Source organism: Helianthus annuus, chromosome 14 (assembly GCF_002127325.2).
Source record: "Helianthus annuus cultivar XRQ/B chromosome 14, HanXRQr2.0-SUNRISE, whole genome shotgun sequence".
Taxonomy (NCBI): domain Eukaryota; kingdom Viridiplantae; phylum Streptophyta; class Magnoliopsida; order Asterales; family Asteraceae; genus Helianthus; species Helianthus annuus.
In genome coordinates this window covers 97,134,720-97,206,808 of record NC_035446.2, presented here as the reverse complement: position 1 = coordinate 97,206,808, position 72,089 = coordinate 97,134,720, and the positions used below count along the sequence as shown (strand labels likewise).

Below are 72,089 nucleotides of genomic sequence, written 5' to 3'. Positions count from 1 at the left end.
AAAGATTGACAGGAAGGATCGCAGCCTTGAACAAGTTCATCTCAAAGTCATCAGAGAAATGCAAGGAATTATATGACATTCTGAGAAAGAACAAGAAATTTGAATGGACTAAAAAACATGAGAATGCTCTCAAGGCCCTTAAGGATTACCTATCCTCAGCTCCAGCCTTAATGAAACCAGAAAAAGGGGATATATTATCCTTATATTTGGCAGTTTCTTCTAAGGCAGTAAGTGCAGTCCTTGTTAAGGATCATGAAGGTACCCAACATCCTGTGTATTATGTAAGTAAAAGTTTACTTGATGCTAAATCCAGGTATTCTCATTTAGAAAAAACTTATCCTTGCTTTAATCATGGCATCTACTAAATTACGCCATTATTTTGAAGCTCATGCTATTATTGTTAAGACTAACTTTCCAATTAAGAATGTCCTCAGAAAACCTGAAATGTCAGGAAGGATGGCAAAGTGGGCAGTCAAACTTAGTGCTTATGATATCAGATATGAACCAAGAACTACCATCAAATCCCAAGCCTTGGCTGACTTTGTGGCTGATTTCAGTAGTGATCTACAAAGGGAAGCGGAATTGGAAGTTCAACAGCTTGAAGAGACTAAGGATCCTTGGATACTCTTCACAGATGGGGCTTCAAATGTCAAAGGAACTGGACTAGGCATACTACTAAAATCTCCACAGGGGGACATAATACCCCACTCAATTGCTTGTGAGTTTCAAACAACTAATAATGAGGCTGAGTATGAAGCCTTAATAGCTGGTTTGCAAATTGTCAAGCACATGAGGATCAGGTATCTTGAGGTACATGTAGATTCATTGTAAATCACTAACCACTTTAATGGTTCTTATGCTGTTAAAGGTGAAAGACTAATCAAATATCTAGAGATAGTCAAGAAATTGGCGGACACTTTTGCTTCTTTTAGTTTGACACGGGTACCCAGGGAAGAAAATACAGAAGCTGATGCTTTAGCCAACCTTGGATCATCATTGAAGATTCCAGAGGATATTAAAATTCCCATCATCCACATCTTGGCTCCTGCTATTGAGGATCACACAGCTATGGAGATAGTAGAGGATTCTGCAATCATACCTAGTGATGATGCACAGTCAAATTCAAGATCCTGGATCCTTCCAATCATGAGATATGTATAACATGGAGAGATTCCTACAGGAGAAAACCCCAGAGCTTTCAAAGCCAAGGTATCTCAATTTACAATATTAAATAACATGTTATATAAACGATCTCTTACATGTCCATATCTAAGGTGCATCGAGGATCCTGAAATTCAAGAAGTTCTAAAGGATTTTCATGAAGGAGATTGTGGAAACGACACTAGGGGCAGAGCACTGTTCTCAAGGATCCTTAGAACAGGATACTATTGGCCTACTATGAAGAAGGATGCTATGGATTATGCGAAGAAATGTGATGCTGCAGAGACATAGCAATATCCTTCACCAACCAGCGGAACTCCTGCATCCTATATCCTCTTCTAGGCCATTTATGAGATGGGGAACGGATATAGTTGGCAAACTTCCCAAAGCACCAGGAGGGAAAGTGTTCATGCTTGCTATGACTAATTACTTTTCCAAATGGATAGAAGCTGAAGCCTTTGCTCAAGTCAGAGAAAAAGAAGTGATATCCTTTATTAAAAGAAACATTATTACTAGATTTGGCATTCCTTCTAAAATTGTTTGTGATAATGGATCCCAATTTATTGGGAATAGAACCACTAACTTTTGTGACAACTAGGGGATTAAGATGATAACATCAACACCAGTCCACCCACAAGCTAATGGTCAAGCAGAATCATCCAACAAGATCATCATCAACTACTTGAAGAAGAAGCTTGGATCCAAAAAGGGAAAATGGGCAGAAGAGCTACCTTATGTGTTATCAGCTGATAGAACAACTCCCAAGAATGCTACTGGCCAGACTCCATTTTCTTTAGTGTTTGGAGCTGAATCTGTGATCCCTACAGAGATGGTAGTTCCTACTGCAAAAACAAGCATACGTGATCCTGAAGGAAATGCTGAAAACTTGGTTCAAGATTTGGATACCATAGAAGAACTCAGGGATTTGGCAAGGATAAGATTGGCTAGTTATCAACAAAGGATGGCTGGAGCTTATAACAAGATTGTCAGGATTAGAAAGTTTCAGGTTGGTGACATGGTGTTGAGGAAAGCATTCCAAAATACCACAAATCATGTTGATGGCAAGTTAGCACCAAAGTGGGAAGGCCCCTATCTTATTGAAGCTGAGGTAGGAAATGGGGCATATCGTTTACTAACAATGGATGGTGAACTCTTACCAAGAGCTTGGAATGTTGTTCATCTAAAGAAGTACTTTATGTAAGAAGGATCAGGGATCCTCAGCGACACCAGTATTCTGATTAAGGATCCAGGATCCTCAAAGGATATATGATTCTATTTTTGGTAACACATTACTTTCATTTTCATTCATTTTATACTTATTACTTATTATAAGTCAAAGATGTTAAACATTTAACATCTATTTTCATAAAGTTTAAGCTTTTGCAGAGTTGTTATCATTTTACAGAAGATCAAAGTGGTTGGCCAACTCTCCAAAGTTTATTTGGGCTTGTCCCCAGTTATTTGGGCTTGTCCCCAGTTTGTTGGGCTTATCCCCAGTTTAAGGTATCTACTACCTTCTACGAATAAGGTTCTTACACCTTCGCCAGTTGCGCACGATTATCCTAATGCAGTTAAAGGCAATGGGACCAGTACTCGCTTTAGGGGCTGACAATTTCAGTGTACTGGTTGTATTTAGTATCCTAAGTATATTGGTAGACATACCATACATCCGTTCCTAAGGTTTCTAAAGTTTTCACGTTAGCTAAGTGTTAGGGCTGGATTTTTATCATACGTGATCCTTATACGTGATCCTAACCAGTGATCCTTGTTTCTTTGGCAGACAGTGATCCTCAGCAGGACTTCAGGATCAGGATCATGGACCATTGAAAGGATCCTCATGCTAATAGTTACCTTCGTGTAATACAACATTATTTTGCAGGAACATCTAGCAGGATACGCTCTTAGCATCATAATCAAGGGACGCGTCTTCACAATTATAGCATGAGCTTAATCAAAGATGGACGTTGCAAAGGATATGGAAACTTAGCTTGATTTAAGGGCGGCAATTTAGGCTAGATTGTCTATTATTTCTAAAGGGGTAATGAGCTGATTATTAGTCTTTTTACCTAAAATAGGTCACCTACACTTGTATAAATACCACTCTTCCTCATTCGGAAGAACACACGACGACATACAACGCAACTCTCACACACTTAGACACTCGAAACAATAGTGATCCTTGTACTCAGCTCATTATCATCCGAAGTTGTAACCATTTTGTTCTTATATTGAAGTTTGGTGATCGGTAGTTGCCATCACCCGAGGTTTTTTATGCCGGAGATCATATATTGATCAAGGGCTTTTTCCTCGTATAAATCATTGTGTCTTTGCATCTCTATCACGAAAGTGATCCTTTACTTTTATAATTAACCAAGCATCATACCCCGTTTACATAAAGTTTGGTTACATTATCCTTGTGTGATTTTTGACCAAAACAGTTTGGCGCCCACCGTGGGGCAATTGGTGCTTCATTCATAAGAAAACCTTTTGTTCGAAATCATTTCATAGAATTACATGGCTTCATCATTGAAAAACATGTCCACGGCAGTGTCTGCAGTCACCTCGTCCCAGAACATTCTGCCTCCACCACCGGCAGGATCCCAGAAGAATGCTGAGAAGAGACAAACTCCTACTAATTCTAAAACTCCATCTCCTTCTGCTATGAATTCTTATATTCCCAGTACTAGTGATGTATTTACTTTGATTTTGCAGATGAAGGATCGTATGCAGCGGCAGGATGAAACTAATGAAAGGATCCTCAGGGAAATTGGAGATCTCAAAAGACAAAGGAGAACGGCAGAGGATCATTCTCCACTGATGCCCAAATCCTTGAGCTTTGATACTCCAATGATTACTTCTCAGCCATCAGGAATTCCAGACGTGCAAATCATGGGAGAATCAAGAGGATTGCACCACGGATCGACAGCAATGACTCAGGCATTAGGCTCACACTTCCAGCCGGCAGGATCCTACCCCCAGCATTTGGGATCCTTCATGAATCCGGGAGCCTATCCGGGGGCACAGCAGTTTCAAGGATCCTACTTTGTTCCAGGATCATTCCAGGGCCAAGGATCCTCCTTTGTTCCAGGATCATCCCAGGTTCAAGGATCCTCCTTCGTTCCAGGATCATCCCAGACACCAGGATCCTTCCAGATGCCAGGGTCCCTAAAAAGTTTGCAAACAGGAAGTCTAGATGTCCATCAAGGGGACTTCATTCCAATGCAGACCATTGCTTCCACTGGTCCCTCCGTTGTTCCAGAATCCCAGCAATATGGATTCCCTAACTTGAACCCAATGGGAGGTAACACTTTAAATAATTATCCTACCACTAACCATGGATTCATGCAGGATACAGGTACCAATCATGCTATGGCCAGGGAGTTGCAGAAGCTAAAAGATATGATCTCAAGTGTTCCAGGGGTAGTCAAGCCTATCCCAGAGATTGCAGATGGAAGCCACAAGGTATCTCGCTTTGCACCACCAATTTGTGATGCAGAGGTACCCAAAAGGTTCCATATCCCTACTATGAAGCTGTATGATGGTACAACGGATCCAGAGGAGCACATAGCACAATACAGGGAAAGGATGGAGATCAATCCTATCCCAGAAAAGTTGAAGGAAGCATGCCTATGTAAAGGATTTGGATCCACTCTTACTGGATCAGCTCTTAAGTGGCTGCTAAGTCTTCCCCCCTACTCTATTACTTCATTTGCTAATTTAGTTAATTTATTCAATAACCAATTCTCTTGTAGTAGAAAATTTGAAAGATTAACTAGTGATTTGTACAGGATAACTCAAAATCATAATGAATCATTGAGGGATTATATAACTAAATTTAGTAAGGAATCCTTGGACATTCCCAACTTGGATATGACTACGGCTGTTGAAGCCTTCAAAATGGGACTGCTTAAGGATTCATTATTCTATGATGATCTTGTTATGACACCATGCAGGAATCTAGATGAAGTAAGAACTCGAGCACTCAGGTTCATCCGGCTAGAGGATGACAAGAGGATCCAGGAGAGACAAGTAGGATCCTCAAAACAGGAGAAGCATGGATCCTCCTTCAAGAGCAATAAGTTCAAATCCTACCATAGAAACGATAACCAGAATGTGCATGCTGTTGACCAAGAAGAGGATGATGAAGATTATCCTCCAATCTCAGAATACTGTTTTTCCATTGATAATCATGAACTGATCCTTGCAATGCAGAATCTAGGTGAAAAGACTAGATGGCCCAGGAAGAACGATAAACCATCCGGGACTAAAGACAAGTCAAAATGGTGTGCATACCATGAGGATTTCGGGCATCTAACTGAAGAATGCATAGCTTTAAGAAAAGAGATTGGATATATGTTAAGCAAGGGGCACCTAAAAGAATTGTTGGGAAGAAAAAAGCAAAGGACTCAGGATCCTGAAAGGATCCCTGAAAAGGCTCCAGCACCTCCGGCAAATGCACAAGTGATCAACTTTATTTCCGGAGGATCAGACATCTGTGGTACATCCTTCTCGGCGGCCAAAAGACATGCAAAGGAGTCAAAAATGGATAATGGAGAAAGGCCTATTAGAACATCAAGTGTCTCAGAAGGGAAGACGATAACGTTTGATGAGGATGATCGCATTAACATTCAGGATCCTCATCATGATAGTTTAGTTATCACTCTCTTTATCTCTAACCATTTTGTCCGCAGGATCCTTATCGATGGAGGAAGCTCCGTGAACATTATCCAGCTTGATGTTCTGAAGAAAATGGGTATCCCAGAATCAGACATCACACCAAGATCCTCCGTGCTTGTAGGATTCAGTGGAGAAACGAAGAAAACTCTGGGGGACATCAAACTCCCAATCTACGTGGAAGGATTACATAATTACCAGAAATTTTGCGTTATTGACTGTTTGTCTTGTTGCAATGTTATCCTTGGCAGGCCTTGGATACATGATATGAAAGCAGTCCCATCCACCTACCATCAATGTGTGAAGCTCCCTAGCCCATGGGGAATAATCAAGATCGACAGTGATCAGCAGGAGGCTAAGGATTGTTATACCTCATCCATGAAGCCAACCTCGAAGCCAAGGGAGCAATAGCAATTACAGTATCCTCCGAGGAATGTCTTGGAGGCAAGGGAACAAGATGTGGACGAAATCCTCTTGGATCCTAGTGATCCTGAATCAAAAATCTATATCGGATCAGGGATCCTTGGCAAGATGAAAGAAGACATGATATCCTTCCTCAAGAGAAGAAAGTCTACCTTTGCATGGAAGCACGAAGATATGACAGGTATATCTAAGAATATCATAACTCATAAACTCGGCATTGACAGGTCCATCAAACCAATCCATCAAAAAAGGAGGAAGTTTGCACCAGAAAGGAATGCCATTATCCAAGAAGAAGTAGAGAGACTACTTCGAGCAGGTATGATCAGAGAGGTAAAATATCCAAAATGGTTAGCCAATGTGGTCGTTGTCCAAAAGAAAAATGGAAAGTGGAGGGTATGTGTCGATTTCACTGATCTGAATAAGGCATGTCCCAAGGATCCTTTCCCATTACCCCACATTGACTCCATGGTGGATGCAACAGCGGGGCATGAACTGTTGACCTTTATGGATGCATCATCTGGATTCCAACAAATTCAGATGGAACCATCTGACCAAGAGGATACAGCCTTTATGACCCCAACAGGTTTGTATTGTTATATTGCCATGCCTTTTGGATTAAGAAATGCAGGTGCAACATATCAAAGGCTGGTGAATATGATGTTCAAAGATCAAATTGGACAAACTATGGAAGTATACATAGATGATATGGTAGTCAAATCAAAGAAAGCTGAGGATCACCTAAGGGATTTGGAAGAAGCATTTGATATCCTTGATAAATATAACATGAAGCTTAATCCTTCAAAGTGCCACTTTGGTGTTAAGGCAGGTAAATTCCTAGGATATATGGTAACTCAGAGAGGCATTGAAGCAAGTCCGGAGCAAATTAAAGCACTAGTAAACATCAAGTCCCCTGCCAATGCTAAGGATGTGCAAAGGCTAACAGGCAGGATAGCAGCTCTGAACAGGTTCATATCAAAATCCTCAGAAAAATGTAAAGAATTTTACGATATCCTAAGGAAGAACAAGAAGTTTGAATGGACTGAGAAACATGAGAATGCTTTACAAGCCCTTAAAGAATATATGTCCTCAGCACCAGCATTATCAAAGCCCGAAAAAGGAGATGTGTTATCCTTATATTTGGCGGTATCCTCAACCGCTGTAAGTGCTGTCCTTGTTAAGGATCACGAAGGTACACAATATCCTATCTACTATGTAAGTAAGAGTTTACTTGATGCCGAATCCAGGTACTCACACCTCGAAAAACTTATTCTTGCATTAATCATGGCATCAACTAAGTTAAGACATTATTTTGAAACCCATACTATTGTTGTTAGAACTAACTTTCCAATTAAGAATGTCCTCAGGAAACCAGAGATGTCAGGAAGAATGGCTAAGTGGGCAGTAAAGCTTAGCGCCCATGATATAAGATATGAGCCAAGAACAGCCATTAAATCCCAAGCACTAGCTGACTTTGTGGCTGATTTCAGTAGTGATCTACAAAAAGAAGCAGAATTGGAGGTCCAAAAGCTGGATGAGACCAAGGATCCTTGGATACTACACACTGATGGATCCTCAAATGTCAAGGGCACAGGGCTCGGGATACTACTAAAATCGCCACAGGGGGACATAATACCCCACTCCATAGCCTGTGAGTTCCAAGCAACTAACAATGAGGCTGAATACGAAGCCTTAATTGCTGGCTTACAAATTGCTAAGGATATGGGGGTGAAGTATCTTAAAGTATATGTAGACTCATTATTGATCACTAATCACATTAATGGATCCTATGCTGTTAAAGGTGAAAAACTAACCAAATATTTAGAGATAGTCAAGGAATTGGCACTCTCTTTTGTCTCTTTCAGCTAAACACAGGTACCAAGGGAGGATAACACGGAAGCTGATGCATTGGCCAACTTAGGATCATCCTTAAAAATTCCAGAAGACATAAGTATCCCTATCATCCATATCCTGGCTCCTGCTATTGAAAATCAAGTGGCCATGGAAATAGAAGAGGATACTGCAGTAATCCCTAGTGAAGAAGCTCAATCTTATGCAGGATCATGGGTCTCACCAATCATGAAATACTTGCAACATCGAGAGATCCCGGTGGGAGAAAATCCTAGAGCTTTCAGGATCAAGGTATCTCAATTTACAATCTTAAATAATGTGCTATATAAACGATCCCTTGCAGGACCATATTTAAGATGTATTGAGGATCCTGAAATTGAAGAAGTGTTGAGAGACTTCCATGAAGGAGATTGTGGAAACCACACTGGGGGCAGGGCATTATTCTCAAGGATCCTTAGAACAGGATACTACTGGCCAACCATGAAAAGGGATGCTGTAGAATATGCTAGGAAATGTGATCCTTGTCAAAGACACAGCAATATCCTTCATCAACCAGCTGAATTGCTACACCCCATACCATCCTCTTGGCCTTTCATGAGATGGGGGATGGATATAGTTGGCAAGCTCCCTAAAGCACCTGGTGGAAAAGTATTTATGCTTGCCATGACTGACTACTTCTCTAAGTGGATAGAAGCTGAAGCCTTTGCTCAAGTCAGAGAAAAGGAAGTCATATCCTTCATTAAAAGAAACATTATAACTAGATTTGGCATTCCCTCCGAAATTGTATGTGATAATGGTTCCCAGTTCATTGGAAGCAGAACCACTAACTTTTGTGACAGTTGGGGAATCAAGATGATAACATCAACACCAGTTCATCCACAAGCCAATGGCCAAGCAGAATCATCCAACAAGATCATCATCAACAATCTGAAGAAGAAGCTGGGATCCAAGAAAGGAAAATGGGCAGAGGAATTACCTTATGTGCTATGGGCTGATAGAACAACTCCCAAGAATGCCACTGGTCAAACACCTTTCTCTCTAGTATTTGGGGCAGAAGCAGTGATCCCAACAGAAATGGTGATCCCAACTGCTAGAACAAGTGCTCGTGATCCTGAAGAAAATGCTGCAATCCTAGCCCAGGATTTGGATACTATTGAGGAAATCAGGGATCTGGCTAGGATAAGGATGGCAAGCTACCAACAAAGAATGGCTGGTGCTTACAACAAAAATGTAAGAATAAGGAAGTTCCAAGTCGGAGATATGGTGTTGAGAAAAGCATTTCAAAATACTATCAATCCTGCTGACGGGAAGTTAGCACCAAAATGGGAAGGCCCCTACTTGATTGAAGCTGAAGCAGGAAAGGGGGCATACAGGTTGTTAACCATGGAAGGAAACTTGTTACCAAGAGCCTGGAATGTTGTTCACTTAAAAAATATTTCATGTGACCATGATCCTTCAGGCATGTGACCCATATATTGAAGTATCCTTAAAGGATCCCGGTGATATCAGTGATCCTTACTCTGGTAACGTGCTTATCCTACAACTATTACATTTTCTTACTTTTTACCCAAGGATAAGGATCATGTATCCTTCGTCCTCTACTCACAAACCATTTGAGTTATGATAGTTCAGGTATCTTCAGCATATCGTCAAAGATCTTCAAAAGCACCGCAGATCCTTGGGTCCAACCCCAGTTATCCTTGGGATTATCCCCAGTTTCCGCCAGCAGCGCACGATGATCCTGATATAGTTCACGTCTTTGGGACCAGTACCCACTTCCGGGGCTGACAACCTCATCGTACTGGCTATATCTAGGATCCTACGTATAATGGTAGACGTACCATACATCCGTTCCTAAGGTTTCTAACGTCTTCACGTTAGCTAAGGTTTTGACATTTTCATGTCACTAAGTTTGGATAGTCGCCAGTAAGGGCCATACTCCAGTTTACATACGATCCTTTGGGCTTGTCCCCAGTCATCCTTTGGGCTTGTCCCCAGTTATCCTTTGGGCTTGTCCCCAGTGATCCTCCGGGATCATTCTCGTATATTCCTTTGGGCATGTCCCCAGTTACTAATTTATTTTTTACATTGGCTTAGTCCCAAGTTATGTTTCATTTTTCAGGATTGTCAAAGTTAAAACACATAAGGATCCTTAATCCTTATTGTCCATCAAAATCTTATCCACGATTGTCTCGATTGAAGGTTAGGATCCTAACTTGGATCCTCAGGTATGATCCTTGACTATTTTTGATTATACTCGTTATCCTAACCAACCCTTACACTTTGACAACTGAACCTATGATCCTTGAACTAAAGTACTTTGAGAATCTTCAATATGAGGATATTTGATCTAGGATCATATCCTAAATTTATTAAGCATATTTTTAACTCTTGTCACTTTAACAAATATACTACAAAAACAATTGAGAAACAAGAAGATAATTAAAGGATAACAACACGAGATAAGCCAGAAAAATTAAGGTTATATTATTAACAAAAGGATCTTTTCAAAAAAGTTGTCAAAATTGCCAACCCACATTTCTACCAGCAAAACGTGGGCCGTCCACATGGGTTGGCAAAGGGTGTCCATTGTCTATGCGGTCTTAGCATTGTGCAGGAAATTAAAAACGGCAGGATCACAAAGGCTTCATCCCCCAAACAGAGGATCCCTCCACCTTTTGCAATCCTACCTATTGTTCGAAGGATCCAGGATCCTTTACCCTAAAAACTATTGTTCAAAGATTACAGACCATAAATTGTTCACAAACCATCAACAACCACAAAAAAACCACTACCAATCCTAAAAAATTGGGCTCCGGCCTAGTCTCGAAATATCCATCATCGCCCAATCCAGCAGCTCACACCTTTGCTGCTCCATCACCACCAGCTTCTCCATCCTGATCCTTCTCAGCATCACCACCTTCCAGCATGGGGATCTCCTCAGCCTCATCCTCATCCTCCAGCTCCGCCAATCTTGCCTTCCAACCCTCCACGTCCCATGAGCTCTTGTCAAAGGCAGGATCCTGAGCCTCCGCAGCCATTTGTAGTTGTATCTTGTACATAGCAGTTGCGGCAGAGACCTTGGCATCCTGGATGATCTCCTGCTTCTCGCCATCCATGTCAATTAGCCTTTGAGCAGCCTCATCCTTTGTAGCCCGGAGCTCCTTCTCAAGATCGGCTATCTTAAGATCTTTTAACACGCCCATTTGTTGGAGGTCGGCGATTTGGCTCTCCTGATCCTCGACGTGGCCAAGGTAGGTCTCAATCTCAGCAAATTTCTGCAAAAGAGAAAAAAGGTAAGTTCAGGATCAGGTGATCCTCAAAAAAAAGCAGGATATACAAGCAGGATATTTGAGAAGGATAACCAACAGGGGCAATGATCCTTACCTCATTGACATAGTCAAGGAACTGTTGGCGGATCAGGGAAAATCCTTGAAGATCCTCAGGAGCCTTCCTCTTCTTCCCCTTACCTCTAACAGGTGCTTTAGGAGCTGAAGCAGAGGGACTGGCAACAGAAGCCTTCTTTCGTGAAGACTTGACGTTGGCAAGTTCATCAATCCCGAACTTGGAGGCAGACTTGGCAGATTTGGCAGACTTCCCAACACCTACACAATCAAAACAAGATAAGTTCCCTTACTAATTAAACAATCTAGCATATAACTTACTTTTTACAAGGATACTTACTTGACATAGTGGCAGATTCGGGGGATACTTCCTGTGAATCTTGGACGGAGACTTGGAAACTTCTGACCTCAGGATTGAGCTTTTTAAAAGCTAAGACTCTTTCTCTTGCAGCAGGGGTTAACTTAAGATAAGCAATGGATATAGCTGCACAAAAAATAAAAAAGACGTTAGTGATCCTCATCGTATGAGACAAGTCTGATAGTGATCCTTCCAGGATCCTCTACCCTACCATGAGTGGCCCATTCCTTGGGCAGATCCTTCCCATCTGGGATGGTATCCCTTCTAACAAAGAAAAAGCGACGCTTCCAGTTTGTGTCATTCTTAGTAACCTTGAAGACAGGGTGATCCTCCCCAGCTTTCCGTTTTAGCAGATATCGGCAAGAACCGAACGTGGTAAGATCATAAAATGCGGCCAACTCTGCCATCCCCAAATCAATTCCCTTCCGCTCGATGATCCTCTCGAAGGTATATAGGACCCTCCAGATCATCGGCATAGCTTGGATATAAGATATGCCGGTTAAAGAAAAGAAGGATTGGGTGAAGGCTGGAAAAGGATACGAATACCCTATGGTGAACGGAGTAGCAGGAAAGGCCACCCAAACGTCTGAAACAAAGTCGCTCAAAGCAGTAGGTGTGAAGGATTTGAAAACAGCATTCGCCGGAAAGCAATGACGAATCCTGTCTACATGAGCATCAGTAAAACAACATCTCTCCGTAGGAGAGTCCTTGATGATCCCTTGGCTTTTTAGGGGACTGCTCTTCTTGGAATCCTTATGTGGAGAATTTCGAAGCAACATACTCGTGGTGGAACAGAAACAGAGTAAAAGCAGAAAAAACAGAGCAAGAGAAGGAAGAAAAGAAAGAAAGAAGAAGAGAGTACCTGGTCAATCTTCGGTAGCGATTATAAAGGGAAGATATCTCGAATTTAAATGCAGAGTGATCCTAACCCTATCTCCTATTTATAATCATGATTTGCAGGGATTGTCACATCTATGACGTAAGGGTTGCAACGGCTAGTTCGATATTAACGGCTAGTTATCCGAGTCATTCGTTGCAGATAAGATCAAAGCAAAATATAACTCATTTATTTACAATAAACTCCTTATATTTTGGGGGCAATTGTTAGGGCTGGATTTTTATCATACGTGATCCTTATACGTGATCCTAACCAGTGATCCTTGTTTCTTTGGCAGACAGTGATCCTCAGCAGGACTTCAGGATCAGGATCATGGACCATTGAAAGGATCCTCATGCTAATAGTTACCTTCGTGTAATACAACATTATTTTGCAGGAACATCTAGCAGGATACGCTCTTAGCATCATAATCAAGGGACGCGTCTTCACAATTATAGCATGAGCTTAATCAAAAATGGACGTTGCAAATGATATGGAAACTTAGCTTGATTTAAAGGCGGCAATTTAGGCTAGATTGTCTATTATTTCTAAAGGGGTAATGAGCTGATTATTAGTCTTTTTACCTAAAATAGGTCACCTACACTTGTATAAATACCACTCTTCCTCATTCGGAAGAACACACGACGACATACAACGCAACTCTCACACACTTAGACACTCGAAACAATAGTGATCCTTGTACTCAGCTCATTATCATCCGAAGTTGTAACCATTTTGTTCTTATATTGAAGTTTGGTGATCGGTAGTTGCCATCACCCGAGGTTTTTTATGCCGGAGATCATATATTGATCAAGGGCTTTTTCCTGGTATAAATCATTGTGTCTTTGCATCTCTATCACGAAAGTGATCCTTTACTTTTATAATTAACCAAGCATCATACCCCGTTTACATAAAGTTTGGTTACATTATCCTTGTGTGATTTTTGACCAAAACACTAAGGTTTAGACATCTTCATGTCACTAAGTTTAGATAGTCGCCAGTATGGGCCATACTCCAGTATACACAAGATCCTTTGGGCTTGTCCCTAGTTTTTAGGCTTGTCCCCATTTTTTGGGCTTGTCCCCAGATTGTTGGAGTTGTCCCCAGATACTAACATCTTCTTTACAATTGGCTCAGTCCCAAGTTATATCCTATTTCAGGTTTCCAGAGCTGAACAGTTAAGGATCCAGGATCCTAGCTTTCTACAAGGTTTTATATTTTGTTTATCACAGTTGTAAGGATTAAGGATATAGGATCCTAACTTGGATTCTCTGGTATGGTCCTTATTTACTTTAACATTATTCTTTGTTTGTTGTTCATACCCTTATTTTTGATAACAGGATATATGATCCTAAAATTGTCTCACTTTCCAAACTTTTTGATTAAAGGATATTTGATCCTTGATCATATCCTAGATTTTTTTTACATAAACTGATTTTTATACTTTCACCAATAACTTGTAAATTCAAAAAATTGTACAATAACAGTTAAAAGTTAAATGTATGCAAAATAAACGGCACAAAGATACTCAAAAGGTTAAGGTTTTATTTATTTATCATAGTCAAAAGGCTTCATCCTCCACAAACAGAAGGACCTATCCACCTTTGCTACCCCCTATTGTCCCAAGGATCCATGATCCTTAACCCTAAAAACTATTGTTTAGTTACAGACCATAATTGTTTGAAATAAAAACACTATCATTAAAAACCTAAAAAATGGGCTCCGGCCACGTCTAGAAATTTCCATCATCGCCCATTTGTGAAGCCTAGACCTTCGCTGCATCCTCCACCTCTACTTCACCACCTTTGCCACTCCCACCAGCTGCCTCTTCCTCAGGATCCTTTGCTCCGCTGCCACCACCTTCGAGAGCTAGCACTTCCTCAGGTTCATCCTCATCCCCAAGCTCCACAAGCCTTTGCTTCCAGGCCTCCACTTCCCAGCCGGACCGGTCAAAGGCAGGATCCTCAACCTCTTTAGCCACCTGCAGCTTGATTTTCAGCATGGCGATTGCAGCGGACAGTTTGGCTCCATCCATGATCTCAACCTTCTCTTTCTGGGTCGTTATCTGAGTCAGAACCATCTCCTTTTGTAGCAGATTGACGTCCCTTTCCAGAGAAGAGATCTTTTTGTCCTTGGCAAGGAAAATCTGCTAGAAGTCCAGATTTTTCTGCTCGGCCTCTGCCAGATGTTGATCAAGGAGGATCTGAACCTCAGCAAATTTCTGCACAGAGAAAGTTAACAATCAGGATCCTTTGACCTCAGAAAGAAAAGCTCGGACTTCAGGATACAGGATCCTTACCTCAGAGACGTACTCATGAAGTTGATGTTCAATGATAGGGAGGCCTTCAGTGGGTTCCGCAGTTTTCCTCTTCTTGGCACATTTTCCCCTGGTGCTCATGCCTTTAGGCTCAGATTTGCTTGAGCTTGTGGCAAGCTCTTTCTTTTGAGACTTTGGGGATGCAATATCTTGAAGATCGGCAACGCTGAACCTAGAGACAGACTTTAAAGACTTGGCAGCACCTACAAGTACAAAACCCAGATAAGTATTCATATCCTTATTTTATTAAATATTTTTATACGTGAAAATGGATACTTACTTGACATAGTGTGGGAGGCGGATGAAATTTCCTTTGGATCCTGTGCTTTTGGGGGGAATGTCCTGATTGCATGGTCAAGCTTCCAGAAAGCTTTTATCCTTTCTTCTATGGTAGGTGACACTTGAATGTGAGATAGGGTGATAGCTGCATAAACAAACCAGAAAAGAAGGATCAGTTAACCTCAATGAAAGAAGAATTCTTACCGTATCCTGACCTAAGGATCCTATATCCTACCATCGGTGTTCCACTTTTTGGGAAGTTGGTTCCCATTTGGAATAGAATCCCTCCTCACGAAGAAGAATTGATTCCTCAACTTAGTATCGTCTTTGGTGGCTTTCAACATCGGGTGAGGCTGTTTAGGTTTGGATTTGAAGAGATATCGGTAGGAACCATGACTAACAAGGTTGTACAACTGGCTTAACTCAGACATCCCTATGTCAATACCCTCCTACTCAACTATGTGCTCAAGTGTATATAGGATCCTCCACACCATTGGCATGGCTTGTATGTAACATAAGCAAGTAAGTGTGAAGAATCCATGTGTGAGAACAGGGAAAGGGTAAGTGAATCCGATCAGAAAAGGGGTAGCAGGGAAGGTGATCCATGTATCTGATACACAGTCACTTTTGGTTGAAGAGTCGAAGGGTCTGAATATAGTGCCATCAGGGAAACAGGGGCGTAACCGATCGATATCAGGATCTGTGAATCGGCGTAGCTCCATTGAAGGGTTTTTGGTTAAACCCTGACTCTTCAATGGTCTATTATGTTCAGGATTTTTGGCAGGGGAGGAACGAAGGCTCATCTTCGCCATTGATTTTGAAGAACAGATGACCAGGGATAAGAAATTAGAGAGAAGGGAGAAAGAGAATACTTGCTGAGATCTTCGAATATGGATTTAAAGAGGAGGGTCTCGAGTATAAATGCAAATTTTCGTTCTTATCTCTAACCCTATATATAATGATTGTTGTTATAGGAAGGTGACTGTTGCTGACATCAGCCTGTAACGGCTATATCTTTTAGCAACGGCTAGTCCGGAATTCGTTCAAACATGACTATCCAATTAGATATTACCGAATCATGTTTGGGGGCAATTGTTAGGGATAGAATTTCATAGCTGATGGATCACGGATCCTCAAATGCAGCTTGGATCACGGATCCTCAGTTCAGTTTGAATTAAGGATCCTCAGAAGATGTTGCAGGACTAAGGATCCAGGATCCTCATTATTATCCTAACACTAACAATTGTTTCCATCATTTTTGAACTTGTTTTGTAGGTATATTCGAATAGGACTTGGTCCAACCGAGATTCTAGGGGAATATGCTGTGTGATTCTGCACGTGCATGAGCTCTTCGACCGTTATGGTGATCGTGGGGGACTTGCATCATTTTCGGATAGTTAGTTAGGCTAATTAGTTTCTATTTTTAAATGGGGATACAAGCTTGATTAGATTATCATTAGCAACACAACTGCACTACACTCGAACTCTCAAGAACTCTCTGCGATTACACACTTTTGCACACTAGTGATCCTTGTACCAAGCTTGTTATCATCCCGATTTGTAAATGTTATTTGTTTAATATAGTTGGTGATCGGTAGTTTCCATCACCCGAGGTTTTTGTGCCGGAGATCATTCATTGGTCAAGGGCTTTTTCCTCATACAAATCCTTGTGTTCATCATTCATTTCATTCGTTCATTGTTTATACATTTGTCCACTTAACCAAGCATCATACCTCACAAAATCAGATTTGGCTGCATTATCCTTTTGTGATTTTTGACCAAAACAATAGTGTTTATGACTAATTAATTAATCAAAGATAATAATAAATGAGTTGAGAGAAAAACTATTTTACATTTGTACCCTTTGTTTTTTTTCTTCTTAATTTAATTTTCTTCTCAAATGAACTTTCGCCTATATATATATATATATATATATATATATATATATATATATATGGGAAGGTTCATTTGAGAAGAAATTTGATGTGAGAAGAAAAGAAGAAAGGGCATATTAGTAAAATTCTATTTCATTTATAACTCATATCATTAATTTTTCTCTCTTTAATTAATTAGTCAACTAATTATTAATTATCCTACATATAATCTATAAAACCTACACATATCAAAATTTTTCTATATATACCCTACATATTATAGAATTTTATCCTACACAGTCGAAAGTTATCCTACACACCTCGAAATATATCCTACACAACTCGTGATTTATCCTACACAACTAGTAATTTATTCTACACTTTAAATTAAGTTGTTTTTTTAATTTGAAAAAAGTATATATTTTGAAAAGGAGTTACAAATTTAATTTAGCTAATTATTAAATAGGAAGAATACACATTAATGATTTAGTAAGTTTACCAATATACTCTTATATTAAAATTAAATACAAATATTAAATGAACTAAAATGAAGCATTCTTATTGGTTGAAACTTCTTCTTTTTTCTTCTTACGAAAAATTCTTCTCATTTGAACCCTCCACTATATATATATATATATATAGGGCAATGATAAATTGAAAACCCACTTGAGTTGAATAAACCCTGAAAACCCAATAACAACCATTGATTAATCAGATTGATGGATGAGATCATTTTGGTCTTGCCCCCTTTTTACTTTTTAATATAGTATTAATGAGAGGTACAAGAAGGGTATATTTGGAAATGTTATAATTTCTCTCTCCTGACAGAAAGTGTAACTTCTGTCAACTTTCCTCTCTCTCCTGACAGAAAGTATAAATCTGTCTACTTTCCTCTCTCCTCTCTCTCTGTAATTTTGATCTTTTTTGTTTACTTTTGTATACGTACACAACAAATAAAAGTGTTACAAATATCATCTATTTATGTTTTTTATAATTTTTAAATATGTAACTGACAAAACATATTAGAATTGTTACATTACTAAAACCCAGCTATGTTGTTACATAAAGATGTTATACAAAAAAAATGTAACATAACCAAAGAACAATTTGTTTTTTGTTACATTATTATCACCCAGTTGTTACACTCACAAGAATCACTAAAACCCAGCTATGTTGTTACATAGAGATGTTACACAAAAAAAGTGTAACATAACCAAAGAACAAATTATTTTTTGTTACATTATTATCACCCAGTTGATACACTCACACGAATCCCCCTGACTTTTGTCAACTAGCACATTTGTTTCATCTAACAATCAAAAACATAGTAGAACTGTTACATTACTAAAACCCAGTTATGTTGGGTTACATAAAGATGTTACGCAAAAAAAAGTGTAACATAACCAAAGAACAATTTATTTTCTACTACATTATTATGACCCAGATCTGAAACAAATTTTACACAAAAAATTGATAAAATCAATAATAAAAAGCAAAAAAGGTGTTACATACGTCATCTATTTATGTTTTTTTTAGAATTTTTTAATATGTAACTAACGAAACATATTAGAATTTTTACATTACTAAAACCCAACTATGTTGGGTTACATAAAGATGTTACACAAAAAAAATGTAACATAACCAAAGAACAATTTATTTTCTGTTACATTATTATGACCCACACTAACACGAATCCCCTGACTTTTGTCAACTAGCACATTTGTTTCATCTAACAAACAAAACATATTAGAATTGTTACATTACTAAAACCCAGCTATGTTGGGTTACATAAAGATGTTACACAAAAAAAGTGTAACATAACCAAAGAACAATTTATTTTATATTACAAAATTATTTTCTATTACACTCATATGAATCCCCCTGACTTTTGTAAACTAGCATATTTGTTTCATGTAACAAAATTCACTTTATTTTTATTATACAAAACACACCTTTTTCATGATTATATCAAGAAAAAACTACAAAATAATAACATTAAACAAGAAAAGTAACTTCGATTTTAATAAAATAAACAAAAAAAAATGCAGATCTACAAAACACAACAAAAATGCCTGGTTCGAACAAAAATGTGTAACTTCACCGGATCTTGCCTGGTTCGAACAAAAAACTTCAACCTTCTCTTCGATATTTGATTCATCATCTTCTTCATGTACGATTTTCTTCAAAATCAAACCAAAGATGATCCGTCTTCATGGGGTTTGAAAAGAAACATGATGGATCCAGATCTAGATGACGGGTCCAGATCTAGATCTTGACGGGTTTAAAAAGAAACATGATGGATCCAGATCTAGATGACGGTCCAAATCTAGATCTAGATGGCGTCTACATGGATCTGATGCTCATCAGTTTCTCCAATTTCATTTGTGATCTTGTTTTATCTATATTGGAACAAGAGAGAGATAGGGAAAAGTGTGGTAGAGAAGAGAGATGAATGAGGATCTGGTGATTTTTATAAATTGTAGAGAGAGGATCTGATGATATTCTAGATCTAGATATGTATTAGAAGGAATAGAGATATAAAGAGAGAGAGAGAGATATGAGGTTTCTGATGTAAATAAAGAGAGAGAGTCAGGTTTGTAATGATACAAAAGAGAGAGAGAGAGAGAGAGAGATCAGACTTACACTTTTCTACACATGTAAAATGACGTAAATACCCCTCTCTTTATCTTTATGCACATGTGAGGTGGCTGAATCCTAGCCACACATGTGGGTTTCTTGGGTTTTCTCAACTGGAGTGGGTTTTCTCATTATAATTAGCCTATATATATATATATAGGGATTGGGTAAAATGAGAACCACCTTGAGTTGTGAGAACCGTAGGATCCAATATTAACCATTGATCAAGTGTTTTGATGGTTGAGATTAATAAACAATGACTCAATATAATCATTCTACTTTAATAAATGAGATTTTTGTTTTTAGTTAGCTGAGGGTTATTTGGTCTTTTACTATGAGAGAATTTTGACATCGTCATTATAATTTCCTACGTGTATCAGACATCAAATCTCACTTCCCCCCTCACACTCATTTCCCTCCACCAAGAATTTCACTTATCTTCTTCACCAAACTCCCTTTGCCTCATACCCCCAGACAATTATCGGAGAGAACAGAGCAACATTATTGGAGACAATTTCACTCCCCCCCCCCCGGTCACACTCCTTTTCACCAACCTCCCTTTTGCCTCCAACCATCAGACAACAAGCTGATATAACGGAGCACCCTTGTCGAAGACGCCTTTACGCCACCGTCGACGACGAGCCTGGGAGTCAACTACTAAGGACAATCGAAAAGGTTAGTATTTTTATGGGTCTTGTTTTCCGCGGTGTGTGTGTGTGTGTGTGTGTGTGTGTTTCCTTCTTACTGATAATGTTGCAAACAGAGGGAGTGGGGTTCCATGTAAAAGTCTAGGGTTTCCCTGATGAGGGGGAATGGGTTACCATTTGATGTTGTAGGATTTTTTAGCATTTGATGATTTTTGGAGTGGTTGCACGTTGGAACCTACCTTCAAAATTATTTACATGGTGTTTGTTGGTGTCTTTTCTTGGCAGGAACATGGTTGCAACCACTCGCGGGTCTAGCCGCAGTAAACAAAAGATTGATTAGACTCCATGTGTGATATATCTCAGTTCAGGTAAAACGTGGATCCCTTAACTTGTGCTTTAATTATTTCGTTGGTTGGTGGACCTAATGATTTTCACGCCTTGTAGAAAATGAAGGGCCACAGACGAGGAAAAGGCGTAAGGAAACGGATAGCCGTTGTTTATTAGTATCCGTTGATGATAGCAACACTCCTAAACGAGTTATTGCCACACGCTCTTCGACAAAGAAGCGTAATGAGATTTTGAACGTTTCTGGTGGAACAACTGATAACGAAAAGAAACGAAAGGCTGTGCAACAAATGGAAATATTAAGCCTAAAGACGCGTTCTTCGCCCAGGCTGTGCAACAAACGGAAATACTGTCACACCCTGGCTTTGCGGAAGCGTGGTTAATTTGGTGTGACTTCTTAATACCATAGCTTAATCATAACAAAGCTATATGAATTAAAAACATGCAAGATCATCCATTAAGTTTTGAAAACCAAATACAATACCATTGTCTTAACGAGAAAACACCCTAACAACCTTAACATTGTTCAACAAACATAAACATCAACAAACACAGTTTAAGGACTGTGACTTGTCCAGGAAAGAGTCACATTCCCTAAACCCGGATGACCTCGTACTAGTGCAGCGGGAAAACGTGCCATACCGTGCCAGATCCTTTAATTCCCTGAAATACATGTAAGTTGAAAAATCAACAATAATGTTGAGCGAGTTCATGTGTAAGTGAGTAAATAAACCTTCGTTTGTATAGAAAATCCTGGTATGTAGCAAATAAGAAAAAAGAGATCACCAATGGTTTGCAAGGCCATTGATATGTGTGAAATGCAAGTAGGAAGGCTCAAACCTAGCAGATTTATGCGTCGGGTACAAAGTCATCCCGAGGTCCGTTATGCTGGGCCTGGGACTGGGCTCGCTACACCCAAATAGATCTATCGCTCCTGCCCCTCGGTCCTACCCTGAGGATTAATGACCTCAAGTTTCCGCCTACCCATTCACATGATCTAAGTAACAAACCTCCTTACGCTAACCATACCATGTATAAAGTAATCATAATCAAAGTAACATGTATTTCACCCCCGCAGTTTAGAAAAATGAAAACAGTTAAGAGAAAAGGGGGACATGAACTCACAGTCGGTGCGTCTCTACCAAGTAGACTCCAAATCAAGCAGCTGAGCAACGACCTACATGAACTAACTCTATTAGACGGACGGCCTTGCCTTAGCTTTATGGTTTAGGTTCTTGGGAAATAGTTAGACAACTATTTCGTGTTTACTTTTCGTATATACTTGGTAGTTAATTTCCTTCCCAAGGATGGGGGATTTAATACATGTGTGCTCGAAATATATTATTAAGTATTACTTAATATATATTTATTTTACAATTCCAAAATATAAATATTTTTCTCAAAAATATTATATTTTCATTTCACATAATTTCCCCAAAAATAATACGTCGGCAAAATTACGCGTTCATAAATATTTCCGTATAATGCGTAAGTTACGTTTTAACGATCGAGTGGTAATAATAATTACCGATGTAACTTATATATTTTATTGTGAAAGCGTTCGTATTATTTTGGATTCGTTAAGGTTCGTAAATATTATTTTTACCCTAAAAATAATATTATATTTTCCACAAAATAACCATAAATAATGTGGTGAAAAATATATTTACCAAATATATATTTATCACGTTTAACTTGTGAAAATCCCACCTCCGGTATTTTGTAAATAAAGTCGTGGCGAAACTTATATTTCGAAAACATGTCAAAAAGTATTTCTAACACTTATAGTGAAAATAATTCTAAGTGTTAGGTTTTTAGAAAAATTTCGCCAGAGTTTCCCCTGTAACTGGAGGTGGCCACGCTTTCAAGCGTATCATTTTCTTTTACAAAACAATTCAACAACTTCTTTATTTGATCAAAACAACTTTAATCACAACAAACTAGTTAACAAGTATGTAAATCGCATAAATCACATGAACTTGTAGTTTTTCAAAAATTATAGTGTAAATCTCATCATTTTTAGCGGATCTTTATATGAAGTAATTTGATCTTGTAAAAACCTTGTTTTTAGAGAAAATCCGTCTTTACAACTTATCGTCATTTTTACAAAAATTGTTATTTGTCGAAACTTTTGTGTTACACAAGTGCTTACACACTTGTGTGTTCTAAAAATCATACTTGTAAGTGTAAGATCCGTTTTTGGAAAACATGATTTTTGTGATACGTGGTTCTTTGAAAATACCACCTGCAGATACGTAGATCTGCTAGTTTTAAATACTATTTCACAAGTAAAACACTTTTACACAAGTTCATGATTCGCGTGTGGTAGAGTTTCACCTTTTAACCCTTGTTTTATTCAAAACAACCTTATGTCATGATTCATGATCATGTCCAACCCGGGTTAAACGGTGATCCGAGCTACCACAACATAGATCGGGTCCAAATAACCACAAATTTCAATTACTACAACATTTACACATTACATGATCTTTTATCCATCTTTTTCATGCTTTTTAGTAGACTTTAAAGCTTCAAATTGCAAGATTCCGAGTTTTAACCATTACATAACATATTAACCACTCTAGATTAGTTCAAGAGAGTGTTTTAAGTGACATACCACTAGCTCGAGGCTAGGGAAGAATCTATGCGCAAATGAGGTGGATAAAAGCTAGAGAAAGAGGTCCTTCGCCTTCCGTTTGCACCAAGCTTCCTAATACGAGATCCTTAACACTTGTGTATGCTTGGAAATGGGATGATCAAACTCGAAAATGGATGTAGGGGAGGGGGAGTGTTCGGCCGAGAATGGTAGAGAGGGAAAAAGAGAGCTTGAGTGGTGTTATGTGTTGTGATTATCTCATGTGTCATCACTTACTACTTATAGACAAATGGGGTGATTATTGTCCAAGAGATCTTATGTCTTTGTGATATTAAACATTTAGATTATAATAATCAAAAGTATTCAAAGCTTGTCTCCCCTAGTTGGGGCCGATTTCAATAGGGGGGGGGGGTTCTAGTTCGTTTGCAACTGAATTGGTTAGATACTAGTTAAGATAAGTAGGTTAGTTAAGTAGTTAACTGGGTTAGTTGTGTGTAGTGTTTTATGGCGGGTGTTAGGGTATTCAGGGACCCTAACTGGCTTAGAAAAAGACAAATAATGTTTATGACAATATTTTCATGTCCCGGGTAGAGTCCGGTTGTTCGGTTGGATAGTAATCCGTTAAAGCGCTTAACAAAGCTTTTAAGTGTCGTTAATGCCCTTTTTAGTGACACAGCTTATTCCCGACACTTTGGAAAGTGTCTAGTAATATTTTTCTCATGTTTTGGCACTTTATTAGCTAGCTAGAAGCTGATTTGTTCATTAAAGTGCTGTGTTTTGTGCTCAGTGTATGTTTTAGGCACATCCAGTCATCGTAACTTATTCCTAGAGACGCAGTTCTACAACCCTTGTATCCCTACACTCACTATGGGTGTAGTAAAATCTTTCTGGCTCATACAGGCCTTAGAGGCAATATTTACCTGATGATGGCTTTATCAGCATGTTCAATAGGTTATCCGTTCATAGTGCTACTGTGCTTTTGTGTATCATGTTTGTCACTAGAGTTCAGTATGTAAATAACGTAGTGACGGTATGTAAAGTATGATGCAGGTATGTACAAGTATCAGAAATCAAGTAGCAGTTCATCAGTAATTTCAGTTAAGCACAGTAATCAAGCAGTAATTAATTATTAATTAAATCGTACGGATACCTGGTTTAGTGAGGGTTGTCACATTCTCCCCCCGTTAGAAAAATTCCGTCCCGAAATTTTAAGTTCTGCTTCTAGTCGCAGGGTTCTTGGGAAATAAGTGGGGGTATTTCTCCTTCATTTGGTCCTCACATTCCCAGGTGTATTCAGGACCATGTCTGGCATTCCAACGAACCTTGACGAGCTTGACACTGCTCCGGCGGGTCTTGTTCACTTTCCAATCCGTAACCTCAACAGGTTCTTCAACGAAGTGGAGCGTGTCGTCAACATGAATTTCGTCGGTAGGAATGACAACGGTATCTTGAGTTGGACTTTTCCTCAAATTTGATACGTGAAACGTATCGTTAACACCATTCAATTCGGCAGGTAGATCCAACTTGTATGCTACGGTCCCAATTCTTTCCAGAATTCTGAACAGGCCAATATACCGCGGATTCAACTTCCCACGCTTCCCGAAGCGTGCCACACCCTTCCAGGGTGATACCTTCAACAAAACCATATCTCCTACCTCAAACTCCAGAGGTTTCCTTTTTCGATCCGCGTAGGCTTTCTGACGGTCACGAGCCGCACTGATGCGATCTCGGATCTGTGCAATCTTGTCTGTGGTTTCCTGGACCACATCAGGACCAACCAACTGTCTATCACCTGCGTCAGACCAACAAAGCGGTGATCTGCACTTGCGGCCATATATAGCTTGGAATGGCACGGCACCAATACTGGCATGGTAGCTGTTGTTGTATGAAAATTCAACCAAAGGCAAATGTTTATCCCAGCTACAGCCCAAATCCATAACACACGCTCTCAGCATGTCTTCCAAAGTCTGTATCGTCCGTTCGCTTTGCCCGTCGGTCTGCGGGTGAAACGCGGTGCTCATATTCAACTTCGAGCCAAAAGCTTCTTGGAAGGATTGCCAAATCCTTGAGACGAACCTTCCGTCTCTATCAGAGATGATCGAGAGAGGTACTCCATGGCGTGTAACAATTTCTCTCATGTAAATTTCGGCCAATTTGCTCGTATTATCTTTCTCTCTGATAGGTAAGAAGTGCGCTGATTTCGTTAAGCGGTCCACTATTACCCAAATAGTGTCGTGGCCTCTCGGCGTCCTTGGCAACTTCGTAATAAAATCCATGGAGATTTGTTCCCACTTCCACTTGGGAATTTCCGGTTGTTGCAGAAGTCCCGAAGGCTTCTGGTATTCCGCTTTGACCTTAGCGCAAGTTAAGCATTTGCTCACATAAACAGCCACATCGCCTTTCATCCTAGGCCACCAATAATAATCCTTAAGATCTTGGTACATCTTATCCGCTCCAGGGTGGATAGAGTACCGCGACTTGTGAGCTTCATCGAAAATAACCTTTCTTAATCCTCCAAACAAAGGAACCCAAATTCTTTTCTCAAAACATAACGTTCCTTCCCTGTTTGGTACCAATAGCTTCTCCATCCCACGGAGATATTCCTCTTCGAGGTTTCTTTCCTTGAGAGCTTCTTTTTGTGCGGCACGAATGCGCAGAGGAAAATTGGTTCGAATAACCATCTCCAAAGCCCTAACCCTTATGGGCTTGATCCTCTCTTTTCGACTTAGGGCATCGGCAACCACATTCGCCTTCCCTGGATGATACTTTATCTCGTAGTCGTAGTCATTCAATAGCTCAACCCATCGTCTTTGCCTCATATTCAACTCCTTCTGGTTGAATATGTGCTGGAGGCTCTTGTGATCTGTGAAGATTGTACACTTCGTACCATAAAGGTAGTGTCTCCAGATCTTTAAAGCAAAAATCACTGCGTCGAGTTCCAAATCGTGAGTGGTATAGTTCTGTTCATGTACTTTCAACTGACGCGATGCGTAAGCAATAACTTTTTGGCGTTGCATCAACACGCAACCCAATCCTTGACGCGAAGCGTCGCAGTATACCACGAAATCTTCCGTACCTTCTGGTAGTGCTAAGATTGGCGCATTGCAGAGCTTATCCTTGAATATCTGGAACGCCTCTTCCTGTTTGATTCCCCAATCAAACTTCTTATTTTTCTGCGTGAGGAGCGTTAGTGGTTGAGCGATCTTTGAAAAGTTCTCGATGAACCTTCGATAATAGCCAGCCAAACCCAAGAATTGTCGAATCTCGGTTGGCGACTTTGGCGTTTCCCAATCCTTGATCGCTTCGATCTTGGTGGGATCAACATGTATTCCATCTCCATTCACCACGTGTCCGAGAAATTGCACTTCTCGTAGCCAAAACTCACACTTCGAGAATTTGGCATATAGCTGTTCCTTCTTCAATAGCTCCAAAATGGCTCTTAGATGCTGTTCGTGCTCGGCCTTCGTCTTTGAATAAATCAAGATATCATCGATGAACACTATCACGAACTTATCCAAATACGGCTTGCAAACTCGATTCATCAAATCCATAAAGACTGCAGGTGCGTTTGTCAACCCAAACGGCATAACCAAGAACTCGTAGTGCCCATAACAAGTTCTGAAGGCTGTCTTTGGGATACTTTCTTCCTATATCCTTAACTGATGGTAACCAGATCGCAAATCGATCTTCGAGTAAAAGCTTGAACCTTGCAGCTGGTCAAACAAATCATCAATTCTTGGCAGAGGATATCTATTCTTGATCGTCAGCTTATTCAACTCCCGGTAGTCGATACACATCCGAAAACTACCGTCCTTCTTCTTGACAAACAAAACTGGAGCTCCCCAAGGCGAGAAGCTTGGTCGGATAAATCCCTTGTCTAACAACTCTTGAAGTTGCGTCGACAATTCTTGCATCTCAGAAGGAGCAAGTCTATAGGGTGCCTTAGCCACAGGCGCGGCGCCTGGAACTAAGTCGATGTGAAATTCTACTTGCCTTTGAGGCGGCAATCCAGGCAAGTCCTCTGGGAAGACTTCTGGATATTCCCTCACGACAAGGATGTCTTCGATCTTTGGTTCTTCAGCTTTCTTATCTACAATGTGTGCCAGAAAGGCAGCACATCCCTTCTGTAAACATTTTCGCGCTTTCAAGCAGCTGATAATCCTCAACGGCGTCTCGCGCTTCTCTCCATGAACAACAATGGTCTCACCATCATCGGTTGGGATACGAACAACCTTTTCATGATAAACTATTTCTGCCTTGTTGCCTGATAACCAATCCATTCCTACTACCACGTCGAAGCTTCCCAACTGGACTGGTAGTAGATCCAGAGCAAACTCATGCTCTCCCAATTCGATCACACAACCTCTGATAACCTCGTTGGCTTCTACCAACTTTCCATTTGCCAATTCGAACGAGTACGGAATCTCTAACTTACTAGCGGCTAAACCAAGCATATTCTTAAACTCTAACGACACGAAGCTATAATCGGCGCCAGTATCAAATAAAACGGATGCATAGCGTTGGTTTACTGGGAGCGTACCAGTGACAACATTGGGATCCTGGCGCGCTTCCCTTGCTTCAAGGTTAAATACTCTACCACGAGCTTGATTTAATTCCGGGCAGTTCCTCTTGTAACGCCCAAGATCACCACGGTTGAAGCATCCGGATCTTTGCCCATTTCCACCAGCATTTCCAGCTTGATTATTCCTCTGGTTACGATTCACAGCGCCCGCTTGATTAGCATTATTGACTCGATTTCCATCGCCTCCCGTGTTTCCTTGTGGGCGATTTCCATTTCCGCCCCGATTGGTGTTTCTTTTTCCAAAACCTCCCTGACCTCTCTGGCCCAAAGTGGCCCAACAAGAATCCTTCAAATGGCCAGTCTTTCCACAAGCTTCACAAACTTTTAATCCACATCGGCCAAAATGGTGGCGCTGGCATGTATTACACTTGGGCTGAGTGCCCATGTACCCCTTTCCTTTCTTCCCACTACCAGCTGTAACCTGAGCTGGCGTGCTTGATTCCCCTTTCTTAACCACATTGCTAGTGCCTTGCTTGAAGTTTGAAAACTTCCGCTTGTTACCTCCTGATGACTCCACATGAGTCTCATTCTTCTTTGGTTCAGCTTCATCAAACTTGTTCAGGCGAATAGCTTCCTCTGTAAGAGCCACGCTCAAATCAATCGCTTCCGTAATAGTCGCAGGCTTGGAAGAGGTCACCATGCTTATGATTTGAGGAGCTAATCCCCAAATAAAACGTTCAATTCTCTTGAACTCCGGAGTGACCATGTAGGGTACCACATGCGACAAGTCGTGGAACCTCTGAACGTACTCTGCTATCTTTGGACCTTCCATCTTTAAATGCCAGAATTCAGTTTCCAATCTCTGGATTTCAGCGCGGGAACAGTACTTTTTGCGCATAAGTTCCTTCAGTTCGGTCCAGGTCAGCGCGTAGGCAGCAGCTTCACCAAGCGTCTGTACTTGCAAATTCCACCAAGATAGGGCTCCATCCAAGAATAGCCCAGAGATATAGTTGACTTGCTGATCCAGTGCGCATTTGCTCATGCGAAGAACAGATTCAGTTTTCTCAGCCCAACGAACAAAGGCGACAGCACCTCCGGTGCCATCAAAGTTGACGGGCTTGCAGTCTAAAAACTGCTTGTAGGTGCATCCATGAGGTGGGTTGTTGTTGTTGCCAGTGTTGCCAGAGTTGCTTCCACTCATTCCTCCTTGAGAGGCAGCATATTGTGCAATGGCAGCAGCAATGATCTGCTGGAGTTCTTCCTGAGTGGTAGGCATCTGCGGTTGTTGACGTCTCGGCGGCATCTTCTAAAGATGTGTTTACGTCGGTCAGGCCATAATAAAACGCACGTATATAATAATAGTAATAGCACATAACATCTCAGGTTATCAATACATCACAAATATCAATCACACAACATCCCATGTCACAAATATATAAATAATCAACCAAGCATCAAATATGATGAGAATACTGCGATTGCCATATATCGAGACCACATAGTAAGTGTATCAGTACATCACAGTGTCATACAATCATCAATCAACTAGGGGCTACATCACCCCTGTCCAAAAACTATATCAAATCAGTGTCACTACATCCCATGTACAAAATCAACAAAAGTCATAATCAGAAAGTAGTCTCCAAAAATGTTGTGCAGTCAAAAGCAATCGCGGTCCTCTCACCAACGTCTACCCAAACGGTACTGATGAGCTCTATACAGATGGCGGTGGAGGAGGGGGAAAGTGAGTGTAAAACAAACGACGTAACTGGAGCCAGTCCTCCTCCATGGCTCTCTGAGTACGAATGAAAGAAGCAACCTGCTGCTCTAGTGCAAAGAGGCGTGCAGCATAATCTGGAGGTACAGGTCGAGAAGGCTGCAAAGGAGAATGTGTCTGACCGTGACACGGACATGGTGGCAGCTGAGCTCTCTCCAGCTCCTGGATGCGCTGCGTGTGTGACTCATGCTGAAAAACGAAAGACATCAACACGTCCTCAATAGTGTGCCCCACATGGAAGGGATGGTAGGGGTCAGTCGGTGGCATAACCGGTGGTGACGACCAAAGGAATGGCGCACTGGTGGGATCAAAAGGTGCCACATGAAAAGGAGAAACAGGGGGTACAACAGGTGGAAACTGTGGCATAACGAAAACAGACATCGGCACATGCCCAAAGGGATGGGCCGAAGAACCCTCTCCAGGTCGCGCTGGAGGTGTAAACGGAGGAACTGAAAAAGAGAAATCAACATGTCGTGCATCAGTGATGTGAGGGGGGAATAGGTGGAACATCCTCATCAGCAGGAATCCACCCGTGCTGTGCGTGCTCATCTGGTGGATCCATGTGTGCCGCGAACAGTGCATGCTCGGGCTCTAGTGGAACGGGATCAGGTGGGGGAGCAACAAAAGGGTGAACGAGTGCAATGTGATCAACAGGATGGTCAACAGGTATATCAACAACAGGTGGGGGATCAACAGGATCAGCAGCAACGACATGATCGCCCTCCAACAACGGAACATCCACCGGGTGATCATCAACAGGTGGGTCAGCAAACACAGGCTCAATAAGGGGTGCGTCAGCATGAACTGGGTCATGCTCAAACGCAGGGTCTAAAGCAACTGCCTGCTCAGGAGCCATGGCAGGCTCGGGATCATCAAAAGCCATCTCAAAGTCAAACTCGGGGTCAATGGGATCGACTGGGTCAGCTGGATCCTCCATGGGTTGATCCATAGGTATAAACTCTATATCATGGTCCGGGTCGAATCCCGGGGGAAAGATAGGATCAGAATCCTCCACATCATCATGGTCAAATGCAAAACTAGGAATAGGAGCAACAGAGGATGCCTGGTCAGGATCTGAACCATGCGAAAAGTGCTGTGCGCTCAGAGTGTGGGAAGGTGCGGATGCCACAGACTCAAAGGAGTCTGGGACCGGAGAGTGTGCGGGTGAATCCTCGGCGGGAGCATCAGCGATCATCAGAAGATCGCCAGCAGGAAGAAGGGCCGCGTCCTGGATCTCATCCTCGATGGGCTCATCGTCATACAGATCAATGTCGCCGTCAGCCTCGGCGTCAAGAAGTAAATCATACGCAGGATAAACAGCTAGGGGTATGGGAGCCGGAATCTCTACTAACGGTAGGTACTCAACGAGAGGGCCATCTGCAGGCTCACCAGTACCATCAGGTAGTGCGAAGGGCTGGAAGTCGTCCTCATCAGTGCTAGAAACGTCCGACGTGTACACCTCGTGCTCTGAAGAGGCTAGGTCATCTGATACTACAGGTATAGGTCCAGTGGTGTCTGAGTCGCCTGTACCGGGCGAGTCCATGAGTCTGTAACACAAACACAAATATGCACAAATAATCAGCCACATAATCAGGTAATCACATAAGTCACCAAGTAAGAAATCACATAATTCTCCTAGTCCCACTAGCCTCCCAGTCTCTAAGACTGCTCTATCATCTACCTCGACCTCCTAGATCGAGCCTCGGCCTCCAAGACCGAGCCTCAGCCTCCATGACTGAGCCTATTCTCCCTAGTCCAACTACCTATCTACCTCGATCTCTTAGATCGAGCCTCGATCTCCAAGACCGAGCCACAGCCTCCAAGACTGAGCCTACTCTTCCTAGTCTCACTAGCCCTCTACCTCGATCTCTAAGATCGAGCCTCGGCCTCCAAGACCGAGCCTCAGCCTCCAAGACTGAGCCTAAAAATAATAAATAAACATCTACCTCGATCTCTAAGATCGAGCCTCGGCCTCCAAGACCGAGCCTCAGTCTCCAAGACAGAGCCTAATAATAAATAAATAAAATGTGCTCAACATGTGTTTGTAAAAACGTTTTGGATCTGGACTTAAGTGGTATGCAGTAAAAATGTTTTCGTGGGAGCGCTTGTGATCATAGTCTAGACTCGAGAAGGAATCCTAGTTCGCTATGATCAGAGCTCTGATACCAAGCTGTCACACCCTGGCTTTGCGGAAGCGTGGTTAATTTGGTGTGACTTCTTAATACCATAGCTTAATCATAACAAAGCTATATGAATTAAAAACATGCAAGATCATCCATTAAGTTTTGAAAACCAAATACAATACCATTGTCTTAACGAGAAAACACCCTAACAACCTTAACATTGTTCAACAAACATAAACATCAACAAACACAGTTTAAGGACTGTGACTTGTCCAGGAAAGAGTCACATTCCCTAAACCCGGATGACCTCGTACTAGTGCAGCGGGAAAACGTGCCATACCGTGCCAGATCCTTTAATTCCTTGAAATACATGTAAGTTGAAAAATCAACAATAATGTTGAGCGAGTTCATGTGTAAGTGAGTAAATAAACCTTCGTTTGTATAGAAAATCCTGGTATGTAGCAAATAAGGAAAAAGAGATCACCAATGGTTTGCAAGGCCATTGATATGTGTGAAATGCAAGTAGGAAGGCTCAGACCTAGCAGATTTATGCGTCGGGTACAAAGTCATCCCGAGGTCCGTTATGCTGGGCCTGGGACTGGGCTCGCTACACCCAAATAGATCTATCGCTCCTGCCCCTCGGTCCTACCCTGAGGATTAATGACCTCAAGTTTCTGCCTACCCATTCACATGATCTAAGTAACAAACCTCCTTACGCTAACCATACCATGTATAAAGTAATCATAATCAAAGTAACATGTATTTCACCCCCGCAGTTTAGAAAACTGAAAACAGTTAAGAGAAAAGGGGGACATGAACTCACAGTCGGTGCGTCTCTACCAAGTACACTCCAAATCAAGCAGCTGAGCAACGACCTACATGAACTAACTCTATTAGACGGACGGCCGTGCCTTAGCTTTATGGTTTAGGTTCTTGGGAAATAGTTAGACAACTATTTCGTGTTTACTTTTCGTATATACTTGGTAGTTAATTTCCTTCCCAAGGATGGGGGATTTAATACATGTGTGCTCGAAATATATTATTAAGTATTACTTAATATATATTTATTTTCCAATTCCAAAATATAAATATTTTTCTCAAAAATATTATATTTTCATTTCACATAATTTCCCCAAAAATAATACATCGGCAAAATTACGCGTTCATAAATATTTACGTATAATGCGTAAGTTACGTTTTAACGATCGAGTGGTAATAATAATTACCGATGTAACTTATATATTTTATTGTGAAAGCGTTCGTATTATTTTGGATTCGTTAACGTTCGTAAATATTATTTTTACCCTAAAAATAATATTATATTTTCCACAAAATAACCATAAATAATGTGGTGAAAAATACATTTACCAAATATATATTTATCACGTTTAACTTGTGAAAATCCCACCTCCGGTATTTTGTAAATAAAGTCGTGGCGAAACTTATATTTCGAAAACATGTCAAAAAGTATTTCTAACACTTATAGTGAAAATAATTCTAAGTGTTAGGTTTTTAGAAAAATTTCGCCAGAGTTTCCCCTGTAACTGGAGGTGGCCACGCTTTCAAGCGTATCATTTTCTTTTACAAAACAATTCAACAACTTCTTTATTTGATCAAAACAACTTTCATCACAACAAACTAGTTAACAAGTATGTAAATCGCATAAATCACATGAACTTGTAGTTTTTCAAAAATTATAGTGTAAATCTCATCATTTTTAGCGGATCTTTATATGAAGTAATTTGATCTTGTAAAAACCTTGTTTTTAGAGAAAATCCGTCTTTACAACTTATCGTCATTTTTACAAAAATTGTTATTTGTCGAAACTTTTGTGTTACACAAGTGCTTACACACTTGTGTGTTCTAAAAATCATACTTGTAAGTGTAAGATCCGTTTTTGGAAAACATGATTTTTGTGATACGTGGTTCTTTGAAAATACCACCTGCAGATACGTAGATCTGCTAGTTTTAAATACTATTTCACAAGTAAAACACTTTTACACAAGTTCATGATTCGCGTGTGGTAGAGTTTCACCTTTTAACCCTTGTTTTATTCAAAACAACCTTATGTCATGATTCATGATCATGTCCAACCCGGGTTAAACGGTGATCCGAGCTACCACAACATAGATCGGGTCCAAATAACCACAAATTTCAATTACTACAACATTTACACATTACATGATCTTTTATCCATCTTTTTCATGCTTTTTAGTAGATTTTAAAGCTTCAAATTGCAAGATTCCGAGTTTTAACCATTACATAACATATTAACCACTCTAGATTAGTTCAAGAGAGTGTTTTAAGTGACATACCACTAGCTCGAGGCTAGGGAAGAATCTATGCGCAAATGAGGTGGATAAAAGCTAGAGAAAGAGGTCCTTCGCCTTCCGTTTGCACCAAGCTTCCTAATACGAGATCCTTAACACTTGTGTATGCTTGGAAATGGGATGATAACTCGAAAATGGATGTAGGGGAGGGGGGTATTCGGCCGAGAATGGTAGAGAGGGAAAAAGAGAGCTTGAGTGGTGTTATGTGTTGTGATTATCTCATGTGTCATCACTTACTACTTATAGACAAATGGGGTGATTATTGTCCAAGAGATCTTATGTCTTTGTGATATTAAACATTTAGATTATAATAATCAAAAGTATTCAAAGCTTGTCTCCCCTAGTTGGGGCCGATTTCAATGGGGGGGGGGGGGGGGTTCTAGTTCGTTTGCAACTGAATTGGTTAGATACTAGTTAAGATAAGTAGGTTAGTTAAGTAGTTAACTGGGTTAGTTGTGTGTAGTGTTTTATGGCGGGTGTTAGGGTATTCAGGGACCCTAACTGGCTCAGAAAAAGACAAATAATGTTCATGACAATATTTTCATGTCCCGGGTAGAGTCCGGTTGTTCGGTTGGATAGTAATCCGTTAAAGCGCTTAACAAAGCTTTTAAGTGTCGTTAATGCCCTATTTAGTGACACAACTTATTCCCGACACTTTGGAAAGTGTCTAGTAATATTTTTCTCATGTTTTGGCACTTTATTAGCTAGCTAGAAGCTGATTTGTTCATTAAAGTGCTGTGTTTTGTGCTCAGTGTATGTTTTAGGCACATCCAGTCATCGTAACTTATTCCTAGAGACACAGTTCTACAACCCTTGTATCCCTACACTCACTATGGGTGTAGTAAAATCTTTCTGGCTCATACAGGCCTTAGAGGCAATATTTGCCTGATGCTGGCTTTATCAGCATGTTCAATAGGTTATCCGTTCATAGTGCTACTGTGCTTTTGTGCATCATGTTTGTCACTAGAGTTCAGTATGTAAATAATGTAGTGACGGTATGTAAAGTATGATGCAGGTATGTACAAGTATCAGAAATCAAGTAGCAGTTCATCAGTAATTTCAGTTAAGCACAGTAATCAAGCAGTAATTAATTATTAATTAAATCGTACGGATACCTAGTTTAGTGAGGGTTGTCACAAATACAACGCAATATCAGTCATGTCACGCAGGCAAGATGAAGTTGTTAAGCAAATGGGTTTGGGAGGATTGCTGGGATTTGTCGTTGACGACATTCTTGAAAAACTGGTCGTTCATGTTGTTAATCAATTTGACCCTAATACTTTGACATTGAACCATTGCGATACTTCAGATTTGTTTGGATAACTTAGATGAGTTAATTGTCATTTGAGTCCCTAAGGTTTGTCCAAATTTGTCATTTTAGTCCAAATAGTTTTTTTTTAGTACAAATAGTTTGTTGCCATTCTGAGCACATACCCTAAGTCCATCCAAAAACCCCATTTTTAGCCAGGGATATTTTAGGGATTTTCATTTTAAATCTTTTCAATTGCCATTTTGATCCAATTCTAAAAATTCTAAAAAAATCAAAAAAATTATAAAAAATCCAAAAAATTCTAAAAAATCAAAAAAAATATAAAAATCCTAAAAATTATAAAAAATCAAAAAAAATCTAAAAAATAAAAAAATCATAAAAGTAAAAATTCTAAAAATAAAAAAAAAATCTAAAAAATCTGAAAAATCAAACAAATTCTAAAAAAATCAAAAGAATTCTAAAAAATCAAAAAAAGTTCTAAAAAATCAAAAAAAAATCTAAAAAATCAAACAAACATATTTTAAAGTTTCAAATTCAAGAAATGACGATATATTCCTCGTCCAGACGAATATATTTTCATGTTTTATCTATTTTGTTGAGTGAATGAGTAGTCATGATGAGGTAGAACCAATAACTAACGAACATGCATGTTATGTTTTAGTTTAGAGTTAATTGTCATTTTAGTCCTTGAGGTTTGTCCAAATTTGCCAGTCCAAATAGTTTTTTTTCCGCCTCTGGGCCCATGACTTTTCCCTTTTGTTCCCATTTTGATCACATACCCTAACTCCATCCAAAAACCTCATTTTTAACTAGGGGTATTTTTTGGGATTTTCATTTTAAATCTTTTCAATTGCCATTTTGATCCAATTCAAAAAATCAAAAAAATCTATAAAATCAAAAAAAATTCAAAAAAATAAAAAAAAATCATAAAAATGAAAAAAATCCTATAAATAAAAAAATCTAAAAAATCAAAAAATTCTTAAAAATCTAAAAAATCATAAAAATTCAAAAAAAAATCTAAAAAATCAAAAAATTTCTAAAAAAATCTAAAAAAAACTAAAATATAAAAAAATCTATAAGATTAAAAAAATCTAAAAAATCAAACAAACATATTTTAATAGTTTCAAATTCAAAAAATGACGATATATTTCTCGTCCAGACGAATATATTTTCAAGTTTTACCTATTTTGTTGATTAACGGCAGAAATCCATTTATCCATTAAAAAAACAAAGAATCTAACATGGTAAAAAAAATAAAAACTCTCAAAAATAATATTTTCATCTGTAGTTTTGTATCAATTAATATAATTTACTAAATATAAATATCATGAAATATAAATTTTATAAACTAAAACATAACATGCATGTTCGTTAGTTATTGGTTCTATCTCATCATGACCACTCATTCACTCAACAAAATAGATAAAACTTGAAAATATATTCGTCTGGACGAGGAATATATCGTCATTTTTTGAATTTGAGACTTTAAAATATGTTTGTTTGATTTTTTAGATTTTTTTATTTTTTATATTTTTTTTTATTTTTTAGAATTTTTTTTTATCTTCTATAATTCTTTTTGATTTTTTAGAATTTGTTTATTTTTTAGATTTTTTAGAATTTTTTTCATTTTCTAGAATTTTTTTGATTTTTTAGAATTTTTTTTATTTTTAGAATTTTTTTTCATTTTTATGATTTTTTATTTTTATGATTTTTTATTTTTAGAATTTTTTGGATTTTTTAGAATTTTTGGATTTTTTTAGAATTGAATCAAAATGGCAATTGAAAAGATTTAAAATGAAAATCCCCAAAATACCCTGGCTAAAAATAGGGTTTTTGATGGAGTTAGGTTATGTGATCAAGATGACAATAAAAGGGAAAAGTCAGGGACCCAGAGGTGAAAAAAACTATTTGGACTATAATGACAAATTTAGACAAACCTCAGGGACTAAAATGGCAATTAACTTTTTATTTTATGTAAACATATTAGTTTCTTATTTCCATATTTCTTCTTATTTTTGAATTTGTCAATACGAGTGTAGTTGTGATTTTTCGATAAGTTTCAATTTTGTTTCTATTATTTAACTTCTTGTTTGATTTGTCTCTTGGTAAGTTTTTTTATAATTTGGTTATTGACAAATCTTTAAAAGGACAGTACTTGGTGAATTGTAAATGACGCCGAAACATATGACAAAGATGTGATACAGCAGCATCGATCAGCACTGAAAATGAGTGCCTGCTGAATCTAGAAATGCAATGATTCCAAATAGTAAATTTTGTTCATATTTCAAGACTTTCAGAAATAATTATTTCTTCTGAATTCTGAATCCTGAATCAATCCAATGAGCCCCACAATTAGCATCAATCTTTGGGCCAATCAAACGAAATAGTCTAAACCCGTCGTTGGTTTTTTTTTTCTTTTTGTTTTTTATATTCAGTTGGTTAATTCTTATAGAAATTTTCAAACCATGGTTTTTTTTTTTAAATAGCAAATGAAACCTTTTTATTAATCCACCAAACATATGAACAACCAGCCAGAAGCTAGTAATTCAAAACATCCAAAGAAAAACAAAACAAAAACAAAACATATCGGATGTATATCTACATTCGTTACCAATTTACATTAAAATCTCACCATTCTTGTTGTGTGATGCTTTTATATTTTGACCTCATCCTCATTCTTTGGAAGGTTGTCTCCTTAATGGTTGCCATAACCGTTTGTACCATGTTTTGTCTTTCTCTGAAGATCTTTTCGTTCCTGACTTTCCAAAAGGACCACATATATTGAATAGCTATTGCATGTATCGTTTTTTTCATCCTTCGGCATCGGTTCAACTCGTTGAGCTCCGATAATAACTCTTTTAGGTTACCATCGGTGTTAACCATAGGTATCCTAATCCACATTGTTATTTTCTCCCACACCCGTTTCGCGAAGTTACATTGCAGTAGGATATGAGCTGCCGATTCGTCCGCTGCACCACATGTTTTGCAAGTTGTATCGGCCAGATTCATACCTCTTCGTGAGAGAGCCATTGCTGTTGGGATTCTTGCAACAATACGGATACTGACTATCGAAAGATTAACAGGACCATTGTGACACCCTAGGCAATCCCACATCGGTCGTGGCCAGGAGAGATCATCGGTTCATAAGGAATGCCCTGCCTCTTAAATCACCAACATGTTTTGGGCTTAGTTGGCTGTGGAGCACATGAAAACTCCATAGTTAAGCGTGCTAAGGTGGAAGTAGTACCAGGATGGGTGACCTCCTGGGAAGTCTCCACATGAGCAACCAAAAACAAATCCGTGAGTTCCTGGAGGGGCAACCCATCGGGGGAGAGCGGACAATATTGGTGATGAGAGGGGCCGGATGTTACAGAATGGTATCAGAGCCACTCCTGTGCCGTTCGGGATGATGGGGCAAACCTCATCGAGGACGATGAGTCCCTAAGGGGGGTGATTGCAACAATACGGATACTGACTATCGAAAGATTAATAGGACCATTGTGACACCCTAGGCAATCCCACATCGGCCGTGGCCAGGAGAGATCCTCAGTTCATAAGGAATGCCCTGCCTCTTAAATCACCAACGCATTTTGGGCTTAGTTGGCTGTGGAGCACATGAAAACTCCACAGTTAAGCATGCTCAGGTGGAAGTAGTACCAGGATGGGTGACCTCCTGGGAATTCTCTACAGGAGCAACCAAAAACAAATCTGTGAGTTCCTGGAGGGGCAACCCATCGGGGTCAGAGCAGACAATATTGGTGATGAGAGGGGTCAGATGTTATAATTCTCTCCTCGATAGCTCTCCAAAAAAACATCAGGCTTTTTTTCGTTGCCTAATTATTCCACACAAAGCTGGAGGCTGATTCATTAAGGTCCGTTTGTTGGCTAAGAGAGTGTCTCACGTCCTTAAACTGGAACCCGTCTTGATCAGACCCACACCAGAACCACACATCACCATTCACTGACGTTTGGTTACATTGTAGCATGCTCACCAGATCCTTCATCTCGTTCTTTTCTTCCTCGCTGTTTGGTGTTCTCGTCCACGCCCAATCCCACAATTTGCACCCGTTATTTAGCCGATAAGAATGGTTTGGTTTATGGTTTATGCTCTAAACTAATCGGTAAAATACCGAAACGAACCATAGGACTTTCAACTATTTAGTTTTTTATGTTTTGCATGAGTTTTTAGTTATTTTTTATGTGCATATTTCAGATTTGTTTAAGAATACATGGAGTCGGTCTATTAAGTTTTGAATGTTGAAACATAGCTGTTTTTTTATAAACGTAAACCGTGAAACCAAACCATTGGTAACGGTTTGGTTTTAATTTACAATGGTTAAAAACCTTCAAATCAAAATGTGAACACTCCTTGTTGGTTTTGCTCCCGCTATGACCAATAACCATCAAAATCGCACCGTGAACCCCTAGTAGCCATCAAATATATAGATACCTTTGACTTTTAACGCCAAACATGTATAGTTTTTCTTAAGGGTGTTAGTGGTCCAGTTTTGACCCTTCTTAGGTCAAATCGTAAGCCAAACCGTTAATAACGCCTTTCTATTATCGAAAACCAATGCCGAACCGTTGAACTTTTAAACCGAACCATTACTAACGATTTGGTTCCAGTTGGTTTCACGATTTGAGCTTTATTGGCCCTTATACAAAATGCATAAAATAAAAAGATATAAACAAAACTTGTTACGCAGGTCCAATGGCTTCTCTTGCTTATTTTCAAAAGGACCAGTATAAAGAGTAAGGTTGTTGTACAATTAGCCTTAACATACAAAAATACTCTTAACATAAAAAGTGAATGAGAGATTTTTATTTTATTTTATTTTATTTTATTTTTAATTTTCTTTTTCAAGTACTCTACCTAATTACTCTACTACTGTAAATCACGATTTTTTTTTTTACATTTTGCAATTAAACGTTATTCTTAAGTAGTAAGGAAAAATTAAAAAAAATAAAAATCTCTCCTTCACTTTTCACTTAGGGTATTTTGTATGTTAAAATTCATTTATGTTTGATCTTTACACCTGTATGAACACGAAAATTATATATATATCTATGGAACCCATTAAGTCTAACCACCATCCAAGTCAATATCCACAGTCGGATCATGCTGAGATGAAATCTCAGCCGTTTAAACTCCTAAAAATAACCGCTATGATGGCGGTTCGAGACGGTTATTGGCAGTTTTCTTGCAGGTAGTTTTGCTCCAAAATTTTTTGCCCATGATCTACATAACTCAACCACCTAAAATGTCATCTTTAACCGTTTTGATTATTATCTTAACTGACTTTTAGGATTATCTCATCCATTCAAAGTCTTCAACATTAAATCCTAACCATTCAAAATACTAAAAATCTTCTAGAAGGAGAGGTTGAGGGTGGTTTCATGTGCTCTCTCTCCTCCTTTTTTTCTAGTGCCTGTTGATATCACACCCTCTACACATAAAACCCAATTGAACCCAATCGAGTTCTTCTCTTGTATAACCTACTATCCCAACATCAGACCTCGTGACGCAACAATGATGATGATGGTATGAGTCCATTAACTATCTACTGAAGCTTCATATTTCCAATTCCGCTGGAATGGTTTTGGGAAATTTGAATAGAAATTGAATTTGCTTGTACTGTTTGCTATAGAAATGGCTTCTCGAATATTTATTCTTGGTCTGTTGTTACTCAGAATTGGAAGTCACAATCTATAGAATATGGTACGACTTTCTCACTTTTTTGTGATTTCTTATGTTTCACGGATTTCGATTTTGATGAATCTCAAAGCACAAACCACTGTAGGAATTAGAGATGCCAATGGACGATCTTATAACCAATATTTCAATTCGATGAACACAATGTCTCTACTGTCGACAGCAAATCTTCCCAGCTCTCATACTTTTCCTGTTCTTCATCATTCATTAGCATAAGTTAGTCTTTATTGTGCAATTAATATTCTTTTATGTTATTGTTGGATCGTCGTTGACCCTGAATGAGTCGATCAGAAGAGCCGTTTCTCTAATTCAAAGGCGGAATCAGTGAATTAGATGCTCAAACTAAATATAATGCTTCACTTTATTGATTCTGACAACGTTTACAACCTGGAAACAATTCGGCAGCACTTCGTTACAAGTTCCAAGCCGTTACAAATGAATCAACCATGCACCTATTTATAGTATTCATGAACCGCTTATACGACCGACCAAATAAGCGATCCAGACAAGATAATGTGGTTCGCTTATATGAACAATGTTCATATAAGCGGTCCAGCATGATAGTGTGGGTCACTTTTATGGACATTGTACACATAAGCGATCCAACATGCTAATTTACCACTTCTCGTTTCTCGAACCTCGTGCACTGGTTATTCTAACCTATCCTATCCTATAATATGATACAAGACGAAGTCAATAGACGTAATGCACCAACAGACTCCCCCTCGGATATTGACGAAGTCTTCAGTGAACATTCTCTGTTATGCCACCTCTTCAGTCTTGATCATCTTTGTCAACTTGTTCAGATTGTAACAATATAAATATCCATCAATCTTTCTCATTGATCATCTTCATCATCAGTAGGCTCCCCCTCTCATCAAGCTTCCGTGCTTTTAGAGATCATCACCTTGCTTTTCAGCTACAAGCTCTTCCTCACTTACAACTTATCTTCAGACTCCCCCTTAGACTCGGCTCTTCGGGATCGTAATCTGGTTCTTTCCTGTAATCACTCATACAAATGATAAGTAACAACATTTTAAACTCATCAACCAATAACCGTAAACTGGCACTATACAACTTTCTAAAACACTCCCCCTATCAACAATATTTCTGAATTTGACACTGTTAAAGAATCCAACTCCCCCACAGATTATCATTCAAGTTCAAATTAATGTCCTTGAAAATATTCACAAACTGTTTTTGAAGTTTTCTAGAAATTTCAAGTTTCAAATTAATGAACTCGTTTAGTTTTCAGAAACACAATCAGCATACTTAGATTTTGAAACTCAGCAACTCAGACATCGGTTTATTGAAAATAAAGTAGAAATCAAAATCTTTTTGTATTTTCTGAAAATATAAAGCTGTAAAAAAAATATATACAAACATATTTACAGACAATATTTTTTATTGAGTATGCGTCAGAGGATCATATCAGTTTTTGACAAGTCACAAGTACCGTTGAGCTTAATATTCACATTAAGAATTAAACAATTCACTTAGATTGTCGATATACTGATCCATTTAAATTTTCATACAAATTTCAACTGATTCAGGATACGATTTAGATGTTTTAAGACTTAAACTCATTCATGTGTCCCACCTCTTGAATATACTCCCGTATCCAGAATCCCAATATTCAGTCTTACAGGTAAGAATACTACAATGATGTCTGTACATAAATTAGGGGTTAAATGCGAGAACTGAGGGATCTCAGGTCAGAACTTCCGTTCAGCAGAGAGATATCAGTTTCGACTTTGCAGTGTGTCCCCTTTAGAGGATCTTTTCAGCTACAACAGATGATTATCAATTTTATTGTCTAATCAGCTGAGGGCTTTATGCTATATTTCAAGCATTTTGGTGAAAGTATTAGCCAGGGACTAGGTCAGAACTACCGTTCAGCAGAAGTCCCGGAATAATACCCCAGACATCATAGAGTATAAACACCTAGTATATCAGAATACGAGACCTTTCAAACGAGATTTCAGGGGTTACCTATATATCCAAGTAGTGTTCCCCACGAAATAAGCAAGTATACATTTTATGTTTATATCCCGAAAAAGTTTACTAAGTGTATAAAAACCTATCGACATATCATCAGTGAGACTGTTTAACACTATTTAATTATTACAAATCTTTAGCATACTGTAACTGTCTACTAATGTACTATCATTTCCTCTTTTTTACGCAAAACTTCAAATTTTTGATTTTATCATGTTTTTGGCTTTTTCAAATTTTCTAATGTTTTTGTATTTTCTGACAAATTTTCTCCCCCTAAAATGCAAAATCATTAAAGAAATTTGACAAACCGATACTGATAGCTTTGTCTCGCCATCCATTTTCTGCATCTCATGCTCTGTTTCGCAGAAAATATAACGTACCCCCATGATTTACAACCCATTGATTTTGACAGTTAGAAAACCGTTCTTCAACTTGTGAGTAATCATGTTTGTTCCGCCGTGAGGGTTTCGGCATAGTCCATTACCACTTATTCAAAGTAAACTAACATCAAACATCACAATCATCAACCAAACAAACAAACAACCAACAAACAAACAGCAATCATCAAACACAATTCAAATTTATACTAAACAACAAACAAGCTCCCTGTCTGACCAAAACCAGGGATCTTCAACCTCTTCCTGTGCAACACTCTCACAGTCTTCAGCAGCAATTATCACCTGCACATTCAAACCTTATCAAATACGCAAACAATTTGTCATAAAAATTTCAATCAATAAAGATAGATGCCGATTCATGCTTCGCAATCCAGGAAGCTCCGGCAATTCCAACCACTTAATCAAACATGGTGTCCACCCAGGCCTCAGCAGCCTTAGGTGTAACCTTGATTCTAGCAACCTGAATTTTAAAGTTTTCAGCCTTGAGCGCTGGAAGATTTGCATCATAGGCAACCACATCTGAATCCTCAGACGTTTTCACCTCAGAAGTTGAACTTATTGTGTCAGTTTTTGATTTCCAAATTTGTTTTTGTTTCTCAATTTTCATGCCAACATTCTTATCTTTCATCAAATCAACACTTTTCTTAACAGACCACACTTGACCTTCCGGAGTACCTCTTTTGTAAAAATTTGTTTCTTTCTGAACCTTTTGAGTTTGAACAACATTTTTAGGTTTCCAAATCTTTTGAGGTTTTGTCACACCAACCGATGTTTTCCGACTCCATGATGTTCTCATTCTGGGTGTGTGAGAATTCCAGATCTGTCTAAAGTTAAACCTGTTCGGGTTTGATTTCCAATTTTGATTTGAGGCAAACTTGTTTGTTGTATACCTCCAAGTTTGTCTCGAATCAAATCTGATTGACCTCGGTTTCACACTCTCAGATTTCTGTGTCTCAACATCAACAGGCTTTGGATTTGGACACTTTCGTGCAACATGTCCAATTTGATCACATTTAAAACACACTTTCTTTGACACATCTTTTGGCTGTTGTTGTTTCTTTTTCATAGCCTCAAACTCTGCATTAGATTGTTTTCCAATTTTGAATTTTTCTTCTTCGGTGAAACTTTTTCCTTGAACAAAATTCATTTTTGTCTGAAAATTGGACCTTTCAGTTCTGTTTTGATTATGTTTCTTCTTATACCCCAAACCAGACTTCATATTTTTCTTCTTAGAACCAGGTTTGTTAGAAGACCCTTTGAAACCTTTACCAGCAAACTTCGACATTTCAGACTTCTCAATTTCAACCATCTTGAAAACTTTGTCAATTTTTACTGAAATCACATTCTGAATCGGGAAAACCACATCCAAGAATAGTTTGTCCGATCCAATCATGGTATAAACCAATCCTTTTGAATCATCATTCAAATTCTTCTCAGATTTCGTGTCTTTCAGGTATCCATCATAAAGATTTCCTTCACCTTCATCCTGTGATTCAGACTTACCTTTCAAAACACTATCACCCACCTTACATACCACCTCTGAATCATCAGCATCATCAGATTTGGTGTAAGTCACATCGATACTTTCAGGTAATTGGTCAACTATGTTCAAACCCTTTGCCACCTTTTCCTCATCATAAAAAGTATAATTGTCTCTCAAAGGTGGTGGTACCTGATGAAATTCTGAACCAATACCCTTTTTACAATCATTAGTATCTTTGTCATCTGGTGTGATATTGAAAATACGTTCGAGAATGTACGAAGAGTTATGATAACTTTGAAGTTTTGTAACAATCTTTTCTTTTTCAGCCAAGACTTGTTTAAGATTAGCAATTTCATCAACTCGCTTGTTTAATTCAATTTGCTTTTCTTTAAATTGTCTTTCATACATTTCTTTGGTTGTTAAAGTTTCAGACAATCTCTGATCAAAACTTTTGACTTGGCTCTTCAAAGTATCATAAGCTTCTTGTACTCTCTGACTTGACCATTTTAAAGAATCATACTGTTTTTGTAACTCTAGAAACTTAGATTCTTTCTCAATGCAATCAACACATTTTGTGTCACATTTTTCTTTCAAAACCGTATTTTCCTTTTCAAAATCATGACATTTCTGTCTTAATTTCTCAACTTTTAATTTTAAGCTTTGCTCTGTGTCAATCCTTTCCTTACATTTCAGTTTTAAGGCGTTTTCAAGTTTATTCATTTCATTATCTTTTGTTTTGATTATTTCTTCTTTTTCAGTACAGGCTTTGCACTTTTCAATGCAATTCCTGCACTTGTTTTCCTTTTCTACAACCAATTCAACATTTGATAATTCAGAAGATTTTATTACCTCAGTGATTGAAACTTCAGCGTGCTCAGCTTCCTTTGTCTCCTGTATCTTCTCAACTTTTTCTTCCATCTCTTTCGGCTTTTGTTCTTCCTCAGCTTTTTGATTCTCTTCACCAGCAAGCTTTGCAACAGTCTTTACCTCTTCAATCATCTTCTTCAACTCTTCTTCTTTTCTCTTCTTCATCTCTACCACCTTCGGTAGACTTGTTTCAAAGACTTCTCTCAACTTGTTCATCAACTCTGGCAGATAGCTGCTATCAGAAAGCCTTTTTGTGTTGAAAACACGCTCACTTGGAAACACATTAGTTACAGCCTCAAAATCAACTTTTGACGGATCTACCACTGGATTCCCCTGTGGATCCAAGTAACACTCCAACTCTTCATTCCATCTATTGACTCTCTGTGCTTCTTGAAATGGTTCATACAGCTTGCCAATCTCCCATCTTGCACTGTCTCTTCTCCACCATGTATCATGATCATTTTTTGCAACAAAAGCATAACCAACAGCATCTTGTTCTGGAAGAACTTCTTTGCCCCAGTCATACCCTTCGTCCTCATAAATGACTGCAAGAGCCCTTAATTTTTCTTCCTGCTGTTTCAACCTTGGTGGTTCAGACTTATTTTGATGATAAATCGCTTTCTTGTAATAGTCTTCGTTGAACGGATTTTCAGAATCTTCAGCAACATACAAATTTCTGCACTCGCGCTTGAAGTGACCTTTTTGTTTACATTTGAAACATGTCACTTTGGATTTATCAAAACCCAGTTTGGTAGATGGCCCTCCAATTGACTTCCTCCCCGTAATCTCCATGAACCGCTGTGCTCGACGAACTGCACTGGCCATGCACCATCTGATATCCATTAATTCCATCTCTTCGGGGTCTATTTGATCATACTCTTCTTTTGTCAAGTTGGTATTTCCAATCTTCCCTGCGACGAGGCCTTCATACGATTCCAGTACAGATGCTAAGAAAACCATCTGTTGTTTTGCTGATTCTTCACTGAAGTTCTGCCCATTCTTTAAATCGATTGCGATATTACATTGAAATACATTCTTTGAAGCAGTTTGATCTGAAGTGTTTGAAGAAGAACCACTGTGAAGACTTTCATTGTTGACTGTTTTCGAACTTTCAGTAGAAAATGTTGTTTTTGGAGAACCAGCATTTGGTACATTTCCTCTGTAATAAATCTCTACATTCTGTTGATACGCTGGACTGTTGACTTTAGATCTCTTTAACTCCAATTCATGGCTTTCAAGCCTTTCAATCAGCAAGTCAACCTTTAGATCATCTGGCTTGATTGTATTCTTCAGCATAAGAGCAAAATATTGCCAATCTTGATCATTTGGCAATGCATCAAACAATTTATCCACCATCAATTCTTCAGAATAGTCAATTTTATATCTAACCAATTCCATTTTCAGATGTCCGAATCTTTCTAACATCTTACAAACAGATTCATTTTTCATGCAACTGAACACTTCAAACTCTTTACGCAACAACTTTTTCTTATTCTTGACAATCTCATTACTTCCAACACACTTTCTCTCTAATGCTTCCCACAATTTCTTTGACGTTTTTTCTTGTTCAAGCAATGAAATAATATCCTCTCTCACTGACTGTTTAATCAAAGTTATCATTCTGTATTCAGCAACAACATTCTTTACATCTTTTTCTGTAAAATCTTTCTCCTCGATTAACTCTCCCTCTGCTTTCTCTGGTGCTTGATATTCAGTTACTAACTTTAACCAGCTTTCAGGAGCGAAAGCTTTCACCCATCCTTCAAACCTGTTTTTCCACCAATTATAATCTTCAACTTTCATCAACTTTGGCGGCTTCTGTTGACTTCCGTACATGTTTTCGAACTTCAAATTATCCGAAATCTCCTTTGAATATTCCTTCAATTCCGATCTTCTATCTGACGATTCGGAAGTGAATGCGTTGTAGAATGTATTGTAGAATTCTTCACCGTTGTTCGACATTTTGAATCACCCGAAATTCAAAGACCTGGAAGCAAACAAACAAACTTAATCAGTTCAAACAATATCAAGTAAATTGAAATACACTAACACTCGGTTCTCGTGAAATAATCTTGACACTTGAATGAAATCAAATTGATCGTATGTGCGAAAACCAATTTGGACAAATAAGCGGAACTGGTTGGACAGATACGTGAACCAGTAACTTTGACCAAAAGAGCGAATCAAGTCGAATAAGCGAACCAACACAATGTATCTATAAGCGATCCAAATAAGTTCAAACGAGCGGACCAAGACTTGTCATACAAGCGGTTCAGATATTGTCACTCGAGAGGACCAGGAAATGTTCAGATGAGCGGACTAAACTTATTTTGGAGCGGTCCAGATGAATTAATGTGCGAATGAGCGGCCCAGACTATGATCGTTCGAGCGGTCCAGGGATGTGCACTCGAGCGGTTCAAGGCAGTTTTTGGAGCGGTCCAGATGCAAAACTGGACAAATGAGCGGTTCAAACAACTTCTTTTCGAGCGATCCTGATTGTTCGAAAAAGCGATCCTTAGTTTTTAGCCTGTTTTATCTATTTTTAGTCCGAATTTCACTCTAAAACTTTCTAGGGTTTATAATTGTCCAATAACACACGTCCTGTGAAAAATTCGTCCGATTTTAACCGTGGAAACTTGTCTAAATCGAAAAAGAAGGTGTAGAAGACAGAAAACGGATCAAATTTGAGCTGAACTCTTCTTCCTGAGCTCTGATACCACTTGTTGGATCGTCGTTGACCCTGAATGAGTCGATCAGAAGAGTCGTTTCTCTAATTCAAAGGCGGAATCAGTGAATTAGATGCTCAAACTAAATATAATGCTTCACTTTATTGATTCTGACAACGTTTACAACCTGGAAACAATTCGGCAGCACTTCGTTACAAGTTCCAAGCCGTTACAAATGAATCAACCATGCACCTATTTATAGTATTCATGAACCGCTTATACGACCGACCAAATAAGCGATCCAGACAAGATAATGTGGTTCGCTTATATGAACAATGTTCATATAAGCGGTCCAGCATGATAGTGTGGGTCGCTTTTATGGACATTGTACACATAAGCGATCCAACATGCTAATTTACCACTTCTCGTTTCTCGAACCTCGTGCACTGGTTATTCTAACCTATCCTATCCTATAATATGATACAAGACGAAGTCAATAGACGTAATGCACCAACAGTTATACTCTATTTCAATCAGTTTCTAAAGTCAACTATAACAAATTCAAATATATATGTTTTTAAAGTGAGTTTGTTGTTTTTAAATTTAAATTTAGACTATAGTCCTTGTCAAATAAGATGTTTGTTTTAATGGTATTTCCTTATGGCTTATTGTTGTTGCAGGAGGATTTATGGAAGCATGTGTTCTTTGTTACAACACACATTAACAATAGAATCATGGCTTATGTGTCTTAGTATGCTATGCCAAGTTAAGGTAACGTGATAACATGATAATGTGTACCGTATGTTTTATAGTTGAGTTTTAAAATATTTATCTTTGGCATTTCAGGGTTACATGTTGACTCTGGTTGTGCATTTCTTCCTAGATGTAATTTAGTAATGTTACCACCCATTTATTTTAAGATAAATCTTATTATGTTCTTGATTGATCACTGCTTTATGTGATAATGTAATGAAAATTATGTTTTTTTGTTTATCTTTATGTGTGTGTTCATTGCAGGGTAGACTTTAACAGAGTTTTTATCATATGCATCTGGGAGTTTTATGGAGTGGATCCAAATCCCATTGGTGAATGTTCTTTGCACTTAAGTTGGTTAGTGTTTAAAATACTTCATTGCCTAGGCGCATACACCAATGTCAAATTTAATATCATGCCTTTGGTTTAGATATATTTTGCTGCATTTTATTAACTATGGTTCAGTGCATTTTCTTCCTGCAGGTTATTTAGTAATGTTACAGATTGGGAAGGCAATTTTAGATGACTGATTAGTCCCTTCTTTCCACGTCGTCTCCAAGCAGCAACTACCGAATCGCCGTAATACCCCACTTACCCCCACTATATCAGTCATTCAATTGCATGTCGTTGAGTTTTTTTATATCTTTTAAGAATTTGTTGGAACCTATATAATAACCATTGACTTCAATATGTTGGTATGACATGAATTAATATTGTTTTCTGACTATTCATCTGATGTGTGTAGTATAGAGCAATAACGGTGGATGTTGATCTTGATGACTCATTGGCAAAACCGGATCTTCGAAGTGATGTAAAGAAAAAATGGTATTCAAGAGTGATATTTGAGTAATTGAGTTCACTATGCTCTTCTATTCGCTGATTACTTTTTACTTTGATTTTCAACTAGCTAAGAAGCATTCTCATACAAAACATCTTAAGATAGATGAGGTACAACTTCTGTGTGCATATTATTATGAGTTCAAAATTCAGGATGCATGTGATCCTTCAAATTCCCTAGAAAAATGGAGGGTATATAAACTTTTTTTACTAAGAAAATAAATAGAAGAACAGAGGATAATCTTCAGTAATCATGTACTACACATGTTTTGGACTATGTATTTATTATTTCTTTTATCTCTTTTATTATTTGTAGGAAATGGCTCTCCTATATTTTAGAAGGTTCTATAGGCAATGGTCGCTGTGAAAACATCATACAAAAGACATTATGTAAATTCTGATATAATTTATTACACTCTTTTTTCTTGAAAATAAAATATTACGGGTGTCTTTGTATTTTTGTATGCTTATACACACACACGTTTAGACAGTTTGACTTGTGTAGCGTATATAGGGGTGGTTCTGGTTCTGGTTCGGAACATCTCATTCATGGTCGTTTAGCTCGGGAATCATTCAGGTGCGATTCATCTTTACTATTTGCTTTTGATGCCAGTTTTAAGTTGTGAGTTTTTTAAATTAATGATATGCATGAAGTTTAGGGTTTTCAGTTTTCAGAGTAGAATCGTTGACTTTCGGCAACATTGGGACCAGCTTGGGCAACCGACTTCTGCCCAAGATCTGCTTTTGGGGTTTTTAGACTGTATCACTTTAATATCTCAGTCCCTTTGCAGTCCCATGACAATTCTTGGTTGTGGAATGAAGATTCGAATGAGATCTTTCGGTTTGATCTATCAGAGGCATGTTAGCTGCAGCGACATCAACCTCACAAGGATATGTTTATGATTGGAACAAATTGGTACCTAAGAAAATTAACATGTTCGGAGAGCGTGCAACCCTAAACCGTCTACCAACAAGGACAGGCTAGCTTGAAGGGGTATTTCTATGCATCAACCTTATGTCCATTATGCGGCAAGCTCGAGGAATCGTTGGAGTATCTATTTTCTGGTTGTTTAGTCGCTACAGTAGTATGGCAGTGAGTCTCTTCTTGGTGTGCTATCCAACCTAACCTCACTTTTAATGTCCATGATCTGTTTCATCTTCATGAAGACATTATTGGGTCAACCTATCTTCGCTTTTAATGTCCATGATCTGTTTCATCTTCATGAAGGCACTATTGGGTCGGAGGTTAAGAAGAATTTGGTATGCTCAAAATCAATTTTAATCTCGTGTTGGCCCATATGGTAACTTAGAAATGAACTTGTTTTCTCGTCCGCTATAGTCGATATCGCAAGTCTGCTGGCTGAAATCAAAACATTGGAAACAAACTGGAACAAATGGAATGGTCTAGGTGGTGTCTTTTTTTATTTTTAATGTGTATGAAATGATATATCCTCTGTACATTGTTCTTTGTTTTTTATAAAATTTGCCCTTCAAAAAAATATAACAAATGCCTTTCGGAATGGGAGCTGACTTTTGGAGATTTATACAAATGTAAACTAAAAACTAACTTGTGATGTTGCATGTGTTTGTATTATAGCACTAGAAGACAAATATCACACATTTTTTTGGTTTTAAACAAATAATGGTTTGTTTCAAATACAAACAATGAAATAGTTATGTCATTGTACTATTAATATGCCCGTCCACCGGACGGGTATAGAACTAATTTCAGAAGAAAACCAAGTTCAAGCATAGGTGTTGAAGCTCTAATTTCAAACGGAAAACATTGCTTGGGTTTTGGTTGATGAGCAGATAATGGGCGGTGGTTATGTCATCGACATCGATTTGGGCGGTGGTTATGTCATCGACATCGATTTGGGGCAAAGCGGTGGTGGTTGATGTTGGTAGGTGACGCAGGTTTGGGGAAGAGCGACGGTGATTTGTGGTAGTAAGCGGTGTGGATGCCCTAAAAATAAATACTGGTGGAGTGGATGACACGTGTGAGGCATTGTTACGCAGTTAGCGTAACCCGTCCAACAGACGAGTATTAAACTAGTTAAGTCCGGAGCAAAGTCATTTAAACCTTGTTAAACAATTTCATTAAAGCTATTGCATTATGTTCGCTATTAAACAAAGACATTAAAGCTTGTTAAACAATTTCTTTAAAGCCACGTAACTACATTTTCTTTAACAATTTCATTTCATATTTCATATATGAAACATATTCGTATGCTTTGAAAACTATATTTCCTTTTTTTAACCACAAATTTTCTTTTAATCCCTCTTGTTTACGGATTTGAATAGTGGCAGATCTAGAAAAACCTTACAAGGGTAACGTTTCAAAAAAAAATAAGTAACGAAAACGAAAAAACATCAAAAAAATGTCAATTTTTTTCAAAATTTACACTACCGTCGGATCGTCAAGGGGTAGCCTGATCTAGAAAATCCTTATAAGGGTAACGTTTCAAAAAAAATAAGTAACGTAATCGAAAAAACGTCAAAAAATGTCAGTTTTTTTCAAAATTTACACTACCGTCGGATCGTCAAGGGGTAGCGGAGGCTACCCCTTAATACAAGGTATGTCCGCCACCAGATTTGAACCTAAGATCTCCTCCTACCAAACCTAACGTTTAAAGATTTTGTTTTTGCCAATAGATGGAGCACCACCCTATTGGTAACTATATTTTTTCTATAAGCCTCATCAGTGAACATGTTTTTATATACTCTCCAAATAATCTTTGTTCAATCAACAACAAAAAACCAACTTTGATTTTTACGTTTTGAAATACGTGTCCTAGTTTTATTTTTACTAACCTAATATCAAATATAAATAACTAGGTTGTAATCCCGTGTATTACACGGGTTGAATAAATATATTTTGCATACTAAATAATAAAACAATATATCTTTAAAAAACCTCCTTTATTGCACTGTTTGAATAAATATAATTTTATATATTAAATAATAAAAAGTTATATCTATAAGAACCACATTGTACGGGTTGAATAAATGTAATTTTATATATCAAATAATAAAAAAAAGTTATATCTTTAAAACCACGTGTATTACATGGGCTAAATAAATGTAATATTGTTTACCAAATAATAAAAAAAGTTATATCCTTAAAACCCTCGTGCATTACACGGCTTGAATAAGATGATTTTATATACCAAAAAATAAGAAAATTATATTTAAAAAAAACTAATGGGTATACTCGGTACACGATAGATATGATGATTGCAGAGATAATTATTGAAAAGAAAATACAGTGGTCAAACATGTTATTCAAGAAGCAAATAAGCAGCTATTTGAGTGATAAAATATAAATTATATTTAAAAAGCCCATCTTAAATATAATTATATATATAAATAATATTGAAATTATATATAATTTGTTTAAAATTATGTAACAAAATAGATATAATAATTTTTTGAATAATGAAAATAAAAATAGATAATATATTAATACAAAATTTGATTTTAATGATAAATAATTTGGTTAGTTAAAAATATCTTAAATTAACAATTTAAATTTAAGAATAATATTTTATTAGAAAAATAGAAGTATTCTATTCGACATTTAAAGTAGAATAAGATTTAATATTAATTTTTATTTATTTGGTAATCGAAAAGAATAAGAGTAAATTTGTATATTACAAATAAAAAGTATGTGTTTGTCATATGATATAGAAAATCAAATAAATAATATTATAAATGAGAAGTATATATTAAATTTAAATTAAATAATAATTATCTATAGTTAAGTAGAAGTGATTAAACAATGTCAAATGACAATCTCTCCTTCAACCTCACAATTTTACTTTTAATCTATTTAAAAAACTCATTTATATATTGTACGGGTTGAATAAACACATGTATTAAACTGGTTGAATAAATATAATGTAATCGGTTAATTCATACAATCGTCAAGATATGGTTTTTTGAAAATATGATCTTTAATGTATAGTTTACTTATGTTTTTGAAAAATGATCTTTAATGTATTATTAACTTATGCGCAAATGATATAAAAAACCAGCATACTTTCTATTTTTTCCACATAAAAGACCCTCCAAAATGTTAAATTTGAACAAAATTGTGAATATTTTTTACTTATTAATACCACGTGAGAAAATAACCTAGATGAATTAATATTTTAAATTAAATATATGGCAAACCAAGGTTTGTTCAATGTTTGTCTTTTTCCCGTTTAAATTCAAGATTTATTTTTTAGTTATTATTAGCTTAGAAGCTTGTGTATTACACATGTTATAACATTTTACTTTGTTTTATTTTATTTATTATTAAATTAGACACTTGTGTATACACGTGGTTGGATCAATGAAACATTAAATAGTTATTAATAAACAGAAAAAAATAGTTAGGAAAAGAAATAATAAATAAATAAGTGATAAGCGAGAAATTAAGATTTAATAATATTATTTAAAAGAACACAGAAGTGAGATCATTATGATTTGATATTATTATTTAATAAGAGATTCAAACAAAAAAATAAGCGTGAAAAAAAAACACTAAAAAGTGACATGTGTTCACAAAAAATTTCACATCATCATTTTTTTCGTCAAAATCATTCCATAACTCTGAATGAGGAAATGTTTTTAAAAATAGGAAACAGTGATTTAATCTTATTTATTGACTTAATTTTTTTACCTATTTGTGATCTAATAAATTTATCATTAATTCCAAAATTATTTTATTCTTCTTATATTAATAATTATTAGTATTTTTTAGGGGAATGTTAAAATCAAATAACTTGAATTAGTTGATGAAGAAATAAAGGATGACGAAGAGATTTATGATTAAAAATTGAGAGAATTTAACCCTATATCTAAATAAATTAACCAAACTCGTGTGATAAGATTATAACTAAAATAAATTATATTTTTGTGCTTATTATATATAATAATATATTAAAGACTAATATTTAGTAGAAGTGTTATTAATAATTATTTAGAAGAGATTATATTAAATAATAATTATCCATAAAATATTAAACTAAATAATATTTGTTATCTATAATTAATAAGAAGAGATTAAACTTAAATAATAATTATCTATAAGACATGGCTTAATATGATGACAAGTGTCTCAAAGTTAGTTTCTTTTATTATATAGTATATAAATAAGTTTATGTAACATAGAATATATTATATAAATCTCACAGCCTAGTTTGGTTCTATATGGTTTGAAACTTTTGAAGCCGTAAACCATTACGGTTTGAAAACTTTGCAACTAACCATGGGCGCAACTTAAGAGGGGCCTGGGGAGGGGGGGCGATACCCCGAACTTTTCGCTCAGTATTGTTATATATGGAGTTTTTGTATAGAAACTTTTGGGTATATACGTTTTCGCCCCTCCGGTTCTATAGAAATTTTTGGGTATATACGTTTTCGACCCCCCTTTCTTCATTGTCAAGCTTCGCCACTGCAACTAACCGACCGAAAATCAAATCGATTATCAATTTGAGCAGCTTCATAAATTTAAATCGAACCGTAAACACGTTCCCCGTCTGTCTTGTGTTCAACGAAGGAAAGCCATAGTTTTTCTACTATTCTTTTTCTCTTTTTGACATCACATAACAAGTAATGGGCCAGCCACAAGAGAACAACAAAAGCCCAACGTAACCTGAGTCAATAAAGCCCGCATTATGAAATCAGCCAGGGGCCCAGGGCCTAACCTGGTCCTAAAAGAGCTTTAAATGAAATTTTATTACAAAAGAAAACAAATTAAAAAGACAACATAAATAGAGTAAATTAGTTCGGGGATTCCATTTTCTATCTCATCTTGTGTTTTCTTTCTGATGGGAAGCATTTGAGGAGGTGATATAAAATAAAGAATATTATTTGGGTCAATAATATACCGCTTTTTAAATTTAATCCAAGATCACGAAAACAATCAAAATAGACCCATGTTTAGGTAAATAATCGAAAACCCGGCAGTCTTCTTTGATCTAAATGAAATGAACGTTCCTCATTCCTCACGTTGCGGAACTCGTAAAGAACATGTATTGCAGGGCACAAGTATGTAGGGAAGTCACTGACACACGTAGAGGGCGCGTGTAGGTAGCAAACAAGCATCTATCATATGTGCGAAAAAATTAGGTTTGTACATGTAGCAGGTCACATGAGAGGCAAATAAGTATATTTAAACCAACTGTTCCTCGCAACGGACAAGAAGAACTTAGTTGATGGAGACGAGACGACTTTCTCTATTCCACGCGTGTAGTGAGTGAAATAGAATGTATCTTAAGAAGAGTTGAACTTGAAGATTTGTATATTTTAGATCTTAAATTTCATATAAAAATGTATTTGCTAATAGAAGTGTTTTGAACATCTTATTAATAAAAAACATTGGATATATAGGATGAAGTTATGGATCAACGATAGATTAAAAACAAAACAAAGCAATGTAAAAGTATAACGTTTGGGGTATAACCTCTCGGTGATGTATAACGTCGTCTTCACCTTCTGGAGCCATGGAAGAGGCTAAGCAATATCTATTTTTTATATTAGGATTATTGAGAAAGAGAACTGGTTAGGATTATTGAGAAAGAGAATTAATGTATAACAATTATTTGGTCATGGTTATGATATAAAAACAATATGTCCGTCCATTAGCTTTAGATAATTAATTTTCCAAGACGTGCTGAAAGACTTGGGCTAGTATTTTATAGTCAAATTTCCAATGGATTCTTCCATTTGAAGTTGACCTTCTTTAGTTTATTTTGACTTTTGAGGCTCCCATATGCATCAATGCATGCGTAACCTTGTAGAACTACCAACTCTTCAACAAGGAAACTTCCACATCATTAAAAAAAAGGTCTAGAACTCTAAGTTATCTAATATAAAATTGTAACTTCTAAATTCATTATTTTCTAATTTCTAGAAACATAATGTTATCATGAAGTATATAATTTACTAGTCTATTTACCAATATTTTAGATTTTTAGTTAAACCCTTGATGGTTTCTGTAAGTAGGTAACATATATGTTTTTTTGTGTTATGAATTAATAATCTATTATTCTAAAGGACAAAGTATGTTAATCTATTTTAATATTTTTGTTAAACAAAAGAAGATATTATGTTCATATGCTAATAAAGTAATAATTTTCTGTAATTAGTTATTTTAGTTGATTATAGAAAAATACAACTAAGATTTCACCTCATTTTTAACAGATTTAACATGTAAGATATAAATATATCTTTCAAAGTACAGAAAAAAAATAACAAATTTAAATCGTTAAAACTTTTTTTCATCAACATTACCATTCATTTTTCTTTTTGTGTTGCTTACACACACGAATAGCTAGGTTATTTAACAATCAAACCAATTTGTTTACATGTATGTCTTTTTTGTACCCTTTGCCTACACATGTGTAGGTAACATAAGTACATAACCTATCATGATCAACACATGTTTAAGTTATTAATCAATGAAACTAGTCAACTTAATTTTTTAATTTCCTTAGAGATGAATGAGAAACAATTATTATTATGTATGTATAACATTTTATTTTTTTTTAATATTTTACAATTTAAAAATAAATAATTCATTAGCTCTACGTGTTTTTACAATATTATATAGCATTCTGCATAAATCATTCCTATATACACACACATCGTGTTCAAAGAATTTTACTAAAAGAACCACGAAAATCACACAAACATTATATTCATTAGTGACCAAATACAAAAATAGATAAGAAGAAAGTTAATTATGCAGTTACATAACCATCTAATGCATAACCAATTCACGATATTCATGTTTACATAGTAACAACCCACTACGTACATATGCGTCGGTAACGTGCCCATATTTTAAGAAACCTTAATGTTTGTGTGTTGAAGTTGATAACATATCCATAAAGTTAATCTTGCAATGATAAAAAGAGTAAAATACATAACAGGAATTTAGAGTTAATTGTTAAAATCGCCTCTGAATTTTGGGCACGTTTGCCATTTTCGTCCAAAATGACACTTTTGTACCAAATTGCCCCCAACGTTTGTAACTTTTTGTCATTTTCATCCAAACCACTAACTTAGTTTATTTTTTCTGTTAAGTTGAGGATATTTGGATGAAACTGACAAATACAAAACCACAGGGACGATTTTGGCGATTTACTCAAACCCTTTTTAATTTCTTTTATTTAATTATTTTTGTTACATATATAATAAAAAAGAATATACACAGAGTTTTTAGAAAAAAAAAATTAATAGTTTTGTCACATAATTTTTATAAATTTTCATTCAAATCACTAACTCAGTTTATTTTTTCTGTTAAGGTAAAGAATGTTTTAAATTTTATAAATTAAGACAGAAATTAATTTACAGCTTCTTAATATAAATCAGTTTTATAAATAGAAAACGTCATTGGTGTGCAACACATAACAATCGAATACAACTTTTAGTATTTATCAGTTATAGAGATAGAAAAAAATTGTAAAACATTACATATTTTTTAAATGTGTTGAGCACCTAAGAAATATGTTGGTAGAAATAAAATATTTATTTAATTAAGATTCTGAGGGTAACTAACTAATACTTATTCTGAGTAGCTTGAGTAAAGAAACTTTTGGTTTATAGCATTATAAGTACAATTTGGTGGGTAATTTTAAGGTTTGGTAACGATACGTTGTTTGATAGAGGTGGGGGGGCACTGGCTTCTGTTTTTCTTTAGGAGTGAATTTAAAAGAGTAGATGATGAATTACAAACTTGGTACATATGATGAGATTTTTTTATTTGACCTTTTTCAATAAGGTCACCAGCATTTTAGTTTTATAAAATTTAGAGGTTTAAGTAGATTTTATAAACTTGGTACATATGATGAATTACAAACTTGGTACTCATATAAAAAATTAGAAATTAATTTATGTCTTAATTTATAAAGATCCTTCGCCTTAATAGAAAAATTAACTTAGTTAGTGGTTTGATGAAAATTTATAAAAATTATGTGACAAAGCTATTATTTTTTTTCATATAAAAATTGTATGTATATTCTTTTTTATTATATATCTAACAAAATTAATTAAATAAAAGAAATTTAAAAGAGTTTGAGTAAATTGCCAAAATCGTTCTTGTGGTTTTATATCTGTCAGTTTCATCCAAATATCCTCAACTTAACAGAAAAAATAAGCTAAGTTAGTGGTTTGGATGAAAATGGCAAAAAGTTACAAACGTAGGGGCAATTTTGGTAATTAACTCCAGAAATTTATTATAAAATATGAAAACACGTACACAAAATGTGAAAATGCATGGTTTTTTTAGCTTTCACAACACGTATATTCAATACCTTATACCATGGGGGTGTGGGCGTGGGTTGGGGCAGGGATGCCAAGCAACACTAGCTAAACTATACCGAGCCAGCGTTGGCCACGGCGTTACCCCGCTAGCGTGGATTTGAAGCATGGCGTGAGCGGGGGGTAAGGACCGTTGGGCTAAGCTTTTGTCATAGCCTTTGACCAACAGCTATTTAAAAATATTCTTTTACTTATATTCTATATAAATCAAACAATTCTTACTCATTTTTACTATCCAAAAATTCAAAAACCACTACCAACCTCCAAAAAAATATATACAATGGATTCTTCAATTCAAGCGATTCATATGATAGATTCGTTTTGTCATCCTCATCCGACGACGGGGCGGAAATATAGCGATGGTCGTGAAAGCTATTGTTGAAGATTCAGATGAAGGACTTCCCAACCCCAACCCAAACGGAGGAAGTATATTGTTCGTGAACGCAAAACCGCAAACGATTTACTGGTAAGCGATTATTCCTCACCCAAACCAACGTATGATGAAAGAATGTTTAGGCCTCATTTTTGTATGAGTAAAAATTTATTTTTAAGAATATCAAATGATTTAGAGGATAATTATGTTTTTTCCGACAAAGACCTGATGCGCGTGGTAATTTAGGATTTACCACGTGGCAAAAGGTTACGGCCGCGTAACACCCCAAAAATATAAAACTATATATTTTATTATAAAGCATTATTCAAACAAGAACCAACTAACTAGGAACCTATAACCCAGTTAGCTGCAAGTCTTGAAGTAACTCATAATAGGGTTAAAACACTTAAACTTAAGGTTAAATAAAAGTTTAGGGACCAATCTAGTCAAATCTGAAACTTAATTACTAAAATAGTAAACAAACACACCAAACACACACTTGTGTGTGTGCTTGGATCGAACAGAATACAGGGGCGACCAGGGGTTTCCTCCAAACTCTAGTTTTCACATAAAATTCCCAAATTGAAGGCTCAAACCAAGTCAAAATCGAAATCTGAACATAGATTCGTGATCACCTCGTCAAAGGGATCATAAGATATGCCAAATTTGGTTGTTTTGATTCAACTCAATTCCTTGCATGTGATAGAAATCGAATGTTGGGCTTGATTTTGTGTTAGATATATGAAATTGGAACTGATATGAGGTTTAGGAATAAACCCTAGATGATTTCTTGACAAAATCTTGCATGATACTTGTAGGGTTTCATAATCACCATTGTAGGTGATTGATGAGCTTGAAGAAACTTGATAAATACTAGAATTATAACTCTTGTTCTAGCACAATCTGAATTTAAGAAGTAATTTCAGAAATATTGATGTTAAGACATGTGTAGAATTGACTGATTGAAGTGAAATTAGATGATAATTACAAGTCATGGACTTGGTAATGATTATGTGAAAATCTGACCCGCTAGGTGTTTGTTGAAATGCCTAAGTGGGGATTTAAATGTTAAAAATAGGATGAAAACGCAGATTTGATTATTGTTAATAATGATGCGTTAATAATCATGTAAAGAGCTCTAAATCAATTGTAAATTGAACTCTCTAGGCAAAGAGTCCGGACCGTCAAGCGGACAAGCCGGAGGGAATACGCGTGGGAAAGGTGTGCTCTAAAGGTACGCGATTTATAGTTTCGCTACATTATGTTTAATTGTTGGTCTTACGTTGTTATATTGAAAATTTGGTAAACAAGATATACCAATAAGTCACGGAAGTGACAAAATGCCTTAAACAAGTAAAACGGGTCAAAACATGAATTAGAAATAGAGTTTGGATGTGTCTAGCAATGGGGATATCCATTCGGCATCCAAACGGGTCAAAACAAGTTGTGTTACTAATGTAAAACTAATAGCCATCACTTTGATTGGTTATGTATCGAGTATAAGTCTTGTAACGGACACACAAATCCGTTGTAAAAGCATGAGCCCTTGTAGAGGGATTATAGTTCGGAACATTCGCTCGTCGAATGATTCTGGAAATGCACGGTTAAATTCTTGAAAAGAAGCATGATGGTTATTGCACAAGCAACCCTCGGGAGGGGAGCAAAAGCTCATACTTGGTAAACGTGGAAACGGGTGCATTGGCCATAAGTTTATGAGAAAATAATACATGTTATGGAACTTGTAAACAAATGGGTCAAATAAATAAGGGACAAATTATAGAACAACTGTTATAAATTAATATTTTTATGCAAAACATATTGATAAATGCATCCGTAATTAAATTACGGTCGCGTAGGAAAAAGAATCGGTTAAATCGGATTTACGGATCCAAAGTTATAAAGTTATGACCATTTGAAGTTGAACATAGTGAAAATTGGAGCTGGCAGAAAATGCAGGTCCAGAAACTGGACCTGCTGGAAAACGTGTTCCCCCGCGCCACGGGACGGGGGTAAGCAGAACTGGCGCGACACGCGGGGCCACCCGCGCCACGCGAGGACCCTTCGCGACACGCGATAGGGTGAAAAGTTGAATTTTATTTTATTTTTGATGGTTCAATCCTAGAACTCATTTATAAGCATTGTATGTATGTCATATCTAACTTTTTAAGTGGTTTTGACTCTAGGTACTAATGGGGTCCTTCCGGATGATGATCGAGCATGTTTCAAGAACCGAACACAAAATTTTGGATGCTTCCGCGTTAACTCGATCTTGTCTAAACAATGTTTTTGATGTAATGATTTGCTAATCATGTGATCAATGTTTTAAACTAGTTGGTAGTTAACTAGTAGGTGTTATTAAAAACTTGTTTTTGTACTTATTATCAATATGTATGGTCTTTAAACATGAAAACTTTGTAAACTCAAATTTTAGTATGAAATTCATGTAATATATTATTAAATTCCGTCCTTTTTACAAGGGTTTTACAGGCCGCCCTAAGACAATTGGCTTTCGGCAATAGTTCCGACATAATGGACGACTATTTAAAAATGTCGGCACAAGTGGCTAGGGAAAGTCTTCACACTTTTTGTGCGTATATCATTGAACTATACATGAAAAGACACTTGAGAAAATCGACGTTTAGTGATATGCGACAAATTTTGGAACATTACGCTAAATATCATGGTCTCCCCGGGATGATAGGTAGTTTAGATTGTATGAAATTGGAGTTGGAACTTTGTCTAACTGCATGGCAAGGCTCTCACACAAGCGGATATCATGGAATGCCGACTATGATGCTTGAAGTTGTTGCATCACAAGATCTTTGGATTTGGCATGCATTCCTTGGTATGCGCGGTTAATATAACGATATAAGCATTATACATCACTCGCCCCTTTTCAATGATCTAATAAATGGTGTTGGACCAAAAAGAACATTTTTTTTTGTAAATGAGGTAGAATACAAGTATGGGTACCATCTTGTTGATGGAATTTACCCTGAGTGGGCGGTTTTTATGAAATCATTTTCAAGAGATGGAACCCTAGATCCTAAAAGAATAAAGTTTAACAAAGTTCAGATGGCGGCACGCAAAAACGTCGAGCGAGCATTTGGTGTTTTGCAGAAAATGTGGCGCATTTTGAGCATGCCTTGTCGATTTTATAAAAAAAGATCAAATATGAAACGTGTTGTATGCGTGTATCATTCTACACAACATGATTTTAGAGGATGAAGAGCGTGCAATTGTTGAATATTATGGCGAGGAGACCGAATCAAATAACGAAGACATTAGTGATGAAGAGAGAACGCAAAACCAAAATCTAATCGAATCAAGACAAATAAATTCAAACCTTCGAGCTTATTTGGTAGAACATGTTTCGACACTTCCTAGATTCGACTCTGTTGAAGATGATTGATTTTGTTTTTTTTTTTTTTTTTGTAATAGAATGTATTTTTTATTGTAGTTATTTAATATAAATAAAAGGCATTTCAAAATTTCTTTATTAAATTCTATAATTAATATAAAAAACAAAAAAATATTCGGTGCCACATGGCACCCCAACGACGTGTGGACTGATGGAGCCCACAACAGACACATGTCGAGCAACGCCTCAACCCAACCTCCCCACACCCTGTAATCTTAATGTTTGTGTGTTGAAGTTGATAACGTCTCCATAAAGTTAATCTTGCAATGATAAAAAGAGTAAAATACATAACAGAAATTTATTATAAAATATGAAAACACGTACAAAAAATGTGAAAATGCATGGTTTTTGTAGCTTTCACAACATGTATATTCAATAACTTATACCTTTGATCAAAGATTATTAATGCTACAAGTTGAAAATTAAAAAAAAAAAAGGAAGAAAGAGTCGTCGTTGGCAAGTAAACCCAGTTTCCAAACACTTGCCTCCTCTCCCTTGTACGTTTTACCCATTCCAAATACAGCCGCTATTTTAATATACCCAAATTCAAACATATATGCATATATATATATACACACACACCCACAAATCAAAATTCATTATTCTCTCATAATTCAAAGTTTCCAGAATTCAGTTTTGCAATTTCATAGATTTGTACAATATCCCAGAAAGAATTAACTGAAGATCATATATCCTGTTTGGCTAAGGTAAACTTTATCCTGATTTTATTCTAAACCAATTCGAGTTAACAAATTAAATTGTTTAATTCGAATTCACTCGTTTCAATTGGTTTTCTTGTTAATCTGATGAATTCTATTAAAAGAAAACTTTGGTTAAGAGAAAGTTTGTGATCAATCCAAATATGTTATGGTCAACGAAGGTTTATTTGATTAAATTTCCTTTATTCATTTCTGTAGATACATATATATTTTTGGCGGCAAATATTTGTTTGATCAAAGAAAACTAAAAGATGTTGGGAGAATTGATCAACAATAGTCTTGTGTAAGTTTTCTTTGAATTGGGATGTTTGGTTTACAAATTGTGAAATTGGAGTTTGCTACTACTTTGACTTGTAGTTTTTAATCTGGTGTTTGGTTACGGCTGCAGGTTAATTCTTGGATACGCTTATCCGGCTTTTGAGTGTTTTAAAACCATAGAGAGTCCAGGAGTAGGAAATGCAGATTTGCGGTTTTGGTGTCAATATTGGTAAACTACTTTGTTCCCTCTTCTTCAATCCATTTGTTGTCAAATAGAATTTTACTAAAATGACGATTTATTGATCGCGGTTTCTTGTTTTTCAGGGTGATTGTTGCAATACTCACGGTGTTTGAAAGAGTTGGCGATATGTTCATTTCATGGTACGCGACAAAAACTAGTTCATTTGGTTCGTAATTATTTAGCGATTCTCGTTTGAACTTTGTGGAATCTTTTTATAGGGTACCAATGTATGGAGAGTTAAAGCTAGCATTGATCATCTACTTATGGTATCCTAAAACAAAGGTAAAGAATTAGAAACATCAAACATGCATATATGTTGTCTTTGCATATGTTGTTTGGTTGCAATAAATTGGAAGTTATGAATGATTGCAGGGTACAGGGTTTGTATATGATGCATTGTTGAGGCCATTCATAGTAAGACATGAAACCGATATCGAAACGAGGTTAAAACAGTTTAGAGACCGAGCATGGGATGTGGCGATATATTATTGGCAGAATTCGACCGAATTAGGCCAAACAAAGTTCTTTGATCTTTTAAACTATGTACTTTTTAAACCCTCAACCTCAAGACCAACACCAGCACCATCACAGGTACCAAATGCCGGTAATTACCAATGTTGGAATATAATTTGAACCGATAATATAAAACTACATTTGCCACTAAAACAAAGTTGCTACCAACTAGAGGTTTCCACCAAAGGTCAGTCGCAACTTTGAATGCAACTAATTGTCAGTTGCAACTATTAATGCAACTGATTATCGGTTGCAACTATTAATACTAAAAATTGTTGCTACTGACCGTAGATTTTCAATGAAGGTCAGTAGCAACTATTAATACAACTGACGGTCAGTTGCAACTATTAATAGTACCGATAATTATTGTTGTTGAAACTAAGTTGCTACTGACCGAAGGTTTCCACTAGAGGTCAGTCGCAACTTTCAATGCAACTGACGACGGTCAGTTGCAACTACTACTACCGAAGATCGTTTCAACTAATTCTTGTAATCTCGTGCAGGGTCTACGAAACAAAGAAACCTCCGGGGATGGGCGGCCTCTACCGCCTCCAATAACTCCAAGCCCGACCATGTTCGGGTCAGAACCGGTCAATGACCGGTGGGCACCAACGGCACCTCCGGTTCCCACTACCGACAACCACCACCACCAACACCAACACCAACACCAACACGGGTACAGCAACGAACCAACTTGGCTACGATTTCGACGATCAATGGGCCTTTAATTCCCTAAAACTATCCATATCTATCTATCTATCTATCTTAAGTACAGATTGTAAAGTATTATATAAGTACCAACAACAACAACAAGAGACTTTGTAACACAATTCTTTTTATTAATTCAATTGCTTTATCTGTTTCTAAAATTTGACAATAACACAAAACATGTTTCACAACTCATTACCTTATTATTGGTCAAAAGTCATAACCGGAGAAAGCAGTCAAACATTCTGGTCATAATACGAATAAAAACATCAGAAAACTGGTTCCACACGCGGTGAAAAACAGTGGAGCCGCCGCCTCCAGGTGAGCTGGACATCGGCTGGAGGTAAGCCCAAGCCGCTTGTTTCACAAGCCGGTTTCTGATCGAAATCTCATAACCGGAATTAACGGCAAATGACGGCAGTTTGGGTGACTGGACGACTGTATTTGGTAAGATGTCACGGAGTGAGGTGTAAGAAGCCGGCTTCATAGACACCAGCTCGTAGTCGGCTGATGATGATGATAATGTTGATGATGACGTCAGCGTGGTGTAGGATGAGGGTGTTGAAGATGGGTGGCGGTGTTTGTTGTGGAGGGTTAAAGAGGGTGGGATTTCGATGGAGTTACGACGGCGAAGGGTGGTTGTTCGGGTGGCGTCAGCGGCTCCGGTGGCGGCTGTGGTGGCCATTGGAGAGTAGGTGTGATTTTGGGAGTTTTGGTGTTATTAATATTATTGTTACGAGAATAGTGGCGAAATTGGATTTTGATGTGTAATTAAATGCGCTTCTAATTGGTTATTTTTTTGTTGTGTGGTTTAATATTTTAATAATAATAATAATGCTTTTGCTTTTAAAAGCTATAGCTATACACTAGTTTTGATGTAAAATAATTACATAGGAATATGTTGAATACCGGTTATTTTGTATAAGTTTTATTAATAGAATAAATGGGAAAGGGATTTGGCATACGGTTTTGTGGGGAGTAATGGTGTGGTGGAAATTGGAATCTTAATTGGGTGGTAGGAGTGTATTGCCAATTTGAAATTATATTATAATATTTAGTAATGTTTCGATTTTATAATATTATAACTCCACCATTTTAGGAATATAACAGTTTTTATGAGAAAGGATCTCATTAAGGACAAGAAATCCATACCAAGCATCCACAACAAGAGGATTGAAAAGTGTAATTAGAAGCAAGGGCAATTTAGTTATTTATCAATAATAATTTTTAAACGACTATAATAGTTTTATATGTTAATATTATACATTGTATTAACGAGATTACATTCTTTTTAATTCGAGCAGCCTGTTGTTATAGTTTTCTTATAAAAAATTACAGGATTTTGAATACTTATTAGTCCATTACGTGATTACGTGATTTTGAATACCCATCACATAACTACATGATTTTGAATATCCATTACGTAATTACATATTCAACATAACCATTACGTGATTACACTTTCAATATAAATCTATTACTTGATTGCACATTCAATATGATTTGTTATAACTAATGTTATTACAATTGTGTTTATAACGTAATCACTCAGTGTGTTTCACATAAAATACTATAATGAAATCACATAAACACGAAATGGGTATTCAAAATCACGTAGTCACTTAATAATACATAGTTAACTATTGTGATGTAATTGCGTAATCACTTAGTTTGGTTTCACGTTTTATAATGAAATCACGTAATCAGTATTCGAAATCACGTAGTCATGTGTTGAGTATCCAAAATCACGTAATCACGTAATGAGTATTCAAAATAATGTAACTTTTTAAAGAAAACTATAGCAATGAGCTGCTCGAATTAAAGAGAATGAAATGCTCGTTAATATGGTGTAATTTTATATATATATATATATATATATACACGGCAGGGTTCATGTGAGAACCACCTTTATTGCGAGAACCAATGTGAACACAACAAAATAAACCCACTACACCACCAAAAACCTAAAAAAACCTAACCTCCCCACCCCCCCCCCCTAAAAAAAAAAAAACTAACCCCCCCCCCCCACACACACACACACACCCAAGCTAAATGCTAAAAACTAAACCCCCCTAAAAAAAAACCTTTAAAAACTAAAAAACAAACAAAAAAAAAATTTTTAATATTGTTTATGTCTAAATCACTACTTTTAGTAGCCAAAGATTTTTTTTTTTTAATTAATAAAGAAAATCAGCGATTTTTCAATAAAAATATTAAAAAAAAATTTGTGTTTTTTTAGTTTTTTTAGGTATTTTTTGTTGTGTTCACATTGTTTCTCTCAATACAGGGTGGTTCCTAAATGATTCTTCTTCTCTCTCTCTCTCTCTCTCTCTCTATATATATATATATATATATATATATATATATATGGTGGGGTTCTAAAGTGAACACTAGTGTATTTGCGAATTGAGTGAATAAATCCTGGCCATTGATCTACACACGTGTATGGTCAGGATCTCATCATCAAATCATAAAATACACTAGTGTATTTCAACATCAAATCATGGTCATTGATCTACACACGTGTATGGCAAGGATTAGTTCACTCAGTTCGCAAGCTACACTAGTGTTCATTATTGAACCTAACCCTATATATATATGTATTAACGTACGAAAAAGTTATAGTCGTTTGAAAATCAAAGGGGAAAGAGTTCAAGTGAGAAAGGATCAGAATACCCTTTCTCTTTTTGTTTCTTTTAACCTTATATTTACGAAAATGTCACTGCTTAGTTTTGAGTCATTGATCTTGAGAGATCAATGATTAAGCTTGTTTACTACACTTCGTACAAAAATTATCTCTTATACATGATCTCTTATATACTTTTTATATACTGTATATTTTGTTATATTTAATAAAAGTTGTAGTGAACGTCTAATATGCATTACTCAAAGGTCAAACCGCATCAAGTTGGCCCTAATGCAAGCCTCGCTGTAAATATAAAGGTTTTAGACAATAGTAACCCATTAACTATCTATATTTTAAGTTACATTAGACTATTAAACTATATGTAGTAGTTATAATTAGGGCTGTAAACGAACCCAATGTTCGGCGAACGTGAACCGTTCGGTGGGAAGTTCGTTTGTGTTCGTTCGTTTATTAAACAAACGAACACGAGCAAGAAATTTCGTTCGTTTAGTTAAATGAACAAACATGAACATAGGACGTGTTCGTTCGTTTATGTTCGTGAACGTTCGGTAACATGTTCGTTTGTGTTCGATAGTTCATTAGTGTTTTTAGTTTTTATATTTATTTAAATACTTCAAAATTCCGAGAAATTAAATATCTAATAACTGTCAGTGTATTATATATTCTGTTCATGAACGATTGTTTGTGTTCGTTTGTTTCCATTTGTGTTCATAAACATTAGTTTGTGCTCATTTGTGGTCGTCAACGTTCGTTGCCTAAAATTAACAAACAAACACAAACGAACATTAACAAGTTCATTTCCTTAACAAACGAACACGAACATAAAATCTCGTTCAATAAGTGTTCATAAACGGTTCGCGAACATATATATTTTTTAACAAACGAACACGAACAAGGTCTTCTTCATTCATGTTCATTCGGTTCGTTTACGGCCCTAATTATAATTTCTTGATGTACTCACCTTTATGGCTTTATTTAAAGGATTCTTATTGATTAGTCAACAGGGTCCACACTCCCTTCAAACTTATTCCACTTTTATAGGCGTTATGTCCCCATAAGCCCCATGGATGGTAACGTGGTGATGTGGAAGGCTCTAACGCCCCCATTTTCCCCACTAAACCCGATCTAATATTATCTTTTACATAATAGTTTTTCAAATCAATTTATCCATCGTTCACCGACTATTACATTTTTCACATTATCATTATTTTCATATAAATATAAGTCATAAGCCATAACAAATTATTTATCTAACAAACATTTTAGGTTTTTATATTGTATGATAATTATGCTATGTTTAATTATATAATAAAGTATATTTAAGCATTATATAATTAAAGAAAGTTTACCCTGAATATATGAGTTTTTTTTTTCCAAACTAGTGTAGATACAAAAAGTATTTACCTATTTGGATACTTTAAAAAATATTTACCTATTTGGATACTTTTCTATATCCCTTTAATTTTTTACCTAATTTATACATTTCTTTTTATTTTTCTACCCAAATTTAAATTAGATTACTCACAGAATTAGAATCAGCAAAAATATGAGTAATTATTTTTTGTAAAAAAATAAAAAAATTCTGCAAATATTAAAAAAAATCTGCAAAAATTCTACAAAAAAATTTGCGAAAAATCCACAAAAAATCTGCAAAAATATATTAAAAAATTGTCCAGGCCCCGTTTAAACTAAGCTCATAAAAAAATAAAACAATAAATTCATAAATTTACTCCCATAAGTTATATCGATTTAGTGATAATAATCCGGTGGAAAGTTTGATATTTCAAACAAGTTTATTTAAACTCAAGCAATTTATAAAATAAAGTTACAAATTTCGAATTTCTTGAAATTTGAGTTTTGAGAAAAGATCCTAAGTATTTTAATTATTTCAATTTTATTAATAGTGATTATTTCTCCAATATTCTGTACGTATAAGTAGTTTGGTTTTTTTATAGATATTAACCCCAAACGAACTACACAATGTGGACCATCAAATCCACCAACTATTACCCTATTGATTATATGGTTTTTTATAATATTTTTTGCACATTATTTTTTAACTTTGCAGAATTATTGAAGAAATTTTTAATATATTTTTGTGGATTTTTCGCAGATTCTTTTGTAGAATTTTTGCAGATTTTTTTTTTGAATATTTGCCGCAGTAGCGCACTTCCGTTTTCCCTTTACTAGTAGGGGTCCCGTGGTTCCTATGCCGCCGCCTATTTTAATTTTTTTACAAAAAATAATTACTTATATTTTTGCTGATTCTAATTCTGTGAGTAATCTAATTTTACTTTGGGTAGAAAAATAAAAAGAAATATATAAATTAGGTAAAAAATTAAAGAGATATAGAAAAGTACCCAAATAGGTAAATACTTTTTGTATCTACACTAGTTTGGGAAAAAAACCTTCACAATGTATCAACTTTTTCTAAAATAATTAAAACAAATTACTAGCTAGCTTATTTTTTTATTTTTATTTTTGTTTTATTTTATTATTATTATTTTTTTTGAACGGCAAATTTGGATCACTGATAGACCACTGGAGTATCATCGTTCCACCAGCGGAACCACCCGATCATATCCATCTCCACTAGGCATAATGCCTATACACCAATTCAAGGGGAAACCCAATAAATATGGGAAAAACCCCCTTTGTGGGAATCGAACCCAGGACCTTTTGGTCCCAAAGCTTTATCCCACCCCCAAGATTTAAAAGATTTTTCAGTAACAAAATAGTTTTTATTTTAAAAAGATAAGCAGCCTTATGTTAGCATGGGGCTTTGATAACGTCACTAAAAAATGTTTTTAATGTTTCATTAAAATAAAGACATTTTTAAGCTTAAGAGTTTTTTTGTAAAACTGATACTTAGTTGTTAAGGTTGTATCAATTAAAAACAAAACCATGATAAAGTCCATCAAAATGTTAAGAACATGCCAATAATCAAACTTAAACACCACGCTATACCCTAAACATAGTCCCTAATATAAATTAAAATTATTGCATGTGAAGTGAAAGTTTTTCAACATGTATTTGAGTTTTTCAATCTTCGGATATCTATCACTCGATTTTAGATTTTTCAGTCTTCAATCAAGGGTTTCTTGGATATATTTGATTTGTACGACGTCGCGTGTTTGAGCCTAGCTAGCGGCATGTGTTTTTTAGGCTTTTTTTCTTTATGTGTTCTTATCTTAAACAAATTACATTTTTTAAAATATTTGGCCTAAATAAATTAGCTTTTCTAAATTTGTAGGCCGCGATGTCACGTTAATGTCACCATCACACGTTAATATTTCATTCTTTATTCTAAAGTTTTGAGTATTACCAACTTCGTTGTCGTAACACGCATACCGACTTTACATTAATATTTTTAACAATCTAAAGTTTATCTTTAGTGTTGCGTCCCGTTTACACCGCAATGTGCAAGACATAACAGCCTTCCTTATATGCCTAATTACGTTAACGTCACCATTATAACACATGTAACGAAGTCATAAACGCGCCGCATCACGCGCGGGGTCAAAAATCTAGTAAGTTGAAAATCAGAAGAAGAAACCTACCTTATGCGAGTTGCGACCGAGAATTGAGTACATAATGTTTCGAAAATACATTATTAATGTGGACTAATTTAACATAATCGAAGTGTACCTGGATTATTTCGCACTAATCGATTGTTACTCAAACGACACCATAGATTTCGAAGTTCATCAATTAGTCGTCCGTCTTTCATGTTTCTTCATGATATGTGACTTGGGTTTAGTGAATCTCATTGTTTGG

At 36.7% G+C, this 72,089-nt stretch overlaps 2 protein-coding genes and 1 long non-coding RNA gene across 8 annotated transcripts; 2 read left to right on the top strand and 1 right to left on the bottom strand.

The window, feature by feature from the left end:
• Positions 1-40,884: 40,884 nt before the first annotated feature.
• Positions 40,885-51,637, top strand: LOC110886063. 5 transcript variants are annotated; one of them, XR_004878216.1, is made up of 8 exons: positions 40,885-41,331; positions 49,208-49,298; positions 49,374-49,420; positions 49,545-49,637; positions 49,764-49,859; positions 50,026-50,105; positions 50,188-50,507; positions 50,623-51,637. It is a non-coding gene; the product is annotated as an uncharacterized LOC110886063 (long non-coding RNA). The 5 variants fall into 5 exon arrangements; XR_004878217.1 differs by having other exon boundaries at positions 50,188-50,694; positions 50,786-51,637; XR_004878214.1 differs by having other exon boundaries at positions 49,374-49,412; positions 50,188-51,637.
• A 12,137-nt stretch (positions 51,638-63,774) lies between these two features.
• Positions 63,775-65,826, top strand: LOC110889252 (putative HVA22-like protein g). 2 transcript variants are annotated; one of them, XM_022136760.2, is made up of 7 exons: positions 63,775-63,933; positions 64,144-64,228; positions 64,334-64,432; positions 64,528-64,584; positions 64,663-64,726; positions 64,817-65,048; positions 65,461-65,819. In XM_022136760.2, the coding sequence occupies exons 2-7, from the start codon at positions 64,197-64,199 to the stop codon at positions 65,553-65,555; spliced, it is 579 nt and encodes a 192-aa protein (XP_021992452.1). In that variant the 5' UTR covers positions 63,775-63,933; positions 64,144-64,196; the 3' UTR covers positions 65,556-65,819. The 2 variants fall into 2 exon arrangements, with proteins under 2 accessions (XP_021992452.1, XP_021992451.1); XM_022136759.2 differs by having other exon boundaries at positions 63,776-63,933; positions 64,817-65,035; positions 65,461-65,826.
• LOC110887590 lies at positions 65,773-66,476 on the bottom strand. The gene has a single exon (XM_022135169.2). It carries the CDS (start codon positions 66,348-66,350, stop codon positions 65,883-65,885), a length of 468 nt encoding a protein of 155 aa, XP_021990861.1. The 5' UTR covers positions 66,351-66,476; the 3' UTR covers positions 65,773-65,882.
• Positions 66,477-72,089: the final 5,613 nt, after the last annotated feature.

Coding starts and splice junctions, on each gene's coding strand:
- LOC110889252 (XM_022136759.2), top strand. CDS start 64,197: ATGTTGGGAGAATTGATCAACAATAGTCTTGT. Junction 64,229..64,333: donor TTGATCAACAATAGTCTTGT/GTAAGTTTTCTT, acceptor TTACGGCTGCAG/GTTAATTCTTGGATACGCTT. Junction 64,727..64,816: donor TATGGTATCCTAAAACAAAG/GTAAAGAATTAG, acceptor GAATGATTGCAG/GGTACAGGGTTTGTATATGA.
- LOC110887590 (XM_022135169.2), bottom strand. CDS start 66,350: ATGGCCACCACAGCCGCCACCGGAGCCGCTGACGCCACCCGAACAACC.